The sequence below is a fragment of the Nicotiana tomentosiformis genome, chromosome 11 (assembly GCF_000390325.3).
Source record: "Nicotiana tomentosiformis chromosome 11, ASM39032v3, whole genome shotgun sequence".
Taxonomy (NCBI): Eukaryota; Viridiplantae; Streptophyta; class Magnoliopsida; order Solanales; family Solanaceae; genus Nicotiana; species Nicotiana tomentosiformis.
Window position 1 is genome coordinate 118,238,383 of NC_090822.1, and position 70,786 is coordinate 118,309,168.

At 34.9% G+C, this 70,786-nt stretch overlaps 7 protein-coding genes across 11 annotated transcripts in view; 5 read left to right on the top strand and 2 right to left on the bottom strand.

Annotated features, from left to right (window-relative positions):
- Window positions 1-5,417: 5,417 nt before the first annotated feature.
- Window positions 5,418-5,735, top strand: LOC104098129 (photosystem II 5 kDa protein, chloroplastic-like). Its single transcript, XM_070189888.1, has one exon. It carries the CDS (start codon window positions 5,418-5,420, stop codon window positions 5,733-5,735), a length of 318 nt encoding a protein of 105 aa, XP_070045989.1.
- Window positions 5,736-6,935: 1,200 nt separating this feature from the next.
- Window positions 6,936-7,250, top strand: LOC104098130 (photosystem II 5 kDa protein, chloroplastic-like). The gene has a single exon (XM_018771455.3). The coding sequence runs from the start codon at window positions 6,936-6,938 to the stop codon at window positions 7,248-7,250; it is 315 nt and encodes a 104-aa protein (XP_018626971.1).
- A 584-nt stretch (window positions 7,251-7,834) lies between these two features.
- On the bottom strand, window positions 7,835-12,392 carry LOC104098131 (sulfite reductase 1 [ferredoxin], chloroplastic). Its single transcript, XM_009604796.4, has 8 exons — window positions 12,079-12,392; window positions 10,534-11,313; window positions 10,152-10,448; window positions 9,827-10,024; window positions 9,007-9,141; window positions 8,805-8,921; window positions 8,521-8,679; window positions 7,835-8,366 (listed from the first exon to the last, which is right to left on the bottom strand). The coding sequence occupies exons 1-8, from the start codon at window positions 12,262-12,264 to the stop codon at window positions 8,157-8,159; spliced, it is 2,082 nt and encodes a 693-aa protein (XP_009603091.1). The 5' UTR covers window positions 12,265-12,392; the 3' UTR covers window positions 7,835-8,156.
- Window positions 12,393-27,745: 15,353 nt separating this feature from the next.
- Window positions 27,746-38,575, top strand: LOC104098132 (glucosidase 2 subunit beta-like). Its single transcript, XM_009604797.4, has 15 exons — window positions 27,746-28,080; window positions 29,297-29,419; window positions 29,524-29,619; window positions 31,780-32,019; window positions 32,607-32,797; window positions 33,579-33,674; window positions 34,865-35,180; window positions 35,261-35,365; window positions 35,455-35,556; window positions 35,685-35,742; window positions 35,851-35,919; window positions 36,325-36,412; window positions 36,533-36,594; window positions 37,874-37,925; window positions 38,099-38,575. The coding sequence occupies exons 1-15, from the start codon at window positions 27,975-27,977 to the stop codon at window positions 38,159-38,161; spliced, it is 1,767 nt and encodes a 588-aa protein (XP_009603092.1). The 5' UTR covers window positions 27,746-27,974; the 3' UTR covers window positions 38,162-38,575.
- Window positions 38,576-43,281: 4,706 nt separating this feature from the next.
- Window positions 43,282-49,492, top strand: LOC104098133 (uncharacterized). 4 transcript variants are annotated; one of them, XM_009604798.4, is made up of 4 exons: window positions 43,283-43,540; window positions 46,033-46,080; window positions 47,264-47,372; window positions 48,983-49,492. In XM_009604798.4, the coding sequence occupies exons 2-4, from the start codon at window positions 46,057-46,059 to the stop codon at window positions 49,204-49,206; spliced, it is 357 nt and encodes a 118-aa protein (XP_009603093.1). In that variant the 5' UTR covers window positions 43,283-43,540; window positions 46,033-46,056; the 3' UTR covers window positions 49,207-49,492. The 4 variants fall into 4 exon arrangements, with proteins under 4 accessions (XP_009603094.1, XP_009603093.1, XP_018626969.1 ...); XM_009604799.4 differs by lacking the exon at window positions 46,033-46,080 and having other exon boundaries at window positions 43,282-43,540; XM_018771453.3 differs by lacking the exons at window positions 43,283-43,540; window positions 46,033-46,080 and adding an exon at window positions 46,164-46,303.
- Window positions 49,493-54,692: 5,200 nt separating this feature from the next.
- Window positions 54,693-64,372, top strand: LOC104098134 (uncharacterized). 2 transcript variants are annotated; one of them, XM_009604800.4, is made up of 8 exons: window positions 54,717-54,901; window positions 55,260-55,313; window positions 58,971-59,286; window positions 59,387-59,437; window positions 61,443-61,494; window positions 62,015-62,073; window positions 62,481-62,526; window positions 63,914-64,372. In XM_009604800.4, the coding sequence occupies exons 3-8, from the start codon at window positions 59,182-59,184 to the stop codon at window positions 64,042-64,044; spliced, it is 444 nt and encodes a 147-aa protein (XP_009603095.1). In that variant the 5' UTR covers window positions 54,717-54,901; window positions 55,260-55,313; window positions 58,971-59,181; the 3' UTR covers window positions 64,045-64,372. The 2 variants fall into 2 exon arrangements, with proteins under 2 accessions (XP_009603096.1, XP_009603095.1); XM_009604801.4 differs by lacking the exon at window positions 55,260-55,313 and having other exon boundaries at window positions 54,693-54,901.
- A 2,642-nt stretch (window positions 64,373-67,014) lies between these two features.
- LOC104098135 (NAC transcription factor 29-like) overlaps window positions 67,015-70,786 on the bottom strand; it is a 3,989-nt gene continuing 217 nt past the window's right edge. Inside the window, exons 1-3 of the mRNA XM_009604802.4 lie at window positions 70,638-70,786; window positions 68,706-68,986; window positions 67,015-67,672 (exon numbers count right to left, since the gene is read on the bottom strand). The exon at window positions 70,638-70,786 is cut by the window's right edge and continues 217 nt beyond it. Coding sequence (XP_009603097.4) covers window positions 67,199-67,672; window positions 68,706-68,986; window positions 70,638-70,786 — 904 coding nt within the window. The 3' untranslated portion in view covers window positions 67,015-67,198. The remainder of the gene's footprint in view (window positions 67,673-68,705; window positions 68,987-70,637) is intronic.

Here is a 70,786-nt window from a genome sequence, read left to right on the forward strand (position 1 = left end):
TTATATTTAATTATATATCCATAAGATAGGCCTCAATGTTTAGAGCTCTATAGCCATAAATTTGTTTGACCAGTCCCAATTAAATATTTTTTTAAAAAGAAAAAGAACAACAAGTTGTAATGGCAACTTGTTTGCAATAACGTCAGAAACAAAAACTTGCAAAGTTGCAAGTTGCAACAAGACCAAAACCAAAGCAAGTCTGGACGATGCAATTTGCTTCACCAAGCATTTTGATTGGCTAAAAATTTGGCAGGTTATGCTATAAATAGCAGGCTTCGTTCATCATTTTATGTACAACAAAAATCAGAGAGTGCAATAGCGTAGAGAGAGTAATTCACAGATTGTTGTCTGTGAGAAAAGTAGAGAATGTGAGTAATATTATAGTGAGATATTTAAAATAAAGAGTGTTATTTCTTTCGAAATTGTAGTAGTCTCTTGACACTACCAAGTTGTAATATTATAGTGGTATTATATTGATTCGCTCGAGCATTATATTTTACCCTGTTAAAAGATTTGGTGTCGTTGTTACTCTCTTGTGTTATTGTTATTTACCGTGGATATTATTCATGGGCGGGATATTATTTTTTCCAACAACGTGGTATCAAAGCCATGGCGAATAATGGTCTGATATCTTTTCAGTACCCCCGTCTCACAAAAGATAATTATGAGAAATGGTGTCTACGTATGAAAGACATTCTTGGCTCTCAAGATGTGTGGGAAATCGTAGACAGAGGGTATGCAAAATCCGATAATGAGGAAGCTCTGCCTCAAAATGGAAAAGAGGTCTTAGCAAAGACGAGGAAGAAGGATCAACAATCAATCACGTTCATCCACCAATGTTTGGATGATGCCATGTTTGAGAAGGTGGCAGATGCTACCACCTCAAAAGAAGCTTGGGAGATTTTATAAAATTTTCTCCAAGGAGTTGACAAGGTGAGGAAGGTAAAACTTCAAACTCTAAGGGCTGATTTTGAAGTTTTAAAAATAAAAGAATCCGAATGCATTTCGGATTATTGTTTAAAAGTGAAGGTTGATGTAAATCAATTAAGAAGATATAGGGAGGACATAGAAGATGTCCGCGTGGTATAAAAGATCCTTCGCACTTTAACACCTAAATTTGATTTTGTGGTGTGTGTTATTGAGGAGTCTAAAGATTTAGACTCAATGATGGTGGAGCAATTGGAGAGTTCTTTACAGGCCCATGAAGAAAAGATCAAGAGGAGACAAAAAGTGTCACTGGAGCAACTTCTTAAAATTCGGGCATCCTTTAAGGATTATGGAGGTGAAAAAAGCTATCGAGGGAATGGACGAGTACAAGGTTGTAGCGGTCATGGAAGAAGCAGAAGTAATGGTAACAACTTCAATAATGAAGTTAAAATCCACCAAACATTCAGAGGTCGTGGTCATGGACAAAGAGGAGGAATATGACGTGGCTACTACAAAGAAAATAATGGATAAAGGTATGACAAATCAAAAATTAAGTGTTATAATTATCATAAATTTGGCCATTACTCATGGGAATATTGTAGCAATGTTGAAAAAAAAGCTAACCTTGTTGACGACAAGAAAGAAGAAGATGAGTCAACGTTGTTTGTGGCACTCAAGGAAGAAGACATGGATGATTGTAGCTCGTGGTATTTGGACAATGGAGCAAGCAATTATATGTGTGGATGCAAAGAGAAGTTTGTGGAGATCAATAAAATGGTGAGAGGTAATGTGTCCTTTGGAGATACCTCAATGATTCAAATCGAAGGGATATGTACGATTCTGATCTCCTGTAAAAATGGTGACCGCAAGTTAATTCAAGATGTTTATTATATCCCAAAATTAAAAAGTAACATTTTGAGTTTGGGCCAACTTCTTGAAAAGGAATATAATATCCACATGAAAAATATGCATCTTTGGCTTAGAGATTCAAGTTAAATTCTAATTGCTAAAGCGCATATAGCAAAGAATAGATTATTTTCTCTCAATCTTAAGACAATTGATGCAAAGTTTTTGAAGGCTAATGTGCAAGATGAATCATAGTGTTGGCATATGCGATTTGGGCACTTGAATTTTGAAGCGCTCAAATCAATGAGAGAAAAGAACATGGTGCATGGGATACCATCAATCAACCATCTCAATCAATTGTGTGAAACTTGTCTTCTTGGAAAACATGCAAGGAGGAGTTTTTCAAAGGAGTCCATGTCAAGAAAAATCAAGCCACTCCAACTTGTTCACACTGATGTGTGTGGGCCAATCAATTCATCTTCCTTTAGTAAAAGTAAATATTTTCTGCTTTTCATTGATGACTTTAGCAGAAAGACTTGGGTTTATTTCTTGAACCAAAAATTTAAAGCTTTTCCTGCTTTTAAAATTTTCAAAGTACTTGTGGAAAAAAAAAGTGGCTATGAAATAAAAGATTTAAGGTCGATAGAGGAGGCGAATTCACTTCAAAAGAATTTAATGACTTTTGTTAGTCTCATGAAATTCGTCGCCCTCTAACGATATCTTATTCACCCCAACAAAATAGAGTTGCAGAACGATTCTTAATATGGCTAGATGTATGTTGAAAGCTAAAGGTATGCCCAAGGAATTTTGGGCAGAAGCTGTTTCTTGTGCAGTTTATTTGAACAACAGGTCTCCAACAAGAAATGTTAGAGATCAAACTTCTCAAAAAGCATGGAGTGAAACAAAGCCAAGTGTCAAGCACTTAAGAATCTTTGGAAGCATAGCCTATGTTCATGTGCCACATCAAGGGAGAGCGAAGCTTGACAATCGAAGTGTCAAGCATGTGTTTGTTGGCTATGATACGAGTTCAAAAGGCTACAAGTTATACAATCCAAGCAACGGCAAGGTGATGGTCAGTCGTGATGTTGAATTTGATAAAGAAATGGCATGGAATTAGGAAGCTCATGAAGAAACTTAATATGACTTTCTTCCATATTTTGGTGATGAACCGTGGAACCTACGCAAGATACAACTCCACCTCCTTCTCCAACCAATGTTGAATCTCTTTCTTATCAAGAAAGTTCAAACGAACAACCGCAAAGGACGAGGAGCATTCAAGAGCTCTATGAGGGCACAGAAGAAGTTACTAATCTTGATTTTTTATATTGTCTCTTTGCTGATAGTGAACCAATAAACTTTGATGAAGCTGTTACAGACAAAAAATGGAAACAAGCCATGTAGGAGGAGATCGAGTTAATAGAGAATAACAACACTTGGGAGTTGACAACACTTCCCAAGGATCATCGAGCAATTGGTGTGAAATGGTATACAAGACAAAGAAAAATGTTGATGGAGATGTGGAGAGATACAATGCACGACTTATGGCAAAAGACTACAAGCAAAGGCAAGGTATTGACTATGAAGAAGTCTATGCACCTATTGCCCGCATGGAGACGATTCGTTTGCTGATCTCTTTGGCGATGCAAATATAGTGGAAGATCCATCAACTAGATGCCAAGTCAGCCTTCTTGAATGGCTACCTTGAAGAAGAAGTCTATGTTGAATAACTATTGAGTTTCATGGTCAAAAACCATAAGATAAAGTGTTGAAGTTGAACAAAGCTTTATATGGGTTGAAGCAAGCCTCACGGGCATGGAATAGTTGCATCGACAAGTATTTTCAAGAAAATTGGTTTACTCGTTGTCTCCATGAATATACTTTTTACCTTAAAGTTCAGACTAATGGAGATATCTTGCTTGTTTATCTTTATTTTGATGAACTTATTTTCACGGGTAATAACCTAAGTTTGTTTGAAGCTTTTAAGAAAGATATGTCCTGTGAGTTCGAGATGACGGACGTAGGGCTCATGTCATACTACTTGGGCTTAAAGTGAAGCAGATAGAGGATTGAATTTTCATCTCTAAGAAAGTTATACGAAGGAGATCTTAAAGAAATTCAACATGCTCGATTGCAACCCCGTGAACACACCGATGGAGAGTGCGACAAAATTGTCCAAGTTTAATGAAGGAGAAAAAGTGGATCCCACATTTTTTAAAAGTCTTGTGGGAAGTTTGAGGTACTTGACTTGTACCATGCCAGATATACTCTTTGCGGTTGGAGTAGTAAGTCGCTTCATGGAAGCTCCTACCTCCACTCATTTGAAAGTCGCTAGAAGAATTCTTCGTTACCTAAAAGGTACGATTGACTTTGGGCTATTTTATTCTTCTTCTAGTGATTTCAACCTTGTGAGATTTTGTGATAGTGATTATGCGGGAGATATTGATAATAGAAAAAGTACAACCGGATTTGTATTTTTCTTGGGTGATTCTGTTATTTCTTGGAGTTCAAAGAAACAATCAATTGTTACTCTCTTGACTTGTGAAGCTGAATATATAGAAGCAACATCCTGTACATGTCATGCTATTTGGCTGAGAAGATTGTTGAAGAAGCTCAATTTATCACAAATTGAAACTACAGAGATTTGTATTGACAACAAATCAGCACAGGAACTCGCGAAGAATCCAGTGTATCATGATCGAAGCAAGCATATTGATACAAGGTATCACTTCATCAAAAAATGCATTGACAAGAAAGAAGTCGAGCTCAAATATGTGAAGTCTCGTGATCAAGTTGCGAATATTTTTATAAAGCCCCTCAAATTGAAGATTTTCAGAAATTGAGATCAAGAATTGGAATGAAGAAAAAAAAATCAAAATTAAGGAAGAGATTTATGGGACCAGTCCCAATTAAACAATTAAAAAAAAAAGAGAACAACAAATTGTAATGGCAATTTGTTTGCAATAACGTGAGAAACAAAAACTTGCAAAGTTGCAAGTTGCAACAAGACCAAAACCAAAGCAAGTTTGGACGATGCAATTTGTAAATACCAAGCATTTTGATTGGCTGAAAGTTTGACAAGTTTTGCTATAAATAGCAGGCTTCGTTCCTCATTTTATGTACATCAAAAAATCAGAGAGCGCAATAGAGCGTAGAGAGAGTAATCAACTAATTGTAGCATGTGAGATAAGTAGAGAGTGAGAGTAATATTATAGTGAGGTGTTTAAAATAAAGAGTGTTATTTCTTTCGAAGTTGTAGTAGTCTCTTGAGACTATCAAGTTGTAATATTATAGTGATATTTTATTGCTCCGCTCGGGCATTGTATTTTATTCCGTTAAAAAATTTGATGTCGTTGTTACTCTTTTGTGTTATTGTTATTTATCGTGAATATTATTCGGGGAACAAAACTCTCTTGCCAAGATATTGACTACTTCAATGTCACAAATATCCATTGGCTTAAAAATCTTTTATCTGGATAAGCAAATAGATGACAACCCAACGAACATTCACTTTCTCTCTTTCTTTTTGTTTGTTGCTTTTCCACTTGTACATATAACATTCTAACTAACAAAAAGAAAAGGAAAAGATCACTTCTTTTATTCAAATTTTTTCTCTAACACACAAAAGAAATCCATAAACCTTTCCAATGGCTTCCATCACAATGACATCTTCTTTCTTGGGCGGCGCCGCCGTGGCCCCGGCCAAAGCCGCCGCCGCCACCCGCGGTGGGGTTGTCATGGTGAAAGCCAGCTCATCAAGTAAAGTGGTGATGAAGAAGGAAGAAGAGAACAACAGCAGTGGGAGGAGGGAGTTGTTCTTTGCCGTGGCGGCAGCCGCCGCTTGCTCCGTCGCCAAGGTGGCGATGGCCGACGAGGAGGAGCCGAAGAGGGGAACGGCGGAGGCCAAGAAGAAGTACTCTTCAGTTTGTGTTACAAATCCAACTGCAAGAATTTGCCGCTACTGATAAAGTTAGAGGGAAGTTTACAAATTACAATATGAATGTTCTTTTGTACTAGTACATTATGATGTAAAAACCTTTTCCTTGAAAGTGATTTAATATTTTAATTTTTATGCATGGATTGTAGAAAAATATTGACAGTTAAGTCACTTATAATGTTACAAGGCAAATTCGTATGATCAGGCATTAATTGGACAAATTGAATAACATAACACATTTTCTTTTTTAATCTTTTGCCAATACATCACTACAAATAATAATAATAATAATAGGAATTGAATTTAGATCCTATTAGCACCAAAAAAATTATGTCGCTAAATCCTTAAGTACAAGGATATTACGGCTTGAAATCCGTTGCTAACCCCTTTTAGCATAGATTTTTCCAGTTTAGCGTCTGTCGCCAATTTCAGTTTTTAAGTGCCATAACGGACTTTATAAATAACTTGCATCAGAGAATCTTTATTCAACACAAATTATTCCAAAAATAATTGGATATATTTTCGTCCTTTCGTTATATAAAATTGAATTGAACCAAAGCATGCAATCTCTTTTTCTTTTATTGCTAAAAAGGAAGATAATCAATTACAAGCTTGTATGGCCTATTTTTTGGTCGAAAAGAGACAGAGAAATCACTTTCTTTTTAACTCGAGAAATTGGATAGTCGCAAGTCTATCAATATATTACATATTAGGAAAATACCCCCAGTTGAATATGCTACTGGCAAAAATTGAGACAATTGACTCGCAAATATGCATAACTTAATGGTGAAGAGTAGCATAATTTTGTCAATTTAATCTTAAGAAGTCATGCGGAGAAAACAAAGAAACAAACAGTCAGACCTCTATATAACATCCTTATGTAACAACACTTTTCTATAAAAGCCAAACTTTTTCGGAACCAATTTTTATGTTATGTTATAATATATGTTCTCTATAACAGCACTTCGCTATATCATCCAAAACAATTCGGAACAAACGAAACTTTATAGAAAAGTTTAACTGTATAAGCACATTTAACACCACAAGTTTTGTGGATAAGGCTTTGGATCCAATTTTTTTTTTTTTTTTTTTTAAAAAAAAAACATTCAATTGGATGATACCCTACTCCTCGTCACATTGAAATCTTAACCAAAAGACATTCAATTTATATGCAAATTATAAAGTCCAAAACTTTGGATCTCTGAAAGAAAATTAAAACCTTCCAACAATGTCTTCTCTACCAAGTTCATCCTCATTCCTTGGCAATTCAGCCACCACCATATCCAACCCACCTCCGACGACCACTCAGGGAAAGATGGTTATGGTGAAAGCCTTTAAGATAGAAAAGATTGAGATAAACAGAAAGGAAGAGAATAGCAGTGGCAGGAGGGAATTGACTTTTGCCTTGCTAGCTACTGCTGCTGCAAGTTCGTTTGCAAGAATTGCCATGGCAGAGGAAGAGCCGAAGCGCGGTACACCAGAGGCAAAGAAGTATGCCCCAATTTGTGTTACAAAGCCCACAGCTAGAATATGCCGCAAGTAAGAATTTTCATGTGCCAATGTATGCAGAACTTGGCTGTACAAATAAATAATAAGAGTAACTATTTTGCTATTGCTTCAATCATGTAAATGTGAAATTTCCAATTCCAAGGTTCACAGTCATGACCAGAAAAGTGCATGGCAATCTGTACATGTGAAAGTAGCAAATAGAATCGAACACCACCACTTTATTTAGTCTTTTTCTTTCTTATGAAAGGTGCTATGATGTCAAAATCTGTAGAAAATAGCTCAATCTGGTGTATTGTGTTACAAAGAGCTATTCATTACGTTTACAACCAGCTAACTATTTCAACAAAATAAGCATATACCGTATGAAAATCATTCAGAGCAATTCCCAATGTGTCAAAGCGAAGTACAACCAATGAGGTACTTGGTATGACGGTGACAAACACTGCTATGGGAGTGGGGAGATGAAATACTGCTCTGGCCTGGCAACATTAGTAAACTAAGTGCAAATCCTAATCCTATGCTTTAGTCCACATAGCAGGGGCAGAGAAGAACAGTTTTGACACATAAAAAAGGTCCTAATGTAAACAGAAACATGGATAAATCAAGGCGCAGACAGACTAAACTCGAAACAACACCTTTAAAAACACAGCAAATTTGGACATGTACAGGAGTTTTAAAAGACAGTCCTCTGAAAAAATCGAGAGAAAAAACAGACCATTGTAAGATCTTGCTTACTCTTCAAAAAGAAACGAAAAATAAACAAGGAAAAGAAACTGCAGGGTACTGTTGGTCTACAAGTGAAGTACTACAAATGCTTGCAGAATATACGTCAAAATTCTCCACTTGTTTCAACTGTTACCAATAGATAACAGGCTAAAGACATGGGCACCAGTTATACCTCCTTGCTCAATCTTGCTATTTTGCAACAGGAAAGACGTGGTCAGTCCATACTTTTCCCATTTTGCTGGGAAGCAACATAATTGCGCACTACTTCAATTGCCAATTGATGGGCATTTTTATCTTGGATGCTTGCAAGTGCATCCATGGCTTCGTAAGTCTCTCTATCAGCAAATAGCTTCAAGTTATATCGAGATGATGACTCGGGGATGCCTTCCCATTTTTCAACAAACTCTCCAAGTTTCTCAAATCCCTGGAATAAAATTAAAATCCATAAGATAAGAATCTTACATGATTCAGATTCCCCATTCAAAGAATATAGAATGAAAGAAAAATGATGTTTTCTGTTTCAATCAGATTACCTTTTAACAAATACAATGTTATCTACTAAAAGAAGTGTTCCTTACCATGCGGTTTGTGAAGTCGCCAAATGATTCTTTAGATTGTCGCTTTCTTCTCCAATGGAAAAATAAAGGCTCCAGAACTTTTTCAAGATCCTGAACCTTAACCTTATCCTTGAAAGTTTTTGCCAATGAAGTTTGATTGGGAGTACCACCGAGCCATATCTGAAACAAACACATTGTGAGTTTCACTAGAGCTCCGGTTTAGATAATCTAGGTCACCATAATCATAAATGCTAAAACTACAGCAACTCCTCAATAGACCTCAAACAAGTTTGAGTTTCAACTACCTGATAGCTGTTTGGACCATCTCCTACCAAGCCAAGTTCAGCCATGTATGGTCTAGCACATCCATTAGGACAGCCTGTTACCCTTATGACGACAGATTCACTGTACTTCAGACCAACCTAGAACCACAAAGGTCAATCTCGTTCAATATAAACAAGCAACCGATTGTACAACTAATAATTTAGAAATGGCAATACTTCATACCTTTTCAAAAATAGCTCGAACACGCTTGAGGATGTCAGGTATTCCACGTTCAGCTTCAGTTATTGCAAGAGGACAAAGCGGAAAAGCCGGGCAGGCCATCGCTGTTAGATTGAGAGGATCCACATACCTAGGTTGCTTTTCAAAGAAAAATGATAAAGATTACCCAAGACGAAGACCATAATGAAATGCCAAAAACAAAAACTTCAGGATATAGGACCATCAAGAAAAGTGGGCAACTCTCTATTTTCTGCATTCTAAAAGTTTTTATCAAGGAAAACTAGAGGAAATTCACATCAGCTCCATGGTTCACCTATCCCACCTTATAAAACATAAATATCAATTCATTCACATTAAGAAACAAGCAGCTCAAATTTTGGATATATATATATATATACACACACACACACACACACACACACACAAAAAGTTTGCATATTTTCAGCAGGATGTGTGCCGCCAAGGTAATAACATTCAGTCGACACTCGTCCTCCGAACTCCGCCATTCTTTTGAGAAGGAGGTAGTAGTAAAAAGTGAAATACAACAATTGGGGGGAGGGAATTACCAGACAACTCCTAGGATTTCTCGGAACACCAACAATTTTAAGAGGTTTATACCTTTTCAGACTGAGTAGATTCCATAAGCATTTATTAATTAAAAGTACGACCCTTTTGTGAATTATTGCATTCCGTTCACTGCTATGCTTTCTTTTTTTCTTTTTTATTAATGGCTAGAATACACTGCTATACTTTCTACTTATTGGGAATCTCAACAATTCATTCATGGAAAGCATACATGGATCAATCAAATACTTGGCCTTACCAGCAAACCACCCTGTGCAAGAACTGTGGTGATGGGGCGCTTCCACGCTTGTCGAATATTGCACAAGATAATATTCTGGTTGGGTGTGAGACGCACATTCAGATTATACTTCTCAATAACTTCCCTGAGTGCCTTCTTCATCGCTCCTTTTACACGACCATTGTCAACATGTAGACCACAAAACAAACTACCGTCTCCCTGACAAAAGTATTTGAAGAACAAGGTATAATCAACAAAGTATATCAAGGGTAAACATCACAATTAGCACTAGTACGGAACTAATTGTCATAGATGAAAGTTTGATGAGTTCCTACTGCAGACTTACTGCTTCATGCCATCCCAAATAACTCTTGAATTCCCACTCAGGCAATTCACGGCAAGGTTCAAACTTCTTTCCGTAATACTGTTCAGTGACAGATCGAAACTTCTCGATTCCCCATGAGCTGAGTAAATATTTCAATCTGCTGTACCTGCGATCATCTCTTCTGCCGTTTTCTCTTTGACTAACAACAATAGCTTTAACAGCATAGAGTATATCCTCTTTAGGCACATAACCTAATGGCTCTGCCAAACGAGGAAAAGTGGTTTCCATCCTATGAGTTCGCCCCATACCACCACCAACCTGCAAAAGAAGTCAAGGATAACATACATTAGCCCCTACAACAAGCAAAAGAAGAAAGAAGCAAGAACCTAGATTGCCTTCTTACATATATGTTGAATCCCTGAGGCTCTCCATCCTCATTAGATACAACAACAACGCCTATATCATTGGTGAAGATGTCCACAGAGTTATCAGTTGGCACAGTAACTGCAATTTTGAACTTCCTTGGCAAGAACTGAGTTCCATAAATGGGTTCAGGTGAGTCGGGGAAGTTTGTTCCATGGGAGTTATCATTTCGAGCTTTCACAACTTCAGGAGGTTCTGCTGTCATAACTTTCTCCCCATCCACCCAAACGTCATAGTAAAATCCAGATTGGGGAGTTAGAAGTGCTGCAATGTTATCAGCTGTTTGTTTAGCAAACATATAATCTTTTTTAGCAAATGGGGCAGCTGGAGCAAGAACGTTCCTATTGAGGTCACCACATGCACCAAGAGTTGAACCCATGTTTCTGATGATTGTACTCATTACTGTCTTCAGGTCTTTTTTCAAGACCCCATGCAGCTGAAAGGTTTGTCTTGTCGTCAAACGAAGTGTCCCAATTCCAAATTGGTCAGCAAGATCATCCATGACCAAGTAGAGTCTGTTTGGTACCTCCCCACCAGGGTTCTTTGTCCGAAGCATGAATGAGTATGATCTTCCCCCACGCTCATCTCTGTCGTATTGCATATAGCTTCCATGGAACTTGATCAATTGTGTTGCAGCCTCATTGATGTTGGGGGCATCATTTAGAATCTCCTCATTAAGAGGATATCTTATGAAGTTACTCTGTTCTTTGAATATTTCAACCTTACTACGCTTGGGCTCCACTGCAGCTGGCTTTGCTGGCTGCAAAAGATCAATGGATGTATTAGGCTTTACAAATTTTTACCATGCACACAGTAAAATGAAAAATGACAGAATTCCTCCTAACATTAGGCCTATGAAACATAAATTACAGTAGTGGTTTACAAAGTTGTTGTTTTCCTTCTTTTGACACAACCATAAAACACAAAAAATTAAAAAATAAGCAAAAGGCAAAACGAAATAATTTGATAATCTAGACTTTTTACCTTTTGAATGATTAAAAGTCTAGCCTTTACTAGCAAAAAAAATATGTAGACTTTACTTTTTATTAAAAAAATTAGTTTTTGAATATATAGAATTTACTAGCAAAAAGCAAGGTAATTATATTCCAGCTCAGAAAACTGTCAAATTACCTTTGTTAAGAAAAAAACCCGGAAAAAAAAAATGCATGGCATATACAAAAGAAAAATGAAAACAAATCACAGTAATTCAATCAGCGCGCACATAGAGTTGCAGAAAAAAGGAACCAAAACGATTTTCTAAAAAATTTAAGTAAAATTGGCAAAATGTGGCGGAAATTGCTTGAAATAGAAACTTTATAAGGCGACAAGGACAATAGTCAAATTACCTTGGATTGAAAAAAAAACTCAAAAAGTGCATGGAATACGCAAATCGAAACAAATTCACCAAAAAAAAAAACACATCGACACTTCAATCAATGGGCAACAAAAAACATTTCATTAAAAATTAAATTAAAACATCAGGAAAAGTAAATTAAAATGGAAACAAGTAAGCTTTTTCTTATACCGTAGATACGGCGCGGACAATAGAACTGGGATTCGACGGGGAAAAGGACTGAAAAACGTGAAGACGTCTGCTAAGCAACAGCGAATTGGAGGTGCTTTTTAACCCGTTGAACTTCTGAATTTGGAGCTTCGGGTTCGGGTCATCGACGGCGGCGACGTTGATCGCTGCTCCAAACGACGTCGTCATCCTTACCCCTAGCGAATATCAAATAGAGAAATAAAGCTAGGGTTTTTTACGAACAGAGAATTTTGTGAAAATGGCGGAGAGAGTGTTACAGATATATTTGAGGGAGTGGGTGAAAGGGAATATTTGGGTGGTGAAGAAGAAAGGCGGAGGATTGATGGCTTTCTTTAGTGCTGAGTCACGTGCCTAGCACGAGACAGTATCTTTTGCCTCTTCACGCGCCGATAATTGGTCCGTTGTGTGTACAGAAATGCTAACTCGTATATCGCCTTTCAAAATGGCGACGCACAGTCGCATTTACAGTACTCCGTATTTAAGCTAACGACATTTCCCAAACTTAGAACGCATGTAAATCTATTTTACATATACGTATTATATATTTTAGAATTCTTTCAAAAACTATACACTAATAAAAATCCTCAGCCACAATTGCACATCTTGAAAAAAAAAATCGAACTAATAACAAGATTTGATAATGACTCACTGGCTTATTCAATAACATTTTTAGGACGCAGAAGATGCTCGAAGAATAAGAATAGAGTACAATGGTCCCGTTGTATAAGAACAAGGGTGATATCCAAAGTTGCAACAACTACCAAGACATCAAGTTACTAAGCCATACTATGAAAGTTTGAGAAAGAGTGGTGGAGCTGAGGTTGAGGAGGATTGTGACTATTTCTGAAAATCACTTCGGATTTATGCTGGGACGTTCGACTACGGAAGCTATTCATCTTATTAGGAGGTTAATGGAGCAGTACAGGGAGAGGAGGAGGGATTTACATATGGTGTTCATCGACTTAGAGAAGGCTTGTGATAAAGTACCGAGTGAGGTTCTATGGAGATATTTGGAGGCTAGAGATGTTCTTGTTGCATACATTAGGGATATTAACGACATGTATGAGGGAGCTAAGACTCGAGTGAGGACTATGGGAGGGGACCCGAAACACTTTCCAGTTATGATGGGGTTACATTAGGGGTCATCCCTCAGCCGATTTCTATTTGCCTTGGCAATCGACGCACTGATGTGCCACATTCAAGGGGAGGTGTCGTGGTGTATGTTATTTACAAATGACATTGTACTGATTGACGAGACGCGAGGCGGTGTTAATGAGAGGTTAGAGGTTTGGAGGCAGGCCTGGAGTCTAAAGATTTCAAGTTGAGTAGGACCAAAACATAATACTTGGAGTGCAAGTTCAATGGTGCCACTCAGGTAATGGATGAAGACGTGAGGCTTGATTCTCAAGTCATCCCTACGAGAGAAAAATTTAAATACCTTGGGTCAGTTATACAAGGGAATGGGGAGATCGACGAGGATATTACACATTGGTGGATGAAATGGAGGCTCGCTTCCGATGTTTTATGCTAAAAGAATGTGCCACCAAAATTTAAAGGTAAGTTGTATAGAGCAGTGGTCAGACCGAATATGTTGTATGTAGCAAAGTGTTGGCCAGTCAAGAACTCCCAGCCCGCAAGATAAAGGTGACTGAAATGAGGATGTTGAGATGGATATGCGGGCATACCAGGTTAGATAGAATTAGAAATGAAGTTATTCGGGACAAGGTGAACGTGGCCCCTATGGAGGACAAGATGCTGGAGGCGAGGCTTAGACGGTTCGAGCTTGTGAAGAAGAGAGATACAGATGCTCATGTAAGGAGGTGCGAGAGGTTGCGCCTGAGGAGAGGTAGAGACATGTCGAAAAAAATTGGAGAGAGGTGATTAGGCAGGATATGGCGTTGCTCCAGTTTACTAAGGACATGACCATGGATAGGAAGGTATGGAGGTCGAGAATAAAGGTAAAGGGTTATGATAGGTAGCCAAGCATTGTCTTGTCTGTAACAGTAGCTCTAGTACATGACTTAGTGTCCTTTGTTTATTGTCGTATCACTTGACTTCTGTTATTTCTTGTTGTTGCTTTCGTTTCGGCTTTGTGATTACAATACCTACTGTTAGTGTTTCAGTTTTCTGATTGGTATGTTTGTTGTTGCCCATCCTTTTACCTTTCATGAGCTGAGGATCTACCTGAAACATCCTTTCTGTCTACTTGAAGGTAGGGGTAAGGTCTGCGTATATTCTACCTTCCCTATAACCCATTTGTGGAATTACACCGAGTTTGTTGTTATTGTTGTTGATAATGACAAGAGTATGAATAAACTATAAATGTAACAAAATTAAGATTGTGCATTTTAAATAGTGCAAGGATAAATTTGAACGTTCTTTTTTTTAATATCGACACGAATTTGGGGGCTTTCGTAGTAGGGAGTAATGTGATTTTTGTATTGTTCTGATTCTTAAGTTTACATTTATAAAAAAACTTGTGTTCGAGTCTCGACTCGTCAACAATAAAATTATGTATCTTAATTTTTATATCTAGTTTGGTGATCTTGTGATTACATCTTAAATGATTGTGCAAACTTGACTTCAAATTATTCAATAAAACTTGACTTGTATGTAGTAGTTATTTGAATGTAACTCATAGATACATAAACCAAATAACTAAAGTGTGAGTTTGGCTATTACAATATCACACATCGTTACGGTTTGCCCTTCATTTTACTTGTCCAATATTCTAAAAATAGATGTTCATTTTTACTTGTCACTTTTAGCATATCAAGAGAAGATAATTTTCTTTTTCGTGTTATACATGCATCATTAATTACTCATTTCAAATCATTTTCTCAAAGTCATTAAAAATATTTATCAATTATTATGGGTATTATGGTAAATTATATATTTTATTTATTATTTTTTAAGGGACGTGAAAAGTTAAAACATGACAAGTAAAAGTAAATGGATGAACTATTTTTCGGTTGATTGTATATGTACTTGAAGAGGTGCGTGGGAGCGCGTAATGAATGCGAGTGGAGTAGCAAACAGTCAAAGGGCAAAAACTGAAATTGGACTCTTGTTCTTTTTTTAATTTTTAATATATTTTTAGCAAATAATTTGGACTATGGCTCTCGACTAATAAATACATTGAATCTGGACAAAAGTGCTTGGGTCTTTGTAAATTAAACGAATCTAACAAGTGCTTTTTGAAATATGTAGACGCAAAACTGCAGTGTTAAACAATAAAAAAAAAATTACACTAGTAAGAGCCGCCTCTTCTTCTTTTTTTTTCCCTTCTGATTATGTAGAAAAATCTATTGTGATTTAAGTAATTACTTTTGTTTTTTTGGTTGAAAATGAACGAAAAACTTTACCCTTAGTGGGTATTTGGACATAAGAATTGTAAAATTCCAAAAAAAAAGTAAAAATAAAAAATTCAAGTGAAAATGGTATTTGAAAATTAGAGTTGTATTTGGAGTTTTGGACATGAATATAATTTTGAGTTATTTTTGAATTTTTGTGAGTGAACTGAGGTGAAAATTTTGAAAATAATTTTTTAGAATTTTTTAAATTTTCAAAAAAAATTAAAAGTTATCTTTAAGTAAAAATTAAAAAAAAAAAAAAATTCTTATATCCAAACTGGCTCTTTCTCTTACGAGATGACAAAAGAGTATAGGGAAAGCAAATAAAAAGCAGAAAAGTACGAAAAGTTTACACCATTTTTTAAAGAATCTTCTACATCCTCTTCTCATCTTGTTTAAAGATGGTAATTATTATTCTTGCGAATAATATGTCTTGTACAAAAATTGAAAAACCGCAAATTTCTTTCCTTAAATTTTGATTAGCATATTTTATATCTTGAAGAAAATGAATTGAATTCAGCTTTATATGAATTATTTAAGGTAGTTAGGAAGGAAGCAAAGCTGTATATGGAGTGGTATAAAGTAGCTAGGAAGGAAACAAAGCTGGCGGTCACGGAGGCTAAAACTGCAGCCTATGGTCGTATGTACGAGGAACTGGGGGAAAAGGCGGAGAGAAGAAGTTATTCCGGCTGGCGAAGACGAGAGAGAGAGAGAGAGGAAGGCCCGGGATTTGGACTAAGTGAGATGCATCAAGGACAACGATGGTAGAGTATTGATGGAAGATGCTCAGATTAAGAGGAGATGACAGACTTACTTTCATGAACTTCTGAATGAAAAAGGGGATTGAGATATTGTGCTAGGTGAACTGGAGCATTCCGAGAGTCACCGTGACTTTGGGGACTGCAGGCGCATCGAGGTTGAGGAGGTCGTGGGAGTTATGCGTAAGATGAGTATGGGTAGAGCGACCGGGTCAGACGAAATTCCGATTGAATTTTGGAAGTGTGTGAGTAGAGCAAGCTTGGAGTGGCTGACATGACTGTTTAATGTTATTTTTAGGACGAAGAGGATGTCGGAAGAGTGGAGGTAGAGTACGGTGGTTCTGTTGTATAAGAACAAAGGTGATATCCAGTGTTGTAACAATTATATGAGTATCAAATTACTTAGTCATACCATGAAAGTTTGGGAGATGGTGGTTGAAGCGAGGGTGGTGAGGACAGTGTCTATATCCTACAACCAGTTCGGATTCATGTCGGGTCATTCTACTACGGAATCTATACACCTTATTAGGAGGTTGGTGGAACGGTACAAAGAGAGGAAGAAGGATCTGCACATGGTATTTATTGATTTAGAGAAAGCGTACGACAAGGTTCCTAGAGAAGTTCTATGGAGATGCTTAGAGGCAAAAGGCGTGTCTGCTGCCTACATTTGGGTAATTAAGGACATGTATGATGGGGCTAAGACTCGGGTTAGGACTATAGGAGGCGACTCCAAGCAGTTTCCAGTTGTTATGGGGTTACACCAAGGTTCTGCGCTCAGCCCGTTCTTATTTTCCCTGGTAATGGACGTGTTAACACACCATATTCAAGGGGAGGTGCCATGGTATATGTTATTCGCAGATGACATAGTTCTGATTGACGAGTCGCGAACTAGTCTTAACGAGAGGTTAGAGATCTGGAGACAGGCCCTTGAGTCTAAGGGTTTCAAGCTAAGCAGGACGAAGACGGAATACCTAGAGTGTAAGTTCAGCATTGAGCCGAGGGAAGTGGGCGTGAAAGTGAGGCTTGAATCACAGGTCATACCAAATAGTAACAAATTCAAGTACCTTGGGTCGGTTATCAAGAGGGAAGGGGGATTGACGAGGATGTCATACACCGTATTGGGGTGGGGTGGATGAAGTGAAGGTTAGCATCTGGAGTCTTGTGTGATAAGAGAGTGCCACCGATACTCAAAGGTAAGTTTTACAAAGCGGTAGCTAGAACGTCCATGATGTATGGAGTTGAGTGTTGGCCTGTTAAGAACTCACATATCCAGAAGATGAAAGTAGCAGAAATGAGGATGTTGAGGTGGATGTACGGACACAATAGGATGGATAAGATTAGGAATGAAGATATTCGGTAGAAGGTGGGCGTGGCTCCCATTGATGATAAGATGCGGGAAGCACGACTCAGATGGTCGGACATGTACAAAGTAGAAGCCCAGATGCCCCGGTAAGGAGGTGTGAGCGGCTGGCTTTGGAGGACACGAGAAGAGGTAGAGAACGACCTAAGAAGTATTGGGGAGAGGTGATCAGACAGGACATGGCGAGGCTTCAGATTTTCGAGGACATAGCTCTTGATATGAAGTTGTGGAGGTTGAGTATTAGAGTTGTAGGTTAGGAGGTACATAGTTGAGTCTCCCTTACTTCGTATCTTTGTGAGGCTAGTCTGATAGGGTTTTTGTCGATGTCAACTAGTGGCAAGGTTATGTCTTACTACGCTTTTATTTTTCATAGTGTCGGGTATATGTATTGTCTATAGCGTTTGCTTTGCATCTACTTTCTCATTTTTATGATGTTATTTTTCCTATGATTTCTATCGGCGATACTGATATTATCTCTTTTCGTTTTCTTGAGCCAAGAATTTTTCGAAAACAGTCTTTCTACTCCCTCGGGGTAGAAATAAAATTTGCGTACACAATATACTCCCCAGACCCCACTAGTGGACACTAGTGGGATTTAAGTGGATTATTGTTGTTGTTGTCTATATGAATTATTTAAGAAACAACACATTAGTGCAAGTATTTAAATTAGTTTTTAGTTTGACGGCATCACTTAGATCAGCAAAACAAGATAGAATATATTAATCTTAAGAGTGGGACCATTGTTCCGGGGGGGACCAAAACCATTCATTTGGAGTCCTTTGTAAAAAATTACAAAAGGTAGAGAAATGGTCTTTTCGTGTGATAAAAGAGCCAATGTCCAGGACACACTTTTAGTTGAAAACAACCAACTGTCAGAAAAAAAGAGCCGAAAAAAATGTGCAGCGATCTAGAGAGTAAGTGACTCATCGTAAAAGTGATGTTGTTAACGGCATTTGCCATCTTTCTTTTAGGAATTGAGTGATCTTCATTGTCTATATCTTTAGTCAAGGTGCTAAAATGCTTGAGAATTAGTGAGTTGCAGCTTGACCTACAAAGCTCTTTAATGGCGGAAGCTTCGAGAAAATGATAGCCGCCTCTCATTACACTAGTTAAGAGGTTATATATACAAGTTCTCAACTACTTAACCAACCAGCCAATAAGAATAAAATTATACAACTAATTACAGCTAACCTAAGACAACTAACTACAACTAACTCTGCCACGTGCGTATATCATAATACCCCCTCAAGATGCACGGTACAGAATATTGAGCACACCAAATTTGCCTAGAAGATGCAAAAGTTGAGCCTGGCTCAACACCTTAGTGAGTAAATCTGCCAGTTGATCATTGGTGTTCACATAAACAGTCTTGACCATGCCAACTTTGATCTTGTCGCGAATAAAATGACAATCAATTTCGATGTAAGATCATGGAATATAGGATTAACAGCAATTTGTATGGCTGATTTACTATCACTCAACACAGTGACAGGAACCTGAATATTGATACCCAAATCCTTGAAAAGACCAAGCAACCAAGTGACTTCTGCGACTGCTGAAGTCATGCTTCTATATTCTGCTTCAGCAGAGCTCCAAGAAACAGTTTGTTATTTTTTTGAGTTCCAAGAGATGAGTGAACCACCAAACTTAATGACATATCCAGTTATAGATCTACGAGTGTTAGGGTAGGCTACCCAATCAGAGTCACACCAACAATTAAGTTCAGTTACAAAAGCAGGCTTCAACCAAACTCCTTGACCCGGTGAATTCTTAAGATACTTGACAACTCGAAGAGCAGCCTCCCAATGAGATCTCTTCGGTTGCTGCATGAACTGACTAAGTATCTGAATGGCATAACAAATTTCAGGCCTGGTGATTGTAGCATACATGAGCTTCCATATTAGCCGTTGATAGAGCCCAACATCAGGTAGTAATAGATCTCCTTCGGCACTTGTTGCCTTGTTGCCTTGTCATGTAGTGAGTCTCCTTCAGCACGGTTCTTTCCCAAATGTGGTTTTTGTGTGAACCAGGTGGCTCTTCCCGACGATGGATGGCGTGACAACCTTCTTACGGAATTGAGTCTGTTTTTGATGTTTAGGTAGAAACAGTAGTGTTAATGAATAAAAAAGGGTCAAGCATGTTTCACTTGGTACCAACACACTTAACTATATGCTTATGGTTAAAAATAAGTTTTTGGAAAGAAATGGCTCAAGTTAGTGACCTTGTGACTCTTGTGTTGACTTAGGCAATCATCGGGTGGTTTAGTTGAACCATTAGCGATCTTCAATATTGAATACGATTGTTGTGGGCCCTCAACTCTATCCTCTTTAACAATCCGGTTGTATGAGAGGTGAGATATTTTATTACAAGTCCAAGTACCCATACGAATGGTCTAGAACTTTCCCCGAATGTATTTCTAGGCGAAATTTTAAGTTTTTTTGGCTTGAGAAGTGATTGTAGGCTCTCTTTGACCCGTTTTGAAACCTTTCATAGCCCACTAATGATGTTATCCTTAGTCAGCCCTTTTGAGCCTAAAGCCTTTTTCATTCGATAACTATGTTACAAGCCTTTACCCGTTTTATAGTGACCCTCTCTTGGTACCCGAACTTTCCTTAGCACTCATGAGAAATAAATGGCGAAAACATAAGTTTAAGGGAGAGATGAGGAGTTTGAAAGTGGTATCAAGGCACAAGAAGGGAAAAGAAATGATGAAAAGGAAAGGCAAAAAAAAAAAGCAAAAAAAAAAAACAAAAGAAAAACACAAAAAGAAAGTGAATAATTTGAAGGGTTGAAAGGATTCAAAAGAAAACAAAAGTGCAAAGCATGGAGAAAATAAAGAAGGAGAATATGAATATCATGACCAAGAAAGAGTGATGTCAAGTCTCTCTAGTTCCCCTAGAAAAAAAAGAAAATGACTCAAAGAGTAGGCAAAGTATGAGCCAAAAAGAAAAAATAGAGTGGTAAAGGAAAGATGAACTCGTTCTATTCCAATATTTTCTTCCTTAGTCCAAAAACCTTCATTACATGCCGAAAAAGCCAAGCATGATTTCAAGCTGAGTGAGCTTATATTAGTGGTGATCTACATGAGGGGCAAGCATATGGTACTTAGAGCCGTACTTATGACATTCTTTTGAGAGTGAAGGGCGAACCTTTCACGAATCATTGAATTGAGTGATATGAGCTTACGGAGAATATAGGAGGAGGAGTTTGGGATCCACCGTGACCTACATGAAAGTGCGAACTTTCTTGATGAGTAAAGTCAATTCTTGATGCTCAAATGTCACATTTGAGCTATTTGTGCTTTGACATTCAAAACATGGCCTTGTTGATAATTCATGAGTGTGTGGGTAATTGTTGGTCCCAATTGATGTGTGTTTGATGCAACTTAGGTCAGCTGAAATAACTCTTTTCTTGTGGAGGTGGGAATTACCTTATTTGCTTGAGGACAAGCAAAAGTTTAAGTTTGGGGGAGTTGATAAGTAGAGATTTTGACTACTTATTTGCACTCTTTTACTTTAGTTTTAGCTTAAAAATTCTTAAAGGTATTCCCGAAAACTGATAAAATGTGCTTACTTGCAGGAGCACTAGAAATAGAGCTAAAACTATAAAATTCAACTCAAGAAGGAGTATTTTTGGATTAGGACTAAAACCAAGCAAAAAGAGCAAAGTGAGGACCGCACAATATTGAGTGCGGCCGCACACTATGAAGGACCTCTGACAGAATGCCTTTGCAAAGTGCGGACCGCACAATTATTGTGCGACCGAAGAAGATGAGGTTCAGAGAGATGGAGTTTTGAGTCCATGAAGAAGTGTGGACCGCACTATTATTGTGCGGCCGCAGAATTCAAGAGTGCAGCTGCACTCAAAAATGTGTGGCCGCAGAAGATGAGGTTCAGAGAGATGGAGTTCCGAGTCCATGAAGAAGTGCGGACAACACTATTATTGCGCGGCCGCAGAATTCAAGAGTGCGGTTGCACTCAGAAATGTGCGATCCGCAGAAGTCCCTTCTGTCAAGCTCAAATTCAAGAGTGCAGCCGCACTCAGAAATACGCGGTCCGCAAAATCTGAAGACGTGAGGCCGCAACCCAGAATTGTGCAACCACAGAAGTCCATCCTGTCAAGCCCAGCTTCAAAGAACGGACCGCACACAGAATTGTGCGGCCGCAAAACCTCCGCATGGGTAATTTTGTCCAATAATTTCAGCTGTGTATAAATAATTTTTTTTTTGTCAAATTTAGATTAAGTTTGAACTCTAGAAAGTAGATAGCCGTTTTTCTTTACTGCTTTGGGAAACTTTGTATTAGTTTATCATTTTAACATTGGACTTTCATCCCTTTATCATCTATTATGAGTTTAATCTTATTTTCTTCCTTAGTTTCTTCATTTTTGCCTATGAGTAGCTAAATCTCTAGCTAGGGTTGTGACTCAACCCTAGTGTGGGTACCTAATGGGTGTTTGATTTAGTGCTTGTTCAAGGTTGGGTGTATGATATTTAGCCTAGTTCTTGCTTGAATTTATGAATTAATGGTTGCAAACATTGATTCATGCCTAATTGACTTAGTCTCTACTTGAGAAAGATAAACTAAGTCTAGAAAAACTTGGCTAATAAGAAATTGGCGTGAACTCAAGAAATTGATAGCCCCAATTAAATGGTTGAATCTAGAGATAGTAAGACCCAACTTGAGAATATATCAACGGTTTTGTGAATTACCCATTTTGACTTGAGAAAGCCAAATTGTGCAAAACCACTCTAACTACCGAGAGGTATCGAGTGGGTAATCGCATGTTGATTGCTATATTACACCCCGATCTATGAAATATGCCCTAAATCCCACACACCTGTTAGGTAACCACCTAGGTGGAAGTCACATCCCTAGATCTTTTAAAAACTTGAAAAACAACACCAAAAATATCGTTCTATAACCACTAGAGCTCAAAACAACTGGCCGGATCGTTACAATATCAGCTTAGCTTTTCTCTTTATTACTTTATTTCTCTTTCGAAGGAAAAAGACAAGCAAAAAAACTAATTCTTTTTTGAAAACTTGTTTCCCTAAAATGTTTTGCAGATTTAATGTCTACGGATTCTTATATTGCTTATCTTGCTTTAAGAAGTTTTGCATTTTATATTAGTACTACGTAGTTAGAGTAAAGGCAATTATACTATCAAAGTTTGGACCAAAACTTATAGGTATAAGACGCGTTTTAATTGTATATGTCACTTAATAATAGTTAATTAATATTATGTATTGCCTCAATCTTAGTTAATATAGTAACTAGTAACATAGTTTGGTGTTTACATCAAATTCAAGTAAAAAGATTTTCAGTGTCCATCACCCTTTCAACTAGTTCTTACAAAGAAAGAATACTAAAAATCATTCAAATTACAAACATTTCTATTTTAAAAATAAAAGAGGGAGAAGTGCGTCATCAAACCCTACATTCTTTCGAATTTTGAAAAAAATAGACATATATTTGAGCTCTTAATTAGATGGAAGATAGAATTTAATCCTAAAATATGAGAATCTAATTGTAATGAAGACCTCCCATCCAACACTCCTACCATGAATTTTATACTTTGGAACTGACGTGGTGCTCACAACAACGACTTTCGTCATAATTTTTTATCACTCCTAGATTACCATGCACCTGCACTAGTAGTACTATTTGAAACCCACATGCAAAAACACGTTGTTCTACGTGATGACTTTGGCTTTACAAATTTCTATGAGGTCCCTGCCACAGGACAAACATGCAGTATTGCTATGTTTTGACATGCACACTTACTAAATGTTGAAAATGTAGATGATCAGGAGGTACACGTCATGATCCAGGTATTTTCTCATCCACAAAAAGGACTTTTTCTGCGATTTATGCTAGTCCTTGTTATGCTAACTATTAATTATTATGGCAAAATCTTATGTGTCTTTATGATCATTATAAGGGTCTGTAGATCATTGCGGGTGACTTCAACGAAATACTACACTCTAGAGAGAAATTTGGAGGTCGACCTATAAATAATACATGTTTAAATCAATTTACTGATTGTACAAACTACTGTAATTTAGTAGACCTTGGTTACAAGGGTAGTAAATATACTTGGACTAATGAACGGCATTATGTCGATCATATTTTAGAACGTTTGGATAGATTATTTGCAAACTATGACTGGTTAACCTTATTCCCTGAATCTACTATACGCTACCTGAACCGTACACACTCAGATCACACTCCATTGTTGCTTACACTCCATACTCCAAAAATAGCTAAATCACACACTTTTCGCTTTGAAACTATTTGGACCTCCCATACTGATTTTATAAACGTACTCCGTGATAGTTGGCATCCCTCCCCTTCCCCATTACCGGAAGCCATTAATCACTTCCAGAATAATGTTCAATTTTGGAATAGACCCTTCTTTGGTAATATATTTCATAAAAAATAATATTTACTAGCTCGACTAGAAGGTATTCGGTCATCCCCGTACCATCCTACTAGTTACTTTCTCCAAAACCTTGAAATCACTCTTCTGAAAGATTATAATGACACATTTATCTTAGAAGAAGAGTTTTGAAAACTAAAATCACGTGTACAATGGTTACAAGACGGAGATACTAATACTAAATTCTTTCACTTATCAACTTTACAATTCCGTCGCCAGAATCATATTACTGCCTTAAGAGACAATGCTTGTAACTGGTATTTTGAAAATACCAAGATACAAACTACCATACTTGCTTGTTTCACCCAGCTTTTTACCATTGACTCTCCTCACTCCTCAATATCCCATAACTTTTTCTTATCCTCCACCATTACTCCCACCGAAAGCTCGCATATTCTGAGACATGCCATTCACCTAGACATCATCTTCGTTGTTAAGTCCTTTAAACCCTACAAAGCACCTGGCCCTGATGGCCTACACCCTTATTTTTATCAACATTTTTGGCATGAGGTGGGTCTTAAGGTAAATGCTTTATGCAAACAAATCTTTCAGGACTACGTAATTCCTGATTCTATCAATCAAACATATATTTGTTTAATTCTTAAAGTTCGCAATGCCTCCATGATTACACAATTTCGCCCGATTGGGCTCTGTTAACTTATTTATAAAATGATCACAAAATTTATTGTTCAGTGCATTAAGCCTCTAATGTAAAAAATTATCAGCCCTACGCAATCCAACTTTCAGCCAAACCGTAGAGCAGCGGATAATGCCATCATATTCCAAGAAAATTCTTTCCCACTTCAAACGCAAAAAAGAAAAAACTAGTTACATGCTCTTGAAATTAGATATTAAAAAAGCTTTTGATTGTATCAAATGATTTTTTGTTCGTCAAGCTCTTCAATTCTTTAATTTTCCATAGCCACTAATCAACTTAATCATGTCTTGTGTCACCACTACCTCCCTATCAATTCTTATTAATGGTTCACGCACCTCTCACTTTTACCCATCCCGTGGGCTTTGTCAGGGATACCCACTATCTTCATACTTATTTATATTATGTATGAAAATGCTCACCAGGAAAATAAAGCTATCAGTAGATTACCAACTTTGACGGCCTATCCTCTTATCCCGTAATGGTCCACTACTATCCCATTTATTTTTCGCTGATGACATCATTCTTACCTCCACCACCTCAGCCTCCAGTTGCCACGCCATTATCGATATCCTTAATGAGTTTAATCAAGTTTCATGTTAAAAGATTAATTTTCAAAAATCTAAAATCTTTTTCTCGAAAAATTGCTCCCCTCAGGATAAACATTTTATTCTTCCTTCTTTACCGCTACAAGAAGAAACTTCCTTTGAAAAATACCTCGGATTTCCCATCTTCACATCCCGTCCCTCCAAATGTGACTTTCAATTTCTTATCGATAATTTTAAAACTAAACTTGCGGGCTGGAAAACTAATTTCCTAAGTATGGCGGGACATATTACTCTTATCAATTCCTCCAACCATGTAATGCAATACATTAAACTTCTTCGATACATTATCCATCAATTAGAACGCTTTCAGCATAATTTTCTGTGGGGAACTACTCCAAATAAAAAGAGAATTCACCTTTTAAAATGGAGAACCGTTACCACCCCAAAATCATAGGGAGGACTAGGAATTCAACAAATTCACCTAAAAAATAGGTCGCTACTCGCAAGCTAAACTTGACGACTACTCAAACAACCCCATTCGTTGTGGGCCGCCATACTCCTTCATAAATACTTCTACCATCGAAGGAATATTCCCACACACGGTTCCTTAATTTGGGAAAATTTGACTCTTGGGTGGTACCTCTATCAATAAGGGATATAATGGTTAACTGGTAATGGAACCCTTATTAACTTTTGGAATGACAACTGGCTACCAACGCCCAAGCCTATTCGATATTACCTAATAGGTCCCCTTCCCCAATATGTCGCTCGCAACACTGTCTCAACATATCTCTCAAACGGCCACTGGAATTTTGCCTCACTCCATTTTGAACTACCAACCTCAATCCTCCAACATGCTCTTAATGTTCATCCCCCCTCTTATACATCCTCCAATGACTCCTACGCTTGGGCCCTCACACCCCATGGGAACTTTACTACCAAATCACTTTACCATCACTTACTTCCTACAATCACTAATCACTCATTTTAGTGGATTTGAAAGTTACGAATACCTCCGAAAACCAGACATTTCCTATGGCTTTGCAGCCACCAACGCTTACCCACTGTGACATACTATCGTCGAATTGAGATTCTCAATAATGCCACTTGTCCCCACTGCCACACTAATACGGAAACCATTCACCATATACTTCTCGCCTGTCCAGCAATCGCACATATCTGGTCTGATTTTCATATGCTTCAGGCAATTGCTGATCTTCCTCCATTTGAAACCAATCCACTCGAATGCCTAAAACACCCTATCTTACATACTGATATTACTAACTCCCTTAATATCCCTAACTCCATCCTCATACCTTTATGTTTATGGCATATATGGCTTACTCGAAATGCTAAAGTCTTTCGCTCAGTTCACAAACTGCTCTCTTCCTCACATATCCTAAATCTCGCAGCGAAATTTTTCTATATTGTAGGAATGCCCGCTCACTCACCCAGCCGCACACCACTATACCTTAAATGGGACTCGTCTACCACTACCCCTTCAAGCTAAATACCGATGGTTCAGTATAATTAAATACTTGACAGGGCAGGATGAGAGGTGTTATATGAGACTCCGCAGGCAATTGGCTTACGAGTTTTGCGGGGCACCACATCTCTCATAGAAGTGTTGAAATTGAATTACGCGCCCTCTATCATGAGTTACAATTAGCTGTTAATTGTGGCAATAAACCTATAGAAATAAACATTGATGCCCAAACAATCACTACCATTTTACAGACCTCACACCCATTGTATGCTAACATTATAAATGATTGCAGGTTTCTCCTTGCGAGACTGGATGATCTTACTGTACGTTTCACTTACGGGGAGCAAAACCATGTAGCAGATATACTAGCTAAGTCTGGATGCAACATGGACACCATAACCGACATGAAGGGTTCCCTCACAAACCCTACCACAACCACTCAGTTTGCAAAGTCCTCTTGGACTATCTTTTTGTTTATCCCGTGATACGGGAACCACTAGTAGTAGTTTTAGTTACCCCGAACCCCCCTACGTAATGACCCCCAAGTGGTCAAACCCCTAGATCACTCTCTCCCCCTTAATATAATATAAATAGTTATCTTTTGAACCCTCCCCCCTCCCCCCCCCCCCCAAAAAAAAAAGGATACAATCATATATAATCCATGTCATAGATAGTTTGATCAATATTTAACATCATACTTGGAGAAGAACAAAAAAATACCAAACAATAGTGTTATCAAAATCGAACATGTATTTCACTTAAAAATATTATAGTTTTGTTTGAGAAAAACATTATTTACTTGAAAAAGAGATACATTTTTTTAAATTTAAAACTTATCTTCAAAATTTCAGTCTAGTGTATAACTAAATACTAATATTTAAAAGATGGTTTTAGGGAAAAAGCAAAAAAATTGTATGGACAAACAGGTCCTAATAGTTTTCATAATTCTAAAGTGGATTTTCACAAAAAATGAGAATCGAAACGACAGCGTTTAGTGCCACCAATGCGCATCACAGCGTTAGAAACTGGAAAATGTTGTGATTGGGCTGTACATACTGCAATTCACACTGTATTAGCTCCTTCCACTTTGCCAAATATAGAAACAAAAAAAAGAATTCTCCCATAAACCTTTTACTCAATTTCTCCTTCAAATTGAATTTCCAAATTAAGTATATTTAGCAAAACTGCAAACTTGATCCTTATTATTTACTTTGAATTGTATGTAAAAGAAAAGAGAGAAAAAAAAAGCAGCTCAAAATTGTATTTCTATTATTCAGATGGAGATACGAGCAGTGCCACTCTTGTTATTAATGTGTTATGCTCTTTGTTTAGCTTTGATTGATAGATCGGAATCTCTTCACTCCAACGGAATTTCCCCTCAAGGTATTGAAAAAAATAAAATATCTTATGGGTTTCGCTTTTGATATGCACATTTCGTTATTGCATTTGCATTTTTATTATGTCAATTTGGTGAATTTCATTTTTTTGGGAGGGATTTTAGTAATGTTTTGCTAAGGCAATTGCATTTTTTATATGCCCATTTCGTGATTGTTCTTTTGATTTTGGGGACTTTAGAAAAACTTTATTGCATTGTAAACATGATTTTCTGCTGTGGCATTTGCAATTTTGATATGAGTTTAAGTTCTATTGCATTGAGAGTGTAAAAGATATTTAGGGAATCAGATCATTTATAAGGTAACGAAAGTAAATTTCTTGATAAATATTAATTGTTAATCTGGTAAAATGTTAATTGACCCGCAATCATAGGTTAAACTTCAGTAATAGTGTACAAAAGAAAATGTTTGTGCCGTTAGTGTATATAACGTTAACTCTTTTGATATGATAGTATAGCCGTCTTCTTAGTGGAAAGCAATATATTCTGTTTATCTATTTTTGCACTTGTGACTTGACATGCCCATTTGGTGATTATTTTTTTTTTAATTTTTGGGATTTTAGTAGTAGTTCTTTTTGTTGGCTGTGATAAACAAAGTCTACTTTTTTTGAATTTTGGATTTTGTACACCATTTATGATTTTTAAGTTTTGCTGAAAAATAGTAGTTATTGTTGTATGAACATACAGGTGATCCATTTGACGTGCCTATTTCATGAGATTATAGTAATGTTTATAGCTCCTCTTGAATAAAAGTTTCTTTGACAAATGAAATGCCCATTTTGTGATATCTTTTTTTTTGTGTGTGGAGATTTTTGTCATTTTTATTGCCTTGTTGGAAGATCTTTGCATTTGATATGTCCATTTCTGGATTTCATGAACTTTGAGATTTTAATGTTTGTTTGGTGTTGATTTTGCATTTGCTGTGCTCATTTCGTGATTTTTTTTGTTTTTCCAGGTTTTAGCAACTCTTACTGCTGCATAAGCAAAGTTTTTGGCATTTGATTTGCCCATTTCTTAATTTCATGTTTCTTTCTTGTGGAGATATTGATAGCTTTGCTTAGTGAATAAGCCATATGTTTTGTTTATGGGTTTTCATTTGATTTGCCCGTTTGATCTCGGTCTTTCAAGATTTTTAGATAAAAAATATTTATGCTTTTGGCATTTACATTTGCATTTGAGATGAAAATGATTTGTTTGTGAGTGCAGATGAGAATTACTACAAGGGTTTGTCTTCGGGTGCTATAAAATGTAAAGATGGATCAAAGAAATTCACCAAGGATCAGCTCAATGATGATTTTTGTGACTGCCCAGATGGTTCCGATGAGCCAGGTTTGGATTTAAGTGACTAAATGGTGTTAAGATTTCGTTTTGGTTTAACAGTTTCTTTTCTTCGTTATAATGTGTGTGTTTGATTGAGAGACTTGGGTTTGCAGGGACCTCAGCATGCCCCAACGGAAAATTTTATTGCAAAAATGCAGGACATATTCCTCTTTCAATATACTCGTCGAGGGTTAATGATGGCATTTGTGGTATGAATCCTCGTGTTCTTGCCTTTCTGTAGTATTTGATCAGCATCAAAGTGCTTAGTGTGGTCTGCAGCTGTATGGTTTTATTCTTTGTCTAACTAAGCAGATATGTGAATGACATGTATTGGACTGCATATACTGGCAATTGCCACTATCATCTGTGTGTGTTGGACATTTGAGTTGAAGAGAAGCTATTTTTTGTGAAGTTTAATTCCTGAAGAATTTATTATCAGCATTGACGCTTACTTCTTTGCATTCTTTTCCCACAGGTCATTGTTTATTAATTAGCTGAATATCTACCCCTACCCCTTGTTTGAAATGTTGGTTAGTTGGTGACCTTTACTTCAAATGGCATAATAATGTTTAAAATCAAAAATATATTTGTTAATTAGCTCTAGTTGTCCAAAAAGTATTTATGTTATAGCTCAAAGTTCCTCTATGAACAGAGGTGGACCTATGCTTGGAGAAGAGGAGTTACCGGACCCGTTTACTTTGGCAAAAGTTCTCAATATTTAAGTGTATATATATTGAAAACGGTCATATATTTTGCTTGGAACCCTAAGATGAAAAGTCCGATGGGCTCAGTGGTTGAGCAGTTCGCTCATGTGCCCCGCTACCTTCAAATCTTGGGTCCGCCTCTGTCTATGAAAAATATTCGCTCTTAATGTGGATAAAGCTTGACATGTTCATAGCACCTCTTTGAGTTCTATTGTATGAAAACGAGGAGCATACCCAACTTTGTTGTTCTCTTACTCAATGAAGGCAAGGACTATTATCTGTGAAAGGCTACAAATGCGTGTTATGATTTAAATTCCTAATTGAAAAGATGGATAGAAAAAGCAATTATCACCTTGGGCTACATTACAAAGTATACTACAATGCCAAATGAAAATGAGGAAAATTAGTCTCTTCTTGTCCCCCCCCTATACGCCTAGAGTGACTCTAGTCCTGATAATGGTTTGTTGTTGATAAGTTGAGCCTGATAATGGTTTCCTAAAACGCGTTCCTTTACCCTATGAAAGTGGTAATCAGGTAATGAGAGAGATACAATGTCCCATTCTACCTCTTGGTCTTTCACTATCTATTTTTTCTGATCTTAGTGTTTGGGGTTGGGCCTGGAAGGTCTCTTAACGCTTTCCTTTTTATTTGATTAACTACTTCATTGTTGTTAACTGACCCATTTTATAGTTATGAACTCTTTATGCTCATGAGGAACCTTTATGAAGACAAATCATTTTCCTCTTGGATTCACAAATCTAAATTCATGAGAAAATAAGGTCAATTATTTTCTTTTGCTTTCTTGTTTACCAGCCATCCAAAAAGAAAACAAAATCACTCTACTCTGTTTTCTCTTCCAGTTTCTCTCATTCTAGTTTCCCTTCATTTCTCTTCCTTTTGCTAGTTCTGAAATGTAGAATAAATCTAAATTTAGGTCCACTGCGGTCCAAAGTAACTCATATTTCTAGTTTCAGTTCTGCTGCACTAACTATCCCTCAAAAATAAACAAATAAAAAGTGCACCATCACATCGCTTTTAAAATTAAGCCAAAGATATCTGTTACACACATATTTTCTGAAGATTTAATATTTCAATTGATCATCATCATGCATATCGTTATCCATCAAAGGTGGGCAAAAGGTTCTGTACATAAGGGGGTGGTTGGATGCTTGTCGAACGAAAGACATACATACCTCGAGGATGCTAATAGGTTGATCTGCCATATTCTTTGCCAGATTATGTGTGCCATGCTTATGTAAAGAACGCCATTTATTTCCAAAGCACTGTGAAGAACTGATCTATGAGGGATTTACGGATTCGGAAGAAGCCATTTACTCTTCTATTCTTATATTTGTTATGATAAGGAGATTACTTTTAAGAGGCTTGACGCGCATATTGTAACTTCAGTAAAATGCTAGCCCTGCCGTCTCTCTTTTCCTTTGTAGATCATTTTTTCTTGCCTCTGATCTTCACTTGCCAGTCTCTTTGTGTTGGTGAAGTCATATCTATCTATGTTTCTTATGATTTCCATAAAGCATTTGCATACAATTTCTCAAATATCTGAATGGTATGGTTTAATATCCAAATGGGGAATCTCATGTATGCTGCTGCTGTTTTTGACTTTCGAATTCTCCTATTAACAACCTTAATGGCACAATTGAGCAGATTGCTGTGATGGAAGTGACGAGTATGATGGCCAAACCAAGTGCCCAAATACGTGCTGGGAGGCTGGCAAAGTAGCTAGAGAAAAACTGAATAAAAAGATTGCTACATATCAGGAAGGTGTGACTCTTAGAAAGAAGGAGGTTGAAGAAGCTAAGTTGGCAATTGCGAAAGAGGAAACTGAACTATCCAAGTTGAAAAACGAGAAGAAGATACTTAAAGAGTTGGTTGAGCAGCTTAAGGGTATCTTTCTCTTCTCCCCTAAACGGGGACTGTTCTTGAGAGGATTATTGTGCCTACTTTAGAGAAGGACCTCTTTGAACATCTGTAGAAGTGGTTCCACGTAATGTCTATCATTTCTACGTTATGGTATAAATGAAGCAAGAATAGATAACAAAGGATACGGAATTTTATTGATAAATTCCAAATTATGATAGGGACCGAAAGGTTTTGAAGTGAATAAGATACCGAAAAGCATAAAAAAATGAGATGGTTTTGAATATTACAAGTTACCTTACGTTAAGCTAGAACTATTTATGGTAATTATATATCTTTCTTTATAGTTTTTATCTAGAATCTTTTATACTAAAGGAAGACTCTTACATTTTGCAACAATGTGCTTACTGTTATGCTCAAACAGACCTTCTAGATGAATTATTGTTTATATGTATCCCTTTCACCTCTTGTTAATCATTTTTACAAAGTGATGTTCTGTAGTATGAAATATTTCAGTCACTAAGAGGTGTTTTCCCCTAGCAAGGTGAGAGCTTATGAGCAGTTGAATAATTTGCTTCTTTAAATTTCTCTTACATTTACTCCTCTTCATCTAGAGCGCAAGGAACAAATAGAGAAGGCTGAGGAGGAAGAACGGGTAAAGAGAGAAAAAGAAAAGAAGGATCAAAAGGAATCTGAAGATGCTAAAGTAGAGACAACTAAATCTGAGGAAAAAGCTGAAGTTCAAGAAGATGCTGTGAAGAACGACGTCCACGATAAGATTGGCCTCCTCAACGGCTCTCCATCTGTACGGTTAATTGTTTTATGTTGAGAGTTCTTTCTAAAAAAAATGTTTGTATGTTAAGAGATCTCACCTAATTAAATGATGTCAACACATGCAAAAGTTGATCAGGATATCACAAGAGACAATGGGAGTCAATAGTGGAACTTTGTGAAAGACTTTGGTGATCATGTGATTAGGTTTTCCACTCGTTTTGCACTCTTGATTTTCCTCATAGGTTGCGATCTACATTGACCAGCATTTTTCCATCTTTAGGATGTCCAAACTTATTGAAACTTTTATGAATTTCAGAAATTAAAATTTTCTCGCCTAGGATTTTTTCACAGTAATGTGTCCAGAGGGAGTAATGTTACAATGTTTTTTCCACACCGAGAATATGATAAACTGATCTTGACAACGGGACATATCAGCAGAATTACCCAAATAAGAAGAATACAATCACCAACAAACTGGAATTGATAAATACTTCATGTTTCCTGTTAGATGTTACCCCCTCCTCCTCTTGGGGTAGTTAATTGCTCACAGAGTGAATAAGAGGATAGGAAGAGTTCAGTTAACTTTAAGTGAATAAATATTGTTAGGCTCTTTGATTCATTTACTTATTCCTCTCTATCTGAATATCCTCTTGGCTTTTGTCTCTCTTTAAGATCCCCAAGGGGTCTGGTTGTAGTTAATGCTCTTGATCTTACTGGAGAACAGTGTTCTCTGCAATCTACCAATTATCATTGTAAAATCATCTTGTATCGTATATGTTGCTTGTTCTGGTACTTATTTCATATTTTGTTAGGATGTGGTAGAACGCCCTGACGAAGATATGGACAAAATCGAGCATGATGACCAGTCCCACAAGGATGAAGTTGAGCAGGTTCCTGAGGATTCTCAGGTTTGTCAAAAGTTCCTTCAGATGTGATATTTCAACTTGTCTTTTTGTATGATTGATGGCTATCTAGAATTTCACCTTAAGAAAATGTCTCCTTATCACATGCATGCATACTCCTTCCATACAGCCAAAATTGCGCTCAGTGTTTCGTTGTTGGAAACAATAGAACTTTGGAGTTAATTGCTTTTTCCTTGTAGGACACTGCAATTTGTTGAAAAAATGAGGACTTGCACTGCCATTTAACTTGCAAATGTAACTACCATTACACACTTTTGCCAGTTTGTGAACATGTAATAAGTACTTAGATAAATTGAACTTTGTCCAGAATTTGGATACAGAGCCCGTGCCATTTCAGGATGGAAACCTGGCATAGTATGCTAAATATAAAGTGCATGACTATCCATCAATTATGTTTTCTTTCGTCTAACTTTACTTACAGTGGGAAGAAACTACCGTATACAAGAAGTATACCAGAAAGCTAGAGAGCCTACACAAAGTCGATCAATATTGCATTTCTGTGAACTATATGATATCATGTAGTTATTACATGCATTTCCCCAGAACCGAACTCTGATTTTCCTGAATCAATTGAACATTGGTTAGGCCATTTTATGTGATGTTTGCACTAGATGAACAAACCTTCAATGTAAGTGCACAGATATTTAATCCACTCAAGTACTTAAAAAGGAATTCGTAGAAACCTGGCCAGAGAGTAAAAGGGCTACTTCAATGGAATTTTGTATGTTTGGCAAAATTGAAGTTACTGTGTGACTCGAATTGTTGGTAAAACATTCTTCAACTCCCCCAATAAATATGAAGGGACAGGTGAGGTGCAAAAAGATTAATCAAAATGCATGAGTTGCTTAATGCTCAAGATTGGTGGTACTTCTGCAATGTTGACTGCAGCAACATCAAATGCTCCTGGAACCTTTTCTATATGTTTCTTTGCCTTCAGCTAGTTATTGTTATATGTAGCACTACACATCCAAAAGGATAAAGATTGCGGGAATTTGATGTCCTTAATTGAAAGATGAAAAGATAAGCTTTATTCTTTGGGTACTCAGCAAGGCCTAACTGACGGTTTAGGTGCTTGTATTGCTGCCCTATGTCTATTAAGTGACATGGAAATTAGTGATCAAGAAATTCATCATTTTGGTAACCTAATATTTTGTGATTTTCTTTCATATTTCCAGGAGCTAGATCCTACTGAAAATACCGAATCATTGTCAAAAGAAGAGTTAGGTCGTGTTATTGGTTCTCGTTGGCTGGGAAAAAAAAGTGAGCGGGCAAATGAGGAGGTTGATGCTGGAACTAAGAGCAACTATGACAGCAGCGATGAAGGACCGACTGATAGTCATGAAGAGGAATACCATGGATATGATTCAGAGGATGATGAGCACAAGTATGAAGATGACGAAACTGAGGACCCAGTTGAAGATCTCGGGGGAGAGGACCACGATTCAAGTTCTTCATACAAGGCTGAATCTGATGATGATTCCGATTTCTCAGGTGTGCAAGATAAGAATGATATGTTGCTAACAGCTGGTATTTGACATACATATATCATTTTTCTCAATGTAATTTTGCAGATGTTACGGCCACAAGTAATCCTTCATGGATGGAGAAGATACAGCGAACAATGAAGAGCATTATCCGCTCTGTGAATTTGTTCCAAACTCCAGTGAACATTTCTGGTATGAATAGAGATTCTATCCATTTCCTGCTCTTAAACTGTTTTAAGAAAGAAATAATGAATTATGTCTTTGGTGTTTTGCTTCCACAGATGCTGCCCATATACGCAAGGAATATGATGAGTTAAGTGCAAAGTTGTCAAAGGTCCTATCAAGGATATCTAGTTTGGAGAAAAAGCTCAAACATGATTTTGGTAGGTGGTGAATTCATGTTTCTATGTTTATCTGTTTTTTCTGTCCTTTTCAATATGTTCCTTACTTTCGTTTCTACAAGAAGAGAGTATAGGATCCTGCACATGCTGATCTGCAAGTTCAATTGCAGGACCGGAGAAGGAGTTCCATTCATTCTATAGTCAATGCTTCGAGAGCAAGGAGAATAAGTGATGAATCTTTCATTGTCTTGTTGACCTTTGTTAAGCCTATGGTTTTCTTTTTTGAAATATTTTTGTGTTATTTCGTCATCTGTCACTGATGAATATTTGCTTTAGGTACACATACAAGATTTGTCCTTTCAAAGAAGCAACCCAGGTCGAGGGCTACAGTACAACTCGTTTGGGGTAGGCACTTTCACAGCTTAAGCATGTACATTACTTGAGTCACTCTATATATCTGAGAATGATAGTCAATTTCCTGTGAAGTGGCAACCAAATATGATCGGTGCTTTGAAAATCGTCACAATTCTGGAGTCTCATGCACTGGGTTTTCTTCTTTAATCTTGGTTTTAGATCCATGCTCTGTGGTAGAAACGAAAAGGAGGTGAATTAATAGAAGTACTAAATTGTTTACATTCGTCTGATAGTAGAAGAGACAGGTTCATATCATTTTGCTTGTGGCTCCTGAAAAAAGACGATGTGGGGTTGCTTTATTATGATCTTTACCTGTCTGCCCGAATGCTCTAAGCTTGGGACTTACCAATTTTCTCATTGTTTTGGTTTTTTTCTTTTTCCTGTGCTACATCAAAGGAATTGGGATAAATTTGAGGATTCTTATAGAACCTTGCAATTCTCAAACGGGGACAAGTGCTGGAATGGGCCAGATCGAAGTTTAAAGGCAGGAATTCCTAACTTCTTTTGTTTGTGTTCTCTCAGCTGTCCTTTTGAGTTGTCCCTTCTTCAATTATAGCATTCAGTTATAAATATTCTTGTTCTTGATTGTCCTCTTTTCGTACAGGTAAAATTAAGATGTGGCCTGAAAAATGAGTTGACTGATGTAGATGAGCCCAGCCGCTGCGAGTAAGCACCATTCTCTTCCGATCTATGTATATGTTTTGCGTGCTTTATGGGAAAAATACGTAAGTTACCACCTCAACTATGGACCAAATCCTTGTTACACACTTTTTGCGGACGAAAATAACTTTACACACTCAACCTTTCCAGATACACCCTACTTTTATATTTAAGCATCTCAGAAAAAGTGAGGCATGTCATGCACCAATAATATAGTGCCATGTGTCATTAATTTTAAAATAAAATAAATTAATGTGAATTACAAATACACCCCTTAACTATTCTCCCTTCCATCTCTTTCTCTTCTCCACCTAATCTCCATTGACGCCGACCACCATAAAAAAATCCACAATTATCACCTTCCAATTACAAAGCAAAATTAGGAACGCAAGTACATTAGTTACGAGTTTGTGAGTCTAGATTCAAATCTAACACAAGAAATAGGATGCAAAACTCAAAACTCCATTAAAGTTGGTTATGAACAGATCCATGGCTGCTCGATTCGCGGTCATCTTCTCCGATAAAAAAAATCTAGGTGTTTTGGCAGTTGATTTTGGCCAGAATTCGTGGCATTATTCCATGGAAATAAGCAACCAAAGTGATGAAAGCGCAAGCAACAAAGAACAACTTTATAAAAATGGCCGGCAAGTAACAAATAGTCATTCAAATCTCGGATTCTTTTGGCTCATTTCCGATATCCCTCAACCACCAATACTCTACCACATTAAATCTGTGTTCCTAAATTGTTACTATTAAATTACGATTCAAACCCAGATCTATAGAATTCTCTTAGATATAGATTCCTTTTTAACTTTCTTTATCAATTTCTTCCAAAGCCTTTTTATATTATTGTTATTCTTAAAATTGTGGACAAAGAAGATGGGGGAAAGGGGGTGGGGAAAAAGTCGAAAATGGGGAAAGGGGGAAAGGTCAGCAACGAACTCATAGAGGAGGGTTCTGGGGAAGAAGAACAGGGAAGGGGTGGGTTAAAAGTGAAGGGAAACAAAAAAAATTTAAAATTTTGACACATGTCCTTTAAGTAAGAACTGGGATAAAAATCCTACAGTTTAACGCGCTTACAATTTTTGTTACACGCGCATGCCGTGTAGCAAAAGTATTGTGTATTTGACACACCCTGGAAAGGTTGAGTGTGTAAAGTTATTTTCGTCCTCAAAAAGTGAAACAAGGATTTGATCCATAGTTGAGGTGGTAACTTATGTATTTTGCCTGCTTTTATGTGTCGTGGCTTTTGTGCACTTCCATCTGACTAAGTTTGTTACGACAGATATATGGCATTTTTGTCTACCCCAGCTCTTTGTCTCGAAGAAAAGCTGAAGGTTCTCTCCTAAACCCTGTATTAGCTACCCTCGTCTTTCATCCCTACCCCTCCATATCAAATCTTTTTCCAACATTTCTTACTGAAAAACTATCTTTTCCCTCTTATGGTCTCGAGTCTCTCTACCTATATTTTCTGTAAAACTTCTAATGGTGTAATAATGAAATGTTATAGGAGCTCCAAGATAAACTAGAGATGATGAACAAGGAACAACCTCAGAGTCATGATGAACTGTGATCTTCTGGACGAACTACGCGAGAGTGCTGCAAAGGCCTCAAGGGATACAAGGCAACCAAGGTTAGAGTTGGGCTGTCTCAAAGAAAGAGTTTTTAGTTAATTTGCAGCAGTATCCCCTAAACATTTTTTTCTCTGGACGTCGCTCACATGGTTATCAATGTTTCCAAAACATGAACTAGGCTTCCATCAAGGAATTAGAAAAGGGATGGCTTGAAAGCTTTTATTTAGGATACCATTATCCCTTTTAATGACACATATCATTGAATTAGTTCAGATTAGTTATATTAATCTTATTCTGCGGTTGTTTAGCAAAAGTAGTGAAGGAGTCTAGCCCTGGCTGTCTGAATGGGGCTAGAGATTCAAGGGATGACAATGGAAACATACAGATTTTGCAATGAGAAATATTTTATCTTAGTTGTGACTGTGCCATCTTGGTTTTGTTCTCTTTATTTTTTTTGAGAAAATGGATGGAAGCTGAAACTGCATTTAATTTTTTAACTCCAAAAACTTGGTGGGCTTTTGGACATAAGTATAGTAAAATTCCAAAAAAAAAAAGCGAAAATGATATTTGAAAATTAGAGTTGTGTTTGGACATGAATATAATTTTAGGTTGTTTTTGAATTTTTGTGAGTGATCTGAGTGAAAATTTTGAAAAACAGCTTTTTGGAGTTTTTAAAATTTTCGAAAAATTTCAAAATTCATCTTCAAGTGAAAAGCGGAAATTTTATGGCCAAACACTGATTTCGAAAAAAATAAAAAAAATTCGAAAAAAGTGAAAATGTATCAAAAAAAAATGAAAAAATTCTTATGTCCAATGAGGCTCTTAGTGTGAGTTTTTGGGGATACAACTTGAAGAAGAGGCTGTTACATTGTTTGTTATTTTTGATTTCTGGAGTTGCAAAATTAGTAGGAATGGGACCAAAATCCCCTTTGATAAACTGCACAATGATTATATTTACGTGAATAAGAACAACTAATACTCGGTAATTGGGTTTTTTATCTAACTAAAAAGGAGAAATCATATATTTTTGCTGTAGTTTGAAACCATCACGATTTTGGTACTTCGAAGTTCGAATTAATGAATAAAGAGAATATCACATGATGAAAAATTATGCGAGTTTTTATTTGGGGGGCTTTTTCTACTTTTAGACTGCGCCATAAGCTATTTACATTTGGTAGTTGAAAAAATGTATAAATATTTTATATAACATGCAAAATGTGTGTATATATATATATACACAAAAATATATATATTTTTCGGCTATTATTTTGAGAACGACTATATATTGTTATTTTACTCTTCTTTCTTTTTCTCTCTTTAAAGAGGTACAACCGCGCCAGCGTTGGTATGTTCTAAAAACGGCTTAAATTATTGAGACATCATGATCACAACCATGCAAATTTTTTATTTCAATTTCTTACATATTTAATTATTTATTCTTTAATTTTGAGTTAGAGGTGCAATCCTTTGTGGCCTCATCCCAAGTCCCAACCCAACTCCAACCTCAATCTAATACAACAACGAGTAAAACTTCTTTCAAACTGATGTTTTCACAAAACTAAGTTATTTTAACGTTAATTAGTAGTATTAGTTGCTAATCAGGTGTTAATTAATCAATGATCTAATAGTACTTATATATTTCATTTATGTGGTGGGATTCAGAGTAGGTGGAACAAAATTTTCAATTTTGAGTATGAACTCAAACTTAAATTTTTCAAGTTTTGTAAAAGAAAATATACATATTTTGAAAGTCCATAATAGTACTATAACTCAATATAAATAATTATGCAAAATATTTTGTTCATATGAAAAAGATAAAAAGAGCAATTCCAAATACTTTTGTTCAGTCCAACAATTGAAAGGTTAAACGTTCAATCAGTTTTTTATAATGTCGTTCTAACACGTATTCAGTCGGACAAACAGTTTATGAATTGAAATTAGGGTTGTTCATGGTTTAACAAAAGCCGATCCAAACAGAAAATCAAACCAAACCGATTAAGTAAACCGATTTTTTTTTTTTGATTTGGATTGGTTTTGGTTTTAAATTTTAAAAACCGATAATATTTGGTTTGGTTTTAGTTCTATTATAAAAAATCGAAAAATAAACCAAACCAAATCGATAAATTATATATAAAATTTAATAACTATTTATATAAAGTATCATATCTTTTTGTAAATAATTTTAATTTTTTTCTGCATTTTAATTATTATATATAGATTTTGGTTTATACTACTTATGTCTTAAAAGATTGCCTAAGCCCAAAGTAATAGGAATTGGGCAATTTCTTTTCCGTAAGAGACTCAAATTCTCTAACCTTATGTATCTACTTTTTCCTAACAGAAGAGTTACAAAAAAATCTATCACAAAAGTTAAAAAAAGCTACTCAAATTGCAAGACTACGGGCTAAAGTTTGAGAAGATTTTTATGAACGTATGATTCTAATTTGTTACGATGAATATTTTATCATTGATTCAATAAAGTGATGTTTGTACTTTAGAACCTTTATTTTGGCTTGTTCTTTTGATTCTATCATCTACTGCAACATAGTTCACCTTTTCTATGTTATATTATTGCTACAATTTCAATATTTTGCTTTATATTATATGCTACAGTTTCAAATGTAAATAGTTAAAAGAACTATCACTGTAGGTATTTGAATTTATGCTCTAGTAGTACTTCAAATATTGTTGTATAATGTCGTTTTACTATTATCGACTTATCGTTAGCTTATTAAGAAGCGAAAACCCGAACCAAACTAAACTAAACCAACAACAACCAAACCGCTGGTTTGTATTTAATTTGGTTTGGTTTTGGTTTTAAAATTTTAAAAACCGATTAAATTAGTTTGGTTTTGATTTTAATAAAAAAATGACCAAACCGAATCGTGAACACCCCTAATTGAAATAACTATTGGGACTATTCCTTCTCTATTACACCTCCCACTATAATCCCATATAGTAGGATCTTGGGAGATAGTGTACGCAGACCTTATTCCTACGACCAGAGGCGGATCAAATATTTGATGGTTGCGGGTGTCACTGTATTTAATGTAAACTTACCAGTAGTCAAAGAGGTTAAATTTATTAGGTATACATGCATTTGGCCAGTTTGCTATATTTTAAATTAATTCGGTTCGGTTCTGTTCGATCCATTTTGAGTTAATTTGGTTTACTTTATAAGATCTTTTGGTACATAAATAAACACATGATAACTAAACTGAATATATTTGGTCCTTTCAAGGAAAAAATAATATTAACTACATTAAAAGAAAAAATTATTAAAAGCATATTCAAATTAAAAAAATCGAGAGCTAGAACGAGAAAAATAGACAAATATACTTTTATAATCTAAAGAACTACTAATAAAAATGAGATTGTATATAGGGAAAATATCAACATGAAGATAAAAGAAATTAAGAAAAAGAGGAGAAAAGGAAAGAAGGAACACAAAAAATACTCGCAATATGAGTTAAGTAGTATCGATCCTGGGTATTGGGCTTGAGAAGGGCTTCCTTGACCATGGCACCTACAGCCATTTGGACATTTGGGGTGCCACAAATTATTTATATACATTTGCTACATGAAATACTGGTGAAACACCACTGAGTACATAAAATTCTATACGAGCGAGCGGGTGGCGTACCACCCCATAACCTCTACATAGATCAGCCCTGCCTACGACCCTACCCTGTGGACAATTCCTTCTCTATTATGCCTATATTTTTGTAACACATAATCTTAAGCTATATTCTACAACTCCAAACATAGTGTGAGCACGTAATTTTTTGCCATATATATAAAATACTCCTAAAATATTTTTTTAAAAAAAGTTTTTCAATGATTTAATTTTTGTAGAATTTTAGGAATTTTTGTTTATTTAATTGATTGCATTTTTATTGTACTAATATATTATTTACATGGGATTTATGTCACCACAAACAGAGACTAAAGCAAGTATTGGATTCAAAGCTGGTGTTAAAGAGCTTGCATCATTAGGGATGTTCTAAAATCATGAAAATCATTATATATATATATATATATATATATATATATATATATATATATATATATATATATATATATTATTATTATTTATTGCATTTTTTAGGTTTAATCGCATATAGTCATACCTTCAAATGAAAATTACAAAAAATCACATTATTTGTTTCCTTTACATTTTTTATTGGTCTATTAGTTTAATTGTAATAATTAGACTCATTTAGATTTAAATTGATTAGAGTTGAAATTTAAAGAAAGAAACGAAAAGAGGAAGTTTTCGGAACTGCAACACTTAGAAGACTATATAACAGAAAATACAACAAATTCTTATATGTCATGCAACTATTGGTTACCGACATATCAAAGAAGATATCCATGTCCCTTTATTTGTGCGAAACTTAATAAATTGAATTAACAGGACCCAAAATTTTGGCATACTTTAAGGAATTAGGAATGTTATCAGTTAATATATCCAACACCCCTCCCCCGGCCCCAAAAAACTTAGTCTTCTCCCGTTGATAGCTTCACCTACATGTTTTCTAACACTACAACTTCAATTTTCAGATTTAAAATCCTCCATTTTGACCTCTGCCATCAAAGAAATTTAAATGTTTCGAAGGATATTTTCTGAAACACTTATCTACGTAAAAACATAACTAAAGATCTATAATGTTAACGTTTATTTATCATAATTATCATGAAAGAGATACTTAAGGTATGTACGTAATATATATATATATATATATATATATATATATAGGGGGGAAGCAAACATGATTTTCGCAATCTTGTAAAATTTAAAAATTGAAAAGACATGTTTTAGGTGAGAGAGAATCTCAAGAGTGATATATTAGGATACTTTTTAGGCGAGAGAGTCTAAATAAAGATATATTAGGGATATAAAAAATCGTAGATTTTAAAAAATTTGTATGTATGTCATTTTTTAAAAGGTGTTGTAACTTATTTAAATAAATTGTAAATAAGTTGTATTCCGTGTAAATTTCTCTTTTAATTGTCAGAGCAAATTGGGCCCAAAATCCGGCAGCCCAGTTTGACCAAAGCCTGTCCGTGACCCGGTCCAAAAACTTACAGACCCCTCACAGCCATTCCTCCGTCAGTTAGGAATTCAAAAACACGCTGAAGCATCTGAGAAAAGCAGAATTTAAAGTGAAGAACTCTCAATTGAAATCGAAAAGGAAATTTAAAAAAGGGGAAATTATTCGAAGCTGCTGCTGTTCTGGTTTTTGTTTTTCCAAGTTTGTTCCTGAACTTAGAATTCTACTGTTGCTCTGCTGGAGATTGCTTGTTAAGCTTCCAACCTGCTGATTCCAGCTTTATTTGGCTTTCTTCTCTTCTAAATTTGATCCTTGTGCAGCTAGGTATGTTCTTCATAAAATTGTTCTCAGATCTGTTTTGTTATGGATATGGAATCATGGTTGTTGTTTAGTTTATCTGTTGTTATTATCTGAATCTATTTGTTAGATTTAATTTCAAACAATGAATATAATGTTAATAAACTCAATTGAAAGCTGAGTGTTGATTGAATCTGGATTTCATGAGATTTTGAGCAACTCTATGTGATTGTTGATTGAATCTGGACTTTATCAAGTGTGAGGAACCTTATTCGACTAATTGGATGTTTTCTGGCATTGAGAAGAATCCTCATTAAATGGTCAGCACCAATGAGAATCAAGAGAAATAGGATGGAAGAACATAAGCTTAGATTTGGCTGTTAGTTTAAAGTGGCTATATTGTGACAACTAGTTTATAGCCATAGGGAGGAAACAGATCCGGAGAGCAAAAATAGAGTCTGAAGAGAGAAAAGCGAAAAAGAAACCTAGAAGGCTAAGCAAAAGGGTGGCGGCACCTCTGTTCTTCTTGGCCTTAATCTATTTAGCCTTTTCTTTGAGCAGCTTAGAGAAAGTAACAGATTTCTTCTTTTTCCTCACAATTTTAACACTCAAAAGCTTCATCTTCCTCACTTAGCTTCACCGTAGAACCACTGTTGAAACCCCGAAACCAGCCCTAAAGCCATGTAAATCGTTTCCTGCTAGCTCACAGCCTCGCCGGCGTTTTGCTGGAGTTTCACCCTCTCTGACCTGCTCTCTTCCACCTTAAAACAACCCCCAAACCACCAGCAAAAACAACCCCCATGAAGCCAGTCACGAAAACGCAGCAAAGCTAGCTGCGAAACCCGAAGCGACCCCAAAAATGACCCGAAACAGCCCACAAAAAACGATCCAAACCCGGCTGAAAAACAGTTGCGAAACAGGCCTAAAACCAGCCTTTTGCCACCTGCAAAAACCCAGCAAAAACACTTCAAAACGGCCCCCTTTTTTTTCCACACAAAACAGCAGCATCGAGAGTTGAGGTCGAGGGCGGCTTTCGAAAGCTCCGGTCGTCGTTTCCGGTTGAGGTTGTCGCACGATTTTGATTTTTGGCATTTGAGGGGATTTTTGGCTCTAAAGAAGGTTCATTTCTCACATTTACTTGATTAATACTCTCTCCGTTTCAATTTATGTGAACTTATTTCCTTTTTAGTCCGTGCAAAAAAGAATGACCTTTTTCCTTATTTGAAAACAATTTACCTTTATGCAATGATTTATAGCCACACAAAATATATGTGCCTCATTTTACACCACAAGTTCAAAAGTCTTCTCTCTTTTCTTAAACTCCGTGCCTAGTCAAGAAATTTACATAAATTGAAATGGAGGGAGTATATGATTAGGAGTCTTGTGTCGTGGATCTTGAAGCATAATGAAGTTATGTTTCCTTGATGAGTGTGCTAGTTCTCCAATACATCATTTTAGCTATGTTAATGGAAATTTGGTATAAGTTGGTTAGTTTAATTTGTGCAATAGTGCTTTTTTGCTGAAAAATTCATTTTGTAATTTGTCTTATGGCCGTTGCAAGATTGAGAATGTGATTTGGGATTTGGGCCAAATACTTTCGATAATAAAGGCTCAACAACTCAATAACAAATAGTGGAGCTAACTTAGTATCCACCGTAAGCTAAGCTACCTTTCATAACTAATTGACGCCACTTCTCCACTAATTCACTCCATAACTCTTGACCTTACAATAATCTCAAATTAGTTTAGAAACAATCATGAACATGTGTAATTACTTTAGGCGCGCTTAATAATTAAATTGTCGCAGTTATGGGTACGGTTCCCGTGGCATAATTGCGGCACGTAATTCCAAACTCAAGCGCACGTTCGCGTGGCTTGACCCTTCACTTCAAATAAATTAATAAACATATTGTAAATCGTGGGTGCATTTCATGTCACGCGGTTCACACTGTGTACATAACGACTAGTGTACGACATCATAAATTGTTTTAAATAAATTTCATAATTGCTTAAAATGTACAATAAAGCGGTAAAAAGGGTAAAAAATGCACATAGGTTTTAAAACATGTAATAATCAGATAATTAAACCAGGTGTAATTGTAAAATGACCGTGCTAAAACCACGAAATCCGGGAGTGCCTCATACCTTCTCCCGATTTAACAGAATTCCTTACTCGGTCTTCTGTGTTTCGCAGACTTAAACATAGTCAAACTTTCCTTGAATTGAGATTTTAAAATAAAGCGGTGACTTGGAACACCTTAACAATTATTCCAAGTGACGACTCTTTAAATTAAATAAAATAATCCCATCTCAATAATGTCACTTAAAATGAAAAAAATCCTTTCCCCACAAAAAGAGGTGTGACACATAGTAGTAGTAATTATGTGCCATAAAATAAATCATAAATTAATTTATTTCAAAGAAACATGTAGTCTTTCAATTGATTGGTAGAAATACTTGATTGCTCAAATTATTGTACCATTTATGTTAAGCAATTTTTTTTTAAAATTTTCTTTTAGGGACTATATATATTCTTTTGGTGGATGCCGTGGAGGGTAAGACCAAAGGTAATAGTGCAACCCCAAAGCCACATCTTAAAAGCCCACATAGCAAAAAGCTCCTCCCTCTTTAAAAAAACATAGCAAAAAGCTCCTCCCTCTTAAAAAAAAACAGATTAAAAATAATAGGCGATTCTTTCAGATTTGTAGCTGACACTTCTCCTCAGATCAAACGATTTGCTATGCTACTGTAACACTTACCATAGCTCTTTTCTCTTTGTGGATTCAACTTGTATGTCCCCCCACCCCCACCTTTTTTTTTAATTTTATTTTTTTTGTCTTTTTCACTTTCTCTCTATTCCCTCTAGTGCCAAATCACATAATTGCCTATAGAGTAATCAACTGACCTGTAATTTTGTCATAAAAATTCAATCTTTTGTATCTTTTTACATTATATCTGCATTTATTTATATGGATTTTTGAGTTTTTTGTTCTCGAGATGAAATTCATACAATGAAGCAAGATTGCCAATGAAATATACATGTGACGTGGGTTATCAACTGAACTCTTTTTTACCATAAAAGTTCAATCTTTGTTATCTTTTTGCATTATCTCTGTATTTATTATCTGGGTTTTTTGAGTTTTCTGTTCTTGAGATGAAGTTCATACATTTAAGCAAGATTGCCAATGAAACATACTTGTGAATTGGGTTATCAACTGAACTCTAATTTTTACCATAAAAAATCAATCTTTGTTATCTTTTTTGCATTATTATCTGTATTTATTATCTGGGTTTTTGATTTTCTGTTCTTGAGATGAAGTTCATACATTTAAGCAAGATTGCCAATGAAACATACTTGTGAATTGGGTTATCAACTGAACTCTAATTTATCATAAAATTCAAGCTTTGTTATCTTTTTATCTCTGCATTTATTATCTAGGTTTGTTTAGTTTTGGATTCTTAAGCTGAAATTCATATATTGGAACCTATACTTCTGATCTAAGATCCAAGATAAAGGAAGAAACTTTTTTAATCAGCTGTGGCAAAGAAAGAAACCTCAAAGAAGTCAAAATAGGAAAAAATTTGTATCTTATGGATGAGATTTCAGCCTGCAATGATTTTTTTGTTCCATTCGAAGCAAAAGTATTTTATGAACTTCCTTTTTCCCCATGTTTAATTGAATTCTTTTTCCTGGCCTTCCATAAATGATTTTATCAAGTAATACTTCATGTATTCTGTTTTATTTCACAGGCTGGTAGCACTATGGCTGGAGTCGTGAATAAGTTCTTTATCACTTCTTTGATTATGTGGGCAGCTCCCGTTGCAATTTTGTACGCCTTTAACCACAGCTTAATTCCTGGTGAGCTTTCCCTAATTTTCCTGATACAAATTTTACTTTATAAAAGATTACACATGACAGTTGATGGCCATCCTAAAGTAGGTATTGATTGGTTTTAGATAACTAGAATACTTTCTTCTAATTAATTCATTATTCAAAATCTTCGACTATTCCTTTCTTTTTATTGTTATGCTTGAGAACCTTGCCTTTTTTTTTTCTTTGTTGTGCTTTTACATTTGATCTCAGTGGTATTTAGTTCGTGGACCATAAGTAAAAATGTGGCAGATTTTTTCCAACTAATTGCTCAACTATGTGCTGCCTCGGAGTCTTTGTTGCTTGAATATAAGTGCTTCACCCATCTTGGTCAATATATTCTCAGGGTCGGAAGGCGAAGTCCGTCTTCGCGCTTTGTCTGGGTGTCAGGCACAATTATGTTTTGGCCTGAGAACATGTTCTATCATTTGAATTAATGGAATATTAGAAAAGGGGATGGTAATAGTCATGTTTTACTGCTGATTGCTATGTGATTATTTAATGTCAAGCTCTGCTCGAGAATGTGAGAGGTTGGTCATGGTTAAATAGGGAAGTTGTGAAGAAAATTTTAATTGTATTTTTGCCCTTTTTCAAATACTCAAATGAGAAAAGATGAATTCTTATTTTGTTGGCTGGGGGTGTAGGTTTGGTAGGAGTGTACTCTCAAATGTATCCCTTGCTTATTTTGTCTTAAATTGCACACTAGATTTTTTTTCTCAAAAATATTAATTGACCAGAACTTGGATAGAGTGGAAGATGATGAACTATAGCAGGTACTTATGACGGATTTGTGACCAGTTCGCCTCCTGGTGCAGCCATGTGTAGCTGTACTGAGCTTCTAGGACACATATCTGGTTGATTACCCAATCAATGCTTGCTGATTCCTGCTCTATCTATTAATATTTTTATATATAAATAAAATAAAATAAAATGCATGGTACAGTAGCTTGCAACTTGATAGATATGAAAAGGCAAGCTTAATATCCATGCTTTGTATACCAGAGAACCTTACACCGTTTGGAGGACTTCTGGATAATACTAATTAAAAGTTACTAGAAATCCCTTTGCAATTATTCTGAAGTGAAGTTCTAAATTTGGATGGGTTTAAGACTTTAAGACACTTTTTGCTGCTGGATTAAGGGAATCACAATAAAAAATTGTTATCTTAGAATGTAAAGTTGAAGATGTGATCTGTTTATTCCAAACTTCTGCAGAATCTCCGTCCTTCCATATTTATTTGCCTTCTCATATTTTTTTTCCTCATCCTCATTATATAGTTAATTTTGCTGAGCATTGTTTGAATTTACAAATTCAATTCCTGTTGGCAGCCTATCTTGTAATTGAAAACCTGTATAGTCAATGATAGGATTTGTTTTATCTTTACTAACCACAACATTAACTTAAGTCTATGTTTTATGGGTTAAATATGTAGACCTTTGAAGGTTTCTCTAATGTAATACTCATCTCCTGAATGGTTTTGGGTGTAGAACTGTAGATGGCTTTTATAGTGGACTTTTACCATCGATGTTGGACCTGTGAATGCAATCAGTTATTTATGGGATTATGATTCTGTATTAACCATTGTCCATCTGGAACAGGTGTAACTGATATGTCTCCCCATTCTATGACATTAGTGAGTGGATTTGTTGCCGTCATATCGGTCAATGTGGTTATTGCATTTTATATATGCTTGGCAATGAGAGAACCCTCAGATAAACATGAACCTGATCCTAAATTCCTGGCAGAGGCCAAAGCTAGCATAAAGCAGTTAGGGAAAAACCAAGATGGTGATTCTTCAGAAACCCGCTCTAAACAAGAGTGAACTAAGAGTAAAAAAGACGTGAAGTTTCTTGAATGCATTGGGTGTGCATGCAGATGCCAAAACTTGAAAAGAAGACAGCAAAAAAGTTGTGAAATCACTCGATGAGTGCTTTAAGTTTCTTCGTGGTATTGAACTTATCGTTCTAATTTTGAGGGAGAAGAGGGCAAAATCATTATAATTTTCGACTTGGTTGTAAAACCATTACAATCGTTGTGTGGAGGACTTTGTTTCCAGTTTAACTTGGTTATATTGGTTGGTGCATGGTACACCACATATTTTGCTTATAGTTTGGCTTGTACTTTCATCTTCATTCCACTTCTTGGTTCGTATATTAATGTTGTATCTGGCTCATGAATATTATTCACATTCAGTCTCTCTACTACCTTCGTAAGGTAGGAGTAAGGTCTGTGTACATATTATCCTTACCGGACTCCTCTTGTAGGATTTCACTGGCATCATGTTGTTGTTGTTGTTGTTGTTGTTGTTAGTTAGTACCTTAGTATAAATAATCATTTGACCGGCTCTCCTATCATTTGAATTTTTCTGGATTTTCTTGCTGCCATGTTTCCTTAAACAACAGGGTTAAGCAAAACGGAAATAAAGGGTAGGGGATCTAACTCTTTGGAGTCAGTTTTTCTTCAACCCTTTTAATATTGGAAGAAAATGAGGAACGATAAAAGATTGGAATTAAATTTTAATAACAAGCCTAATATGGTAACCTGAAAAATAGAATAGTAATATAATATAGCTGGTTAAATTGGACTAACGGTGTAAACTTTTTTTAACGGTCAGTGTATATAACTTCAGCGTTTATTAAAAATGTGATTTTCAAGTGGCATAACCAATTACTGATGTTGATTAATGAAATAAATTTTAGTAAGAACTTTCTGAATCAGATTAGATTGAAACAAAATATGACCATAAATATAAGAGGATCAATTAGTGTTGCAAGAATGGCACAAACTTAACAAGCACTAGATCATATGAATAAAAAAGTAGAGCAAATGATACAATAGCACGAGACAAGTTAATAAACATTTAAACATAAGAACTAACTTCAATTAGGAAGAAGCAAAACTATTATCTAAGAATTAATGGAAGCTAATGAACAACTATACTTAAGAAGGTATTAATGATAGACTATACCTCGTAATTAATGATCAAAATATACCATCAGTCGAACACTATCAAGAATATTCTAGGATTGAATTTTACCATGTTTTTATAAGGATCCTGATAAAAGTTGATGAAGTCGAAATGCATAGACAAGGAATTGAAGTTTTCTTAGGTATCTTTTTTTTATCCCAATAAATGTTTCTAGGAGAAAATGATATTTGAAAAGCCCGAAAACAGATATTGATAATTGGGAAACTACCAAGTTTGTCCAACAATGCTACCAATATTAGCCAATTTATAAAATATTACCAATAATAACCAAATGCTATCAATATTAGCCAATTGATTCTTAGCATTTCAGTGACCGTAAGTTTTCCTTTTTGTATATTAATTAATGATGTTAATCCTATACTGTGTAATCGTTTCTCTTTATTAATTTTTTATTTTATTTTTTGTTGCATTTAAGCTCTTATTTGTATTGTTTCATTCTAGTCGATCTTAATAGTAATAAAAACTAACCAAGTTGATTGTTAACTCTTAAACATCAATTTCAGTTAGACAAAATAAAATCACCAGATGACATCATCTTTCTTTAATGATAAATATTAAAACTAAAAATTTAAATGTGTTGTTTTTTAAAAGTAAATTAGATAGAACATTGGAGTGAGAAATTCCAAGAGGAAGAGTTGAGTACAACCTAGTGAGAAAAAGGCTAACTCCACTGTGTTGCTTGGCTTATTTAAGTTATGAAAAATTTGGTATTCAACTGCTTGCGTATTTTTGCATTTCTGTTGTGTTTATATTGTGTTAGGTGTTGGTAGTCATTTAATAGCGTATTTTTCCAATTCCTTTATGTTTATAATTAGTTAGGTTTTAGCAGAAAACTGCTAGCGTGATTCTGTTGTTTCAAGTGGATGTTGTTGTAATAAATTGGGTACATCTCAAGGAGTTTGAATCTTGAATCTTTATTTTTTGACGATTTGATAGAGATTTGAGGTAGTTTGAATTGAAAATTGAGCCAAAATCCAAGTGAAAGATGAACACACAAGAAGATGAGATGTGTATCGTCTTGTGTATCCATATGTATCTCATATGTATATGTATCTCACGTGTATTCATGTATACATGTGTGTGAGATACATGCTAGATACATGTGTCGCAGAGAAATTTTTGGACTCGATTTTAACTGCAAATTTGATTCCAACCCAGTCTAAATCACCTTCAATCTTCCTCAAATTTTGTATATTACCTCATCTATACATTTTTAACGAATTCTAACCATACCTATTACAAAAAAATATATTTTAATTATTTTTAGGTGACTTTCACTATTAGTGTATTGAAGTACTTAAACTCAAGCAATAATATGTCGTAGAGTTTAAATTTGTAATACAAACTAGATGATTAAGCAAGCAAAGAGAAAAATGACCTTGTTAACTACCTTTTGCAATGCTAAGGAAAGAGAGGAACGTGCAATATTTATGTTATCTTTGTGTAAAAATCAAAGTATGGGCAATTTTAGTTTCTGAAGTTCTTCGAGATTAAACAAAATAAACAAGAAAGAATGACATAAAAAAGACAACCTTGAAGGAAGTTCAGGATTGACCAAATAAGACTTTTAACATAATCGAAATATCACAGGCAGCTATTTAAATTTTGTAAATTCTTGTGGCTATTTTGAGCAAATTTCCGCAATTTCCGTACTTTTCTCTTGATAATTGCACAACGTAAAGGTGAAAACTTACAATTGGAAGTACAGAATCATATTCTATTATATAGAAACTAGTGTATTAGCCCGCGCTTCACGCGGTTATAAAAAATTAAAATATAATTTAATATTAATATCATAAATTATTTTGAAAAAGTTAATCTATACTAAATAAACTTTTTGTGATTCTATCATTTTTTTGTGATTTTTCTAACATCTAATATAAAAGTTTTAGAAAAACAAATCATCAGTATAAATATATAGATTAAATATGAAACAATCCGTTTATGCGCTCAGCTGGCCCAGAAACAGTTATCAAAAAATATATAAGAAATAATACATTTAAATCAGCATATGTGAACTTGAATAAGCAAAAAAATAATTAAATATAAGAAAAATAAAGAAAAAAATCAAATTGAACATGTCATTGTTGGGATCAAATTCCGCAGTTTCTTTTTCTCACATTAAAATTCTAAGCTTACCAAAAAAAAAAATTCTTAAGGGATTATTATTTCTATTCAAAAAAATAAAAAGTACCAGTGTTTCCCCGATTATTAAAGCCATTTAAAGGTTAATTGGGTTGTTTGGAATTTGAATGCTTATCATTCGGTTTCTAGCCATTTATGATAATTACATCATAATAATATGCAATGAAATGTAAAATAAATATAGAATCAAATGTAATTACCTTTAATTAAACAAATGTATGCAAAATCAGATATCAAATAAATATAAAAAGAGGAGGAGAAAATACATATCAATGATGAAAAATGAAAAACAAATTAATCATAGTACAGAAGAAATTAGCTATAGTACAAAGAGGAAAAAGTGAGAATGAAAAGGGAGTGAGTTAGACTTAGCCAACATTAGAGAAAGTATTCAAATGTAAATTACTATTCATACTTACAAAAACAAAAGTATACAAAATCAGCTATAAAATAAGAACACAAAACTAATAGTAACGTATCAAGAAATCTAATGAATCAAAAGAATGATCTCTAAAACAACCATACCTCAATGTCTATTAACTGGAGTTTCCTATATGAATTTTCTGCACAATATAACAGCCTTTGCAGGAAAAGAAATGAGAAACAAAGAAAAAGTAGTCATTTACCTTTGTAGGAAGAACGGGTGCCTTGGCATCACTGGTAAAGTTGTTGTCATGTGATCAGGAGGTAACGGGTTCGAGTCGTGGAAACAGCCTCTTGCAAAAATGCAGGATAAGACTGCGTACGATAGACCCTTGGGGTCCGGGGAAGGGGACCCGCGCAAAGCGGGAGCTTAGTGCACCGGGATACCTTTTTTTTTTTAATTTACCTTTGTAGGAAATGTAACGGTCAGAAATTAAAAGCACGTGTCTTTACATATTTTATTGAATATCTTCTCTTTAATTTGAAATTTTAAGGCCTATCATAGTAACTGTTTTCTTGATGAGAAAGTAGAGCCAAGAACTTGACTTTTGATTTTTGAAGACGTGACTTATGGATTTTTTGAAATAGCAAATAAATTAAAAAAATAGGATAAAAGCCAAAAAAATTAACAAAAAAAATAATTAAATTTTTTGGCCATATAAATATGCCACATCACCGTGTCAAGTCCCAGCGTTATAGATTTATATAGATAGATGAGAGTTTGAGGGGACGAACATGGCTCTAACCTGTTGTACAAAAAGCAACGTCAGTTGTATTCTCAAAATCTAAATGTTTTAGGGGTAAGTGAGTAATTTAGTCCTCTTTATGATACGTGTACTGCCTATTTGATCCTCATTCTAACGCGTATACCCACTTTCTCCGTTTTCTTCTTTCAACTTCGTTTACATACAACGTCTAACTGTCTATAACAACATCCTATATAACAATTATTCATTATAAAAGAAAAATAATAGCATCCATATATAACAATCATTCAGTATAAAAGTCAAATTTTCCTCAAAACCGATTTTTTAAGTTATATTTTATCTCTATAATAACTTTTTACCTATAACAATATCCATATTTATAGGAGAACGCTCTTTGGAAAATTACTCCTCTATAACAGTCATATAAAATCATTAAAATAACTAATAATAATTTTAAAAATATGCATACAATTTTTTCCATTAAACAAAGTTTATATCTTGCATAAGATATAAGATTTGAAGATTTGCACATGATATCTTTTCCATTGGACAAATTACAAAAAATATTTAGATATAAAATTCAACTGTTAAGCTCTTAGATTGTCTTCAAGGGAAGGCTATACCTTTTTGCTGAGAATTTAGACATGAATCTTTTTCAATTCAAGTTGTTATATCGCTATTAAGAGAATAAATCAACAAAACAAGCTACAATTACAAAGTTATTCCATAAATCTTGAAAGAATTTATTTTTTTAGGTAGCTTTAAAATATATGCCTTAGAGTTTAAATTTTTATATATTTAGTTATGAATTTATTAATAATATATTAGCTTTCTCAATATTTAACTAGTGAAATATGTATATCTTTTGAGATTTTAAATTTGAATAATTTTTATTTTGTATATATAACATTTAAAAAGAAAAAATAATTAATTTTTGGATAATTTTTATCAATAATAATTAAAAAATATTTAAATATTAAATATTATTATATTTGTATATCAACCATTTATTATAAAAGCTAAAAAATATCGTTACAAAAGGGTTGGCTATGTTAAATATTTTGTTCTAGGCGTTTCTTACTTTATCCTCTCTGCTACAATTTTTTTCCCTCTACAATATCCCTCCTCCCGTCTCCTCTCTATCTCTCTCTGAGATTGACCCGTATTGTTATCATTAGCGTCGATAAGTGCTAGTCCCAACTCCCCAAAGTGCTGCCAAGAATGCAAGAACAACTCTCGTGTTGTTAAAATTGGTATATTGATTCGATTTCTTTATGCCCAAATTTTATTTTTTATTGTTTTATAATTGTGTAATTGCTTAATTCTTAAGCTAAAATTTGTTGATGTATTTTTTTCAATTTTGATCGGTTATTTTGTGCTAAAAGTTTTATGCTTTTTATTTTATTTATTTTTTATTTTTTTTGTGTGTTTTTGAGCTATTTTTGTCGATGATAGGTGTAGTTTCTCCAGAAAATTCCACTAACCAAAAGATCCCTGTTCAATTCTGAACCCTAGATCTGTTCCCCCCTTATTTCTTTCAATTTTCTAAAGATGCCGAGTGAATATGAAAATATAGAATAGCTAAAAGATGGAATATACTCTTTGTTCCAGGTTGTCTGTGGAGTTGGTTTGAGCTTCCATCGCATTTCTAGAATTTACGATGAGGTGCTGATATTCGTTTTTTCTCTCAAGCTTTTAGAGCTTATTGTTCTTCCTCCTTTGTGCATGTGAGGTTTTTTTTTTGGTTCCAAACTATGCATAGATGGTGTGTGATTTTTCAATTCTCTGCATAACTAATTCCCAGCATAAACAAGTTGGGAATGGAAGAAAACTTGCTTATTACCCGAATATCCTAAAATTATCTAGTGAGCTCGCAACATATTTTTTCCTGTTGGGGTTATGATTTAATTTCTTTATATGATGTGATATATTTTATTGTGTAAGTCAGTTATGTTTATTAGGTTAAGTACTGAGTTCTACTAAACCTGCGAACCCATGGTTGGATCCCCTTAGTAATATAAAAAAATACCAGATTTGTTTGAGTTGAAAAATTAAGTAATGAAGATATATACCTTTGCTGAATGCCAAAGGATGAAAGTTACCTTCTACGTCTCTGAGCACGTAATTTTTTCCCATATATGAAACGACTCCTAAAATAGTCCAAAAATAGTTTTAATTATTTTTATAGAATTTTAATTATTTTTAATCTAATTTTTTTTGCATTTATTTGCACTCAGGCATACTTAGTAATATCTTAAATCATAAAAAATCACCAAAAGTATTTTATCTTGCATTCATTGCATTTTTAGACTTTAATTGCATTATTAAAATACATAAAAATCATAAAAAATGCATTAGTTGCTTTGTTTTGTTTTTACATCTTTAGGTATAATTAATTAGCTAATTGATTAATTAGTAAAGCATTAGGTAAAATAGATAGATAGTTCGATTTTACAATTTAGTTCTAATTAGGGTGATTAAATGAAAGTGTTTTAATTTAGAAATTAGAAGATCATTTCAAAAAGTGTTTTAATTTAGACATTTGAAGAAAGAAAGAAAGAAAGAAAGAAAGGGGCTGCTATGTGCCTCAATTAAGCAGCTCGGCCGATTTTTCTAGGCCCAATTTCTACATATAACCTACGCCCCAGCCCAATTTCTACATATACCCGCTCATTCTCACCTCTCTCATTCATTGACGCACACACACACATGCTGAATTCGAATTCATAGATCAGATCTGAGAACAAAAACAAAAGCTCTGAAAAAACGCAAATAAATAAATAAATAGAGATTTCAAGTAGAACTTGAAGTGAAATCGAGCATTGAAGATTTCGTTCACACTTCCCTGGGTTTTCAAGTTGACTTCAACTAATAATTGAAGCTGTTTTGCAAATAAACTGCAGCTGAACTTCCAACTTTTCCTCCTTTCTAGCTTTTATTTGGCAATTTTAGGTTGATTCCTAAGTGACCAGATACATATCTCAATCATGTATCTCCTCTCTGATTCGTAGTGAAATTTTGGATGTACTTCTAGTTCATGTGCTTCAATTGTTTGAATCTGTTGAAATTTAGTTTTAGCATAGGTGCAATGTTATAACTTTGATTGAAGTGTTTGATTTAACTGATACGTGGAACATGCTGTGGATCTAAGTGATAATGACAAAAACAAGTATGGAAACCGATGCTGCGTCTCGTGTGAGCAATCTGTGAGCATTAAGTGTTGTTAGTTTGAGGTGTAGTTAATGTTATGTGCAAAAATCTCGAAGTTTGGTTGTTAGATCTCGATTTTATGTCTTGAACGTTTGAAGTAATATGCGCAGAGTTCTGATTTGCCTTGAATAGTCCGGTGTTCTTTTCTGGTAAATTGAGATTCTATTTGAGGAGTGAAAAATCACACGTGCTTGGAGCAGCTTCTCACCAGTTTCCAGCCACGAAATCCCCCTAAAAGCAGCTCGAAAAAGTCACTAAACTCACACCAAACCGCCCCAAAAAAATGCTGAAAACGTCACCCAAAACCACCAATTTCCAGCAGCAAAAACGCAGCAGCAGTAGCTGCTCGAGGAGCACGAAAATTGTCCCTTTTTACAGCTTTAATCCTCCACCTTAAACCCACACAAACCAGCTGTAAACTCACCTTAAAACAGCCCCACAAAACACCCCAAACCAACCCCAAAATAGTCCTGAAACTCACCAAAACTCGGCTTAAAAACACAGCCCCAAACCCAGCAAAAATCAGCCATGAAACACCATCTCTTCGGTGTTATTTTGTCTTTGTTCATTGTCTTAATTCATTTATCCATTTTCTTGAAGATATGTACTTCCTTTATGAGTTTCATTGAAATCTTTTGGATAAGTTCATATTAATCTTTTGCTTCTTTGAGTTTAGTCGTGTGCTGGATACAATTGTTAGAGTGATGTATTAGCTTGTTTCTATAGTATGGCAGTAAGTTTGTTTAGCTAATTAGATTTTAGGAGCTGCTTGGTTATGTTTGGATTGGTTTAGGGTTGATAAGATTCAAGAAGAATTGGGATTGAATGCAACTTTGGCCCTACTTGATTAATTATATAAGTAGAAATAGAGTAATTGTTAGTGAGTGATGTAGACTGCGGTATATCCAAAGTTTATTACGTAAATGAAAGAAAGGACTGCGGTATATCCAAATTAATTCAAGACTCGTCGCGAAAAAAGGGGGGATGAAATAGACATAAAAATAAATATCTCGAATTTATAAGAGATAGTGTTCATAAACACGTTAGTTGCTTTTAGGCGCGCTTCAGCAATAATTTAATAATCGTGGTTGTGGGTACGGTTCCCGTGGCATAACTATGATACGTAAATCCAAATTCAAGGGCGCATTTATGCGATTTGACCAACCAACTTCAAATAAATAATAATAATGAACATGTTGTAAATCATGTGTACGTCTTGCAACGTGTACAACAAGTGTGCGACATCGTGATTTGCTTTAAATAAATTTCATAATTGTTTTTTTTTGGGTAAAATTTCATAATTGTTTAAATTATATAATTAAAAGTGGTAAAGGTAAAAAGCACATAGGTTCTAAAACATGTAATAATCTGATAATTAAGCCGAGTGTAATTGTAAAGCGACCGTGCTAAAACCACGGAATCCGGGAATGCCTCACACCTTTTCCCGGGTTAACATAATTCCTTACCCGGTCTTCTATGTTTCGCAGATTTAACAGAGTCAATTTTCCTTGAATTGAGATTTAAAATAAATGGTGACTTGGAACACCGTAATAAACAATTCCAAGTGGCGACTCTAAAAGTTAAATAAATAATCTCATTTCAATAATGTCACTTAAAGTGGAAAAACTCCCTTTCCCCGTAAAAAGGAGGTGTGACAACGGCTTTGTCCCATTTCAATGTTGCAGGTGTGACAACCTACCTGCATTTTGAAAATACGTTGGTTAAATAAAGAATATGCAGTGTAACCACTGCAGGATGACATGATACATAAGGTTATCTAATGAAATCTAAGTTACCTGGAGTGTTGGAATTTCATGTGGAATTATACTAATGGATTGCAGCAATACAATTGCTCTTCTGAATATTTTTACTGGTTACAGAAGCTCTGCCTTGTTGAATTCCTTCAGGTTTATTTAATTTATTCGGCCAATTATGTCATTTCAACAAATGAAGTTACCTATAGTATTGAAGTTGCTCAGTTAAATAGATCGTGGGATCGAGTAGTTTTTTGATTTCAGAATTTGATAGAAGTAGTATCAAATGATATGGCCGTTCATTCGTTCTATCATTGGCTATATATTATGGAGCAACTTAAGGTATGTTGCTTTACAGGGTTGTGAAGCAAGATGGTAAGATAATTTCATGGTCTTAACTGGACCGAGGCCCATACTTGAAATTAAACGAGTTCGTAGAATCCAGAGAATTTGGGGGAAAAAAAGCTAGGTGATCTTCTTCTCCAAAACGCAAGGATTTGGTGACTCCTGTTGCTCCAGTGCCCCAACTGCATAAAGCAGAGATTCTCTGTAGAATTGATGAATTAGTGATGATGATGAAGGAATCAAACCAAAGAAGAGACAAAAATAATAGCGGTAGTGGTAGTAGTAATATGAGATGCCCGCACTGTGCGGGTCCTCTTTCTAAGGAGATGGTAAAAACAACCCTTTCTCTATTCCTTTTTTGTTTAGATCTTTATTATTATATTATATGTATATATGTATGAGAGTGTTTCTCTCATTCCATTTTTGCAGGAGACAAGCCAGTGGACGGTTCCCCCTCTAATCCGTGATAGCTTTTCTATGGTTTGATTTCAGATTTTCAATTAATTATTATGTGAATATTACTTTTTTTTACCCATGAGTAGACAAGTTAAATTGCACATGCATATTGATTGTGTTAGTAGCAGTCAGGGCGGCTCAAGCTTATGCAGGGCCTAAAGCCAAAGTTTAATATGATGCCTAAATTTTTAAAAAGAAAGTTATAAAATATGCTTTTATTTAAAGTATATTCTTCTAACTTTTTGAGATACAAAGTTGTTAATAATCTTTTTATAATCGATTTTCTCTTATAATTCCTTTTCAATTGATAATATAGCCAACTCATTTAATTTTTATTGAGATATTGTTGATCTTAGATAAGATTTTATAGAGCAATAGAAGTATAGAACTATTGGAAAACACTTGAACTAATGAAATCTTGGAGAAAGAAGGTGAGTAAAAATATGAAAGAGAAAGATAGAAAATATGTAGGGGTTTTTGAAATACGAAGAGATTGGGAAAAAGAAAGATTGACTTGGACAAATTAAGGAAGATAGAGTAAAATTTTTAATGTAGTAAAAAGTGGAAAATTGAAATGTTGGAAAAATTATTCATCTACCCATTTTTAAGTAAGTCAAATTATTACTTTATTTATAAATCTAAAAAGTTTTTTTTTTTGTAAAAAATTCTACTTTTATGTTAAAAGTTCTAAATATTATTTTTTAAATACCTATGAACCTATTATTTTTAAAAAAATGGGTCCCCCAAATTTGGGGGCCTAAGGCACAAGCCTTACTACTTCTAACGTTGGAGCTGACTCTGGTAGCAGTGAAAAGAAAATACGAAGAATACTTAAAGTTGGTTTTATAGCAGAAATATTGGGTAAATTTCACAAAAGGTCATATCACTATGATTTTGTTTTACCAAAATCCTATAACTATGTTTTCTCACATAAAAATCATATTGATCAAAAAACACAACTTTTCGGTATTATTTCTTATTCCACATTTATTATTTTTTTATTATCAGTTTAATAAATAATAACCCAATTATAATATATATATATATATATATATATATTTTGATTTGCACCGGGTGTCCGAGTCTCTTTGAGACCCGACTAATCCCGGGGGTGCACAGGCCCTCGACAAGGAGTTTCCCGCAAGTGATATATATATATATATATATATATATATATATATATATTTTGCATATGTGTATTATATACATAAATATGCATATTCTATCCACTTTTTGGCTAGCGAATGCAATTAATTTCGATCGACCGGTCAATTATATTGGATCGGGACGGGGGGACTGACCCATCCCGATCCAATACCCCTATACATAAATTAGAATAATACTAAAAGTGAGGCCTTCCCCCCAAAACAACTTAGTTTCAAATGCGTGAGATTCTGACCTAGAAAAAAAAAAAGGTATGGACAATTAGAGAGCTCTTGAAACAATAGTGCTATCAATTTGAATGAAAACCTTGAAAATAAAATAAAAGATAGAAGTATCGTGTTTCGGAGGATTCACTTTTATTATTGTTTTAATTTACATATATGGGTATTGAGTTAGGTGACGTGAGGTCGGGTTGGGTCATTTTTATTTTAATTGAATTATTATTTATTGGACTGAAAAAAATACTATTGGAAAGTTGTGTGTTCCGGTCACTATGATTTTTGTGTGAGTTAGTAAAAGTTTTATGATTTTTGTGTGCAAAAAACATATTTATATGACTTTGGTGAAAAAAAGTCATAGTTATATGACCATTTGTGAAATTTACCCCAGAAATATTGGTATTTAAGTTGCATTGATATATAAATTTTAATTCTTTAATGTTGCAACATACGAGAGTTACGTAGAATAGTAGTAGTACCTGTACTTTTAGAAGTGTGTTAAATGTAAATCTGAAATCCCCGTTTAAAAGTTTTATGAAATCGCCAATAGAAAGTGTATTGCATAAATTGCCTGTTTTGTCTCTGAATCTGCTTGTCCTAATTCATCCCTCTTTCCCCGCTACTTAACTACTTACTTAATGGTTCAGATTGGTTCTGCGGTTGGTGGGACTACAAGTGCATTCTATGGGTTCAACCATGGTATGAACCTGTGTTTTGACCATCCTTACTTACTTTCTGTATTTGGTTAACATTTGCGATTCTTCTTGTTAACCGGTTTTCCGTGTCACTTATATACTTTTTTTCCTGAGGTGAGGTTAAATGCTTTATGTTGATTATAATTTTCTCTATATGGAGCAAATGGATACTGGGGATTCATATAGCTGTCTCCGTCTCTCCGATTAGCTTGGTACTAAGACTTAGTTGTAGTTGTTGTATGCTCTGCTTCATGTGACAACCAAACCATGCTGTAAATGAAATAACGCCACCCATCTGGGTATTGGTCCGGCATACTATCATTCGTTTTGAATTTGAATTCTTTGTGGAAATAAATGAGTAAAAGATACTGATATGTTCATCTGAGAGGGCTAACTTTTGTCTAAGTACTATACTCGCGTTATATGCATCTGGAATCCACAGTGAGGTGACAATGTTGCTTGTATGACGATCATGTTAATCTTAACCGACAAGTCCTGTTTATATCTCATTCTTCTACTTGCAGTGATGCCGATCGTTAGAAGGTGGATTAAAGGACCTATGTGGTTGCATTTCCTTGTTGGTGTAAGTTATTCTTTTTTCCTACTTCCTTATGCTGTAATATGTGAATGTTTAAGGAGACCCAGAAGAAACTTCTAATAACGTCTCCGAAAGCTTATAGATGCTAGCATTCATTGCTACGGCAAAATTTTAAAGCACTAGACTTTAGTCTAGGAGAGATAATGTGCCAATTTTCTGAATTCTATCATCAACACAACCTTAAGTCATAAGTGTTTTACGCAATAGTAAAGCATATTTACATACATGACAAAAGTATAGAACATGTAAAGTAAAAATATAATAGATTTACTACCTTATCTAACAAAAAAGGAATTGATTCACTCGTTCCTATTCTTTAGCTGTCTGTCTCTCTCACTTTTATATTGGTGGTTTACCTGCTATATTTTTACTTTTTCTTTTTGTTTATGCAGGCCCCTCCTGTGATAGTTTTCTCATCTGCATGTGCAGGGCTAGCAGGTTTGAACTTGCTTTTTCAAACCTTTAAGATTGTCTATTCTATTACAGATTTTTAAAGCCTTCTGTGAAATAGCCTATTCACTTTAGCACGTTCATTATATTTTAATAATTAGAAGAGAGTACTTAGTAGCATTGATGTTGGACAATTTTAGGGCTTTCGTTGCCTTCGGATCGACATAAATTGGGAGCAAGTTATATTGCTCATCATTAGTACATCAAGCTAAGAACATGAAGAAAATTATAGGCTTTAGTGTTGGCAGATTGGTAAGATGGTTAATTCTCTTATGTAAAACTGAAAGCACCAATAAAGTAGAAAAGCTTTCGTTACAATGACTCTAAATATCATTACTCCTTTCCAAAGGCATACTAATTTTCTCTGACTATTATTCTTAAATAAAAAAATTCTATAATTTGCGTCAATCATTTCTCCTTTTCTTCTCAGTTTCTAATTTCATAAATTATATCCCCAAAAGTTGCAGAAATTAATTTCCGGTGTTAGATCAATGATTTATAAGCTTAATACTCGTGAACCAAATTGTTGAGTGACTTGTTGGAGGTTACTGCCTTACTGGTAATCTTTGAACAGTTTGAGACTTGTGCATTTTTTGAGACAGATAATATAAAATGAAGAATTTAATTGTTTCCGTCAATTTAAAGCTAACAACTCTCTTTGATGTATGTTTGCATTGTTTACTTCTAAAATTACATGTATTGTATAAGCAAGCGATGTTCATTTCCTCCCTTGTTAGGGAAAATGGAAAACATATAATAGTATAGGTGAAGGAAAATGGTAGTTAAGATGTTTAAAGTAGGTTTTTCATCTCAATATGCCTATCTCATGACACCTGTATGGTGGAAGCTTTGCTTTTTCTGGGCTTGACTACATATGGGAGTTGGAAGACGAAATTGAATAAATATGCCTTTACTTGTTCTTATATTTATAGTATTTATTTTTTGGACGTGAGTTGTTCTTAGAAAGGTTGAAGAGGATATGCCAAGCAGGAGCAGAAATGATCCTTTTTTCTTCCTTTGCTCCCGTAACTACTTTGAATTGTGGCAATCCTCAGCTAGATATGTCTCATGGAATCCTTTGCCGATTTGAACCTTATTCATATCATATTGGTTGGACTAGGATGAGATGATAATGGATATTTGAATTTTGACAAAGAAAACCTTGGATTCCACTTTCATTTTCTGTCTGCTTGTACTTCTTTGTGTTTGTGTTGGTTTCTTTGATAGGAGGGAGATCCAAGAGGTTCCCTCCGTTGGAACAAAAACTCGTTTTTGTTAACCTATTATTTTATCTAGACTGTGAGTTTGGAAACCTTGTCTCTATTCCCTTATTTTGTTCCATTTGACATGCTTTTCCGTGGTTGAAACCTTACAGGTGGTGCTGTTCCAGCATTTTCTCAGCTAGCATCTTCGTCTTACCATGCCGCGATTTCATCTTCCTCGTTACCACCTACTGCTTCACAAGATGAAAAGATGAGAAAATCTAGAACTTCTTCAACTCTGTAGCCTAAACACTAAGGAGATGTTTTTACTATCAGATCCTGTGCATTCTGCAGATCATCTTAGTGGGCTGTAGTCTTCCCTCTCCTGTTTGTTTTACCAGCAGCTTTTGGCTGCATTTAAGATTTCTGCTTTGTTCTGGTGATTTTTTTTTTCCTTTTGGGAGAATGTGCAACTTGTCCATGTAATGAGTTGTTTGTTTTGTAAATTCCAACCTTAAATTTACTGGGGAAGTAGCAAATTTGCTCTTTAAACGAAGTGTCCAGCTCCATTGAACTGCATTTTAGTTGTGAGTCTGATTAATATCAGGAAAAGACATTTTTTTTGTTATTAATTTTGCGGCCTGCTTGCGACTTTCTTAGGTGAAAGTTAGAAAATTTTATGAATTATTGACAATGCATTCCATTTTTTCCTGTTATGACTTCTGTGCTATTACTACAGTTTGCTTGCTTCTACTAATGTTGGTAGGATACTGCTGTGCCTGTGCTATTACTACAGTTTGCTTGCTTCTACTATTGTTGGGAGGATACTAGGATGCAAAAAGGAGCAACATCCTTTCTCAAACAACTTGCTCTTTTTATATTCAATTTATCTTATTAAATTTACTTTTGTCGAGCGTAAAGAGATGCCTGTTGAAATGCAGTTGGGATGAAAATTATGAAGGTAAATTCCTCCCCTCAATCAATGGATTGGAAGAAAAGTTGCTGATAGCTATTTTTCAAAGCTCATGAGTGGATACATTTCAGGGGAGCAAAATGAAAAAGCACAGCAGAACTTTTCCCCCTTGAAAGGTTCACGTAGTAAGATTGATTGTTATGGAGTAGATGGAACTAGGGCTGGGCATATATCGGGTAAAACCGATAGCCCAAATCAAAAAAAGCTTATTGAGTTATTGGTATCAGCCATCGGGTTATTGGGTTAATGGTTTGGTAACGGTTTAGTGTTATCTTACTATTGGGTTATCGGTTCGGGTCTCGTTTTTTTTTTTTAATATAATTTTATTAACGGTTTAACCGATAACCCAATAACCTTTATAAAAATATGATTTTACCCTTAGGTATATAAATTTTTCAGTTCTCCCAATTCTCTATCTACTATTGTAACCCTCCCAAATTTTTATACAATACACATTATCCTTCATTACTTTTTCCCTCTAGAATCTAGATTGAGTTATCTTATCGGGTAAACCGATAACTGAACCGAGATTGATAATCGATAACCGATATCTTATCGGTTCGGTTATCGATTTTGTATATTTATAAACTGATAATCTCCTGTACCTTAGGGAGTGTTTGGTATAACAGAAAATATTTTCCGTAGAAAATGTTTTTCAAGAAAATATTTTTTTGGAAAACAAGTAGTAATCTTATTCATTTTTCGGTGTTTGGTACGCAAATTAAGGAAAATAATTTCTCAAGAGTATTCATAAATAATTTAGATACAATAAACATGAAATCATAAACTTTCGAACCAACCTTTCGAACTCACAAATTTCATAAACTTTCGAAACCGCGAAATTTCAAACCCGTAAACTTTATAATTTCTAAACCCGTAAACTTCCAAACACATAAACCTCTAAACTCATAACTTTGGAACTTGTAAAATTTCGAACCTGTAGACCGAAAGATGAAAATTCGGGGTAAGGGTAAGATCTGCATACACACTATTCTCCCCAGATTCCATTAGTAGAATTTTACTGATCTGTTGTTGTTGTTGTTTAGTTCTGAACAATGTTAAGAAAAATGAGAAAAGGATTTGAAGACAATTAAATTCAAAATGATTTCACACACCGTACTTCCTAAATTCCTAATATTCGAAAAGTCAAATTTTATGCCCCTTTCTGGTCAAAGAAATGATAATTGTTAGAGTTATTTGCATTTTCACCGCTAAAGCATCCTCCCTTCTGCCATTTTCACCATATATATATTTTCTAATCCCCTGGTCTTCACCTCAAGTGCTTTCTTCAATGAGTCCAAGTCTGCCTTCGCGGATAAGAAATCAAGGATTTGTCGGTAGATCAACTAGCTCGCGCTCTAGTCTTTCATTGATCTTTTCTACCCCTCACTCTATGAGGATGCGCGCCTATCCAGAACGTGCAAAGTAAAATAGCGGTAGATCAACTGGGTATAGATCGACACATAGGCTGCTGGCAGAGTGGGGGGCAGAATCACACAGCAAGAAAGCTTCCTATCAATCCAAAAATATTAGAAAGAGAATTAGATCTAATCTCGTCAAGTGGGCTAAGGTTTTCATTCTTCTTATTTTTTGGCAAATCCATAAGTGCTTCAAGTTGCACCATTTATATATTCTTTCTTTTCTTTATGCGGCGTTTGAGTTTTTTTTAGAGATATATCCTTAAAATTAGGTTGAACTTTCACTAAGAACAAGTTGAGTTCAATGGTGGAGTCAGGAATTGTAATAGGAAAAAAACAATAATAATGTCAGACCTAAAGCAAATTATAAACGCCCTTCTCCATTTTACTTGATTTCTTTTATTTTTTATGTTAAAGGAGTTCAACAAATTATATTTATGCAAAAGAACTGTTTTCACTAGTAGACCTAGAAGTATTAGATTTTTTCCTTAATTGAAAAGGGAAAAAAGAGAGTAGCACACTAGATTAGACAATCTTTACATAACATAAAGTATATCCTGATTGTTTCGACTATAGAACTGATCAAATATAATACTTAGATAATCATTTTTATATAACTAATTCCATTAGAGAAATGTAAGTGAGTAAAGATAAAAATGTGATTTAAAACCGTATAATCAATTATTGATTTTGATTAATAAAATCATTTTTTTATCAGAAAACTTGTTAAAATCAGATTAGAATATTAAAAACCAAATAAACCGTATAAAGCAAAGTATATGTTACGCACAAATCTCCAATATAAGAAGATCAATTAGTGGTATAATAATAACACAAAATTAATAACAAATATAGCAAATGATTTAAAAAAAAGAGATATAACTATAGCACAAGACGAAAGAAATTAATATTTAAACAGTCAAACATCAAAACCAACTTCAATCAGGAAGTCGCAAAAACTAGTACTATCTTAAAAAACAGTGGAATTAAGCTAATGAACTAGCTATAATTAAGGTCTTAATCTAAAATTCTAAAGCCTAACCTCATTATTGACGATCAATATAGGATCAATCTTTATAGATCGATGAGTTCTCATCAAGAACACTATCAAGAATATTCTGGGATTGAATTTCATCATAAGAATCTTGATAAAAGTTATTGACGTCGAAATGCATAGGCAAGATGTTGCAGTTTTCTTGATATCCTTTTTGATCCCAAAAGATATTTCCAGGAGAAAATGATGGTTGAAGAGGTATACCATAGTTTGATCTTGGTCCAAAATGGGAAAAATTATCTATACTGTATTTGTTATAATCCATGTTAAAACCAGGATCGTCGAAAGTGATATCATAATGATGAGGTAATTTTAAATTTTGTCTCGCAATTTCATATGAATCTGTAATTCCTTCGTAGTCACAATTCTCCACCTTACCAATAGAAGAACAACTTATGCTTGTATCGTCTTGCTCGTGTTCCTTTCGGGCATTCTTGAACGACTTGTCAACTTTCTTATAAATCCTGCATAAAACCCAATCGTCGAGCTGCAACAACAAAAAAAAGTTACTTTATAAAAGAACTGTGACCACAACAATAACTGATTGGAATCTCACTAGTGGGGTATGGGGATTGGATGATAGTGTTTACGTAGACCTTACCCCTACCTATGAAGGTAGAGAGGCTGTTTCCGAAAGACCCTCGGCTCAAGAACGTAAAAAGATGGAGAAATATAATAGAGAAACAATAACAACAACAATGTAATAAGACAATGTAAGCAAATAATACAAAGAATAATGACAGAGATCCAGGGATATGAAACTACAAGAATAGTGTCAATCCTACTGCTAATACTAATATACCGTATAGAAACAAGGGATTAGGAATAGGAACGTACCCGACTAGTACTACTACTACTGGGTAAGACAAGGCAAAACTCTAGACTGTCCATCAAACCATCACCCTAATTTTCGACTTCCACAGCTTTCTATCGAGGGTCATGTACTCGGTATTTGCATATTTTTTCACCATGTCCTCGGTTATAAAGAACTGTGAATTTCATCTAAATATTTGCATATCGTAAATGAATTTAAGTGTTATGTGTACTTTGTATATTTTTTCACCATTAGGTTAAGTTACATGATCTAATAACTTCGAAAAGAAAGTTGATAACATGCTACAAAGGTTAAATTATACTTAAAATGTAAAAGCTTTTTACTCAACGCGTATAACTTAAACCTTAATAAATAGTAACAGACCAAAAAAGGAAAAAGAGAAACAGAAAGGTTGAAAAAGTTTATTTGTAGACTCACTTTATAGTTAAATAAAACTCCTAATACCCACTTAAATATTTCAAGTTAAGAATCTGGAATTTCTAGCTAGCTAGTACAACGACAACAATATACCCGGTGTAATCTCACAAGCGAGATTTGAGAAGGTTAGCTACATTGTTCAGACAAGAGACTGTTTTCGATAAATCCTCGTTTGTTTCTAGCTAGCTAGTCCTACTCATAATCTAAGTTGGAGTAATACTATTGAAACTAACTGAAACTGAAAGTTTATGAAAAATAATATTCTTACCCTCATGTCTTGTGCGTGTCTTTTGAGCCTGCGAGATTCATTCACTCGAAATTCATGCATAATCCAATTTGTTTTGTCGCCTTTGGGAGGTTTACCTTCGTAAAAAACTAAGGCCTTTCTAAATCCAACTTTAACATCATTGTGCTTTATAGGTTTGTCAGCTCCAGTAGCCTTCCAATAACCTTTTCCTGCTGCTCGATTTGGCCTATTACCATTAGGATATTTACGATCCCTTGGAGTGAAAAAGTACCATTCCTTTTCTCCCAACATTGAATAGTTCTCTGTTTACATGTTACACATGAAAAAAAATGAGATCATTAACTTAGAAAGTGGAAACAAAGATGCCCAGTTGATTTGGAGGGTGGTCATCGATATGGATGACCTGATATCGAATCTCCACTTATTGCCTTTTGGGTTGAGCCTGTCACACAGGGCTTGCCTAGTGCGGTTTACATACCCTGTGTGGTTTGCAGGCTATTACACATGGAAGGTTTACCCAATGTGCACAAAGTGCTCACCCGAAGGGCAGAGGTTGTGGCAGAGATTATAGTGACTGCGGGTTTTCCCTCTTATCAAAACAAAAAAAGATCAGCTATGAATTATGTTCGATAGGTAAATGAGAAAATTAAAATGTTAAATTCAGAGTTTATACTCCCTCCGTTTCAATTTACGTGAACCTATTTGACTGGGCAGAGAGTATAAGAAAAGAGAGAATTTTTGAACTTGTGGTGTAAAATGAGGTACATATATTTTGTGTGGCTATAAATTATTGCATAAAAGTATTTTCAAATAAGAAAATGAATTATTCTTTTTGACGCAGACTTAAAAGGAAATATGTTCACGTAAATTGAACTGATACAGTAACTTTTAATGAATTAACTATGAAGAGTCGTCAAAGTATAGCATACTCCAACATTGAGTATCCAAGAAGTAAAAGTCATAATGCAATAATATGATGGTACTCTTGATATTAGTAATACAAAGTATGGAAATTTTAAAATGTAAATTAAACGAAACAAAAGGTATGCAAACGACCTTATAAGAAGTTTAAGGATAGATGAAAATGGTGTCTTTATTTGGTTGAGGTTTGTTCAATTTTCAAGCAAAACAACTTTCTCGAAACAAAACAGTTCTAAGTCTTTTAATCTCAAGTACTAGTAAACAATAGTTTTAGTTTCAAAAAAGAAATAAAAAGGAAAAGAAAAGAAGAAGACAATTATGTATGCTTATAGAGTAATACAAAATTCAATTAGATTAAACCACATAAAAAATATATAGTATCCTAATAGATCATACAAAAAGAACTAAACCACTTCTCTACAATAGAGAATGGATAAAACCTAATTAAGTAGGATAAACAACAAAAGTAGAATTTATGCGTGATTAATTAGGGTTCAAATTAAATCTGTTACAATATCATTGAGCAATCCAAAAACATAGATTAACATTCAATATAAGAGAAAATGCAGGATACACGCAAACAATAAACTTCTAGTGTCAAGAATCTACATTGATGATAAATATAAGGGATTGTTACACAAAAATTATACAAAAATAGTCTGTCAGATTCAATATTTTACTAAATATAAACCCGAAAACTAAAGGTATACAAGAAACTAAAGATATCTAGGATCCAAGTGAAACAACAAACTCTAATCACAAGTTGTTAGTGTCAAACACTGACAAATTAGAGTAGACGCAATAGATCGTTCGAATCCATTGCTTCTAAAAATAGTATATAACCTTATTCTAAATTCTGAATTCATCACTACGTGCATCAGAAAAAGTTAAACTATATGAATGAAGTTTAAGTTTAATATACACAAACCCTAATTAAAGCTATACTCAGTGAAACATACAAGAAACTAAACATGATTATTTTATTGTAAGAGATTAATTAATGAAAAAAGATTAAGAAAAACAAAAAATAACCTGAAAGTTGTTGAGGGCTATATTTATAAAGATTAACCTCCTTGATTTTGTCATGTGGTAAACGTTCATTCATCACTCTCTTCTTAAGGTAATGAATGATGAGCTCTTCGTCTTGTGGACAAAAACGATATCCAGGTGGAAAAACAAAA

Bases quoted from the DNA above. Each gene is read 5' to 3' on its own strand.
- LOC104098129 (XM_070189888.1), top strand. From the start codon at position 5,418: ATGGCTTCCATCACAATGACATCTTCTTTCTTGGGCGGCGCCGCCGTG.
- LOC104098130 (XM_018771455.3), top strand. From the start codon at position 6,936: ATGTCTTCTCTACCAAGTTCATCCTCATTCCTTGGCAATTCAGCCACC.
- LOC104098131 (XM_009604796.4), bottom strand. From the start codon at position 12,264: ATGACGACGTCGTTTGGAGCAGCGATCAACGTCGCCGCCGTCGATGAC. The intron at 11,314-12,078 runs GTATAAGAAAAA...GATCTTTTGCAG, and splicing joins TTGTCCGCGCCGTATCTACG to CCAGCAAAGCCAGCTGCAGT. The intron at 10,025-10,151 runs GTAAGTCTGCAG...TACTTTTGTCAG, and splicing joins ATTTGGGATGGCATGAAGCA to GGAGACGGTAGTTTGTTTTG.
- LOC104098132 (XM_009604797.4), top strand. From the start codon at position 27,975: ATGGAGATACGAGCAGTGCCACTCTTGTTATTAATGTGTTATGCTCTT. The intron at 35,181-35,260 runs GTGTGCAAGATA...GTAATTTTGCAG, and splicing joins TGATGATTCCGATTTCTCAG to ATGTTACGGCCACAAGTAAT. The intron at 36,595-37,873 runs GTAAGCACCATT...TTGTTACGACAG, and splicing joins GATGAGCCCAGCCGCTGCGA to ATATATGGCATTTTTGTCTA.
- LOC104098133 (XM_009604798.4), top strand. From the start codon at position 46,057: ATGCCGTGGAGGGTAAGACCAAAG. The intron at 46,081-47,263 runs GTAATAGTGCAA...TTTATTTCACAG, and splicing joins CGTGGAGGGTAAGACCAAAG to GCTGGTAGCACTATGGCTGG. The intron at 47,373-48,982 runs GTGAGCTTTCCC...CATCTGGAACAG, and splicing joins TAACCACAGCTTAATTCCTG to GTGTAACTGATATGTCTCCC.
- LOC104098134 (XM_009604801.4), top strand. From the start codon at position 59,182: ATGATGATGAAGGAATCAAACCAAAGAAGAGACAAAAATAATAGCGGT. The intron at 61,495-62,014 runs GTATGAACCTGT...TTCTACTTGCAG, and splicing joins ATTCTATGGGTTCAACCATG to TGATGCCGATCGTTAGAAGG. The intron at 62,527-63,913 runs GTTTGAACTTGC...GAAACCTTACAG, and splicing joins TGCATGTGCAGGGCTAGCAG to GTGGTGCTGTTCCAGCATTT.